Genomic DNA, 62,862 nt, shown 5'->3' with positions numbered 1-62,862 from the left:
GGCATAACTCTTTTGGCAACTCTGGGCTGTAACAAGCCTCCTACGGATAAGCTCAACTTTCTCCGTCGTCTCCCTAACTAACTCCGGACCCAACAAAGGTGCATCGCCCACCTCGGTCCAACAAACTGGAGACCTACACGGTCGGCCATACAAGGCCTCAAACGGTGCCATACCGATGCTAGACTGAAAACTGTTGTTGTAGGCAAACTCCACCAATGGTAAGTGCCTCTCCCACGTCCCACTAAAGTCAAGGACACAACCCCGAAGCATATCCTCAAGGATATGAATAGTACGCTCGGACTGCCCGTTAGTCTGAGGATGATAAGCCGTACTAAAGGTCAACTTAGTACCCAAGGCACTCTGCAAACTCTGCCACAACCTAGCAGTAAATTGAGGATCTCTATCTGAGACGATCGTCACTAGGACCCCGTGCAACCTCACTATGTCCCGAACATACAAGTCGGCAAGATGATCTACCGAATCTCTCACGCGCATGGGAATAAAGTGCGCCGACTTAGTTAACCGGTCTACAACCACCCAAATAGCGTCACTACCCCGCTGAGTCCTCGGAAGACCTACAACGAAGTCCATGGTGACATGCTCCCATTTCCACTCGATAATAGGCAAGGGTTGCAACAAACCCGCTGGCCTCTGATGCTCGGCCTTCACTTGCTGACAAGTAAGGCACTTCGACACGAAAACTGTCACATCCCTCTTCATACCTCGCCACCAAAACTGGCGACCCAAATCATGATATATCTTAGTGCCTCCCGGATGCACCGCAAGGCGTGAATAATGGAACTCTCGGAGTACTTCCTCTCGGCAAGACTCCGGCACAAACAAACGGTCTCGGTATCTCACACTCAGGTCGGGATACACCGTCAAACCTTTCTCAACCTTCCCACTGGAGATCTTCTCTCGAAGAGATTCTATCTCAAGGTCACCTCTCTGTGTCTCTAACACTCGAGTCACAAGTGTAGGCTGCGCAACTACAGAAAACAAGGCCGCAGCCTCAACAGATTCGCCCAGAAGCAAATCAAACTCGCCAAGTGCACCCAACATTTCCCATTCCCGGATGGCTATACAAGCTACATCACTAATGGATTTTCTACTAAAGGCATCGGCCACAACATTTGCCTTCCCCGGGTGATAGTGCAACTCAAAATCGTAGTCCTCAATAAATTCCATCCATCTCCTCTGCCTCAAGTTCAAGTCTTTCTGTGTAAACAGATATTTCAAACTTTTATGATCTGAGAACACCTCGAATCTCTCACCATAAAGGTAGTGCCTCCAGATTTTCAAGGCAAAAATCACTGCGGCTAACTCTAAGTCGTGCGTAGGATAATTCTTCTCGTGTATTTTCAACTGACGTGAGCCATAAGCTACCACTTTCCCCTCTTGCATCAACACACAACCCAAACCCTCTCGTGAGGCATCACAATAAACCGCATAACCCAACCCTCTCTCCGGAATAATCAAAACCAGAGCGGTGGTCAATCTAATCTTCAGCTCTTGGAACGACTTTTCACAAGTCTCACTCCACACAAACTTGACCCCTTTTCGCGTCAATCTAGTCAACGGCGAAGCTAGCCTGGAGAAATCTTTCACAAACCGACGGTAATACCCAGCTAATCCCAGAAAACTGCGGATCTCAAACACACTCTTAGGCTGTGCCCAATCTTGCACTGCCTCTACCTTGGACGCATCAACAGACACCCCTTCTCCGGATACTACATAGCCTAAGAACTTGACCTCTTCAAGCCAGAACTCACATTTCCCAAATTTGGCGTACAGCCTATGGGCTCTAAGTAACTCAAGCACCACTCTCAAGTGTGCCTTGTGCTCCTCCTCAGAAGGCGAATAGATAAGAATGTCATCCACGAAAACGACCACAAATCGATCTAAGAATTCTCGGAAGATCCGGTTCATCAAGTCCATAAAGACTGCCGGTGCGTTGGTAAGCCCAAATGGCATTACCAGAAACTCATAATGGCATACCGTGTACGGAATGCCGTCTTTGGAATATCCTCCTCCCTGACCTTCAACTGATAGTAACCCGATCTCAAATCTATCTTAGAGAAACAATGGGAACCCTTCAACTGGTCAAACAAATCATTTATACGGGGTATAGGGTACTTATTCTTAACCGTAGCCTGATTCAACTTTCGGTAGTCGATACACAATCTCAAGACACCATCTTTCTTCTTAGCAAAGAGGGCCGGTGCTCCCCACGGTGAAACACTAGGGCAAACAAAACCTTTATCTAGTAACTCCTGGAGCTGAATCTTCAACTCACTCAACTCGGCTGGGGCAAAACGATAAGGTGCCATAGAAATCGGCGCCGTGCCGGGCACTAGATCAATAGAGAACTCTATCTCTCGGTGAGGTGGCAAATTAACAAGGTCCTCGGGAAAAACATCCGAGTACTCACAAACCACCCTCGGTAACACAGTCTGGGTCTCATCACACTCACCACTCATGAAGCTAGCAAGTAGACCATTAAGCTCACTCCGCCCTCGCGAATCATACCCCGGTGGCAAAACACTACCAACCCGGTCTCCCAAGAAATAGAACCACTCCCCGCTCAAGGTACATAACGTGACCCTCTGGCGGTAGCAATCGATAACTGCCCGGTATGACGATAGCCAGTCCATACCCAAAATAAGATCAAAACCCTTCATGGGCATAACTACAAAAGGAAACGCAAGTCTATAGTCGGCGACCTCTATATCGCAACCTCTACAACCCTGTTTCAAGATCAGTTCACCCCCAAGAGGTGACACTACACATATAGGAGATGCTAACTGTGCTAACTCCAACTCCAAAACAGATGCAAATGCAGCAGATATAAAAGAATGAGATGCACCCGTATCAATCAACACATTAGTAACCGAGTTGCAAAATAGAAAGGTACCTCTCACTACTGATGGAGCCGGTACTAGATCCTGCGCGGTAACAGCATACACGCGCCCCGTAGGCCCCTGATCTACTTGCTCACCCCTCGGAGCATACGACTGCTGCACTGACTGGGACGACGAAGCTCCCGGATTGGCCCTCGAGGCCTGCACAAATTGAGCTGGCTGAAATCCCCGTGTCTGTCTAGAACCAGACGCTCCTGAAGTGGCACTCAACTGTGGGCAAAACCTCTTCAGGTGCCCAGGCTGCCCACACTGATAGCAAGATAAGGGCTGCCCCCTCCCCAAACTCTGACTCTGGGGTCTAGCTGAAGAAGAAGCAGCTCTCTGACCTCCGCCCTTCTGCGGGCAAACCAAAGACTTGTGACCCAGCTGGCCACAGGTGAAACAAGTCAAACCTCCCTGATTACCTCTCCCCGAGCCTGCACTCGGCACCGGAAAGGTCGATCTAGCAACTCCACCCTGAGACTGCTGAGGGTTATAACCCCTCTGTCTCCTGCCATCACCCTGACCCTCTTGGCCCCTCTTGGAGCCTCTATGTTTCTCCTCGTCCTCCTCCTGCATCATAAGCTCCATATGAGCTGCAGCATCTACTAAATGTCTATACTCTCGGATATAAGACCCACCAACCCTCAACTTGAGGCCCCGCCTCAACTTCTGCTCAAACTCATAGCAACGGCGTTCTTCGGACGCCACCAACTCAAGTGCAAACCTGGACGAACTAGTAAAAGTGGCCTCAAACTCTGCCACAGACATATCCTGCTGATTAAGCCGGCTAAACTGATCCCTCAGTTTCTCCCTAGTCACTGCAGATAAGAACCTCTCCTGGAAAGCATTCACAAACGGCTCCCATGTACCACCAACGCGAGCCTTCTCGTACTTCCACCATTGACCCGCATCTCCCTTCAGCTGGAAAGATGCCAAGGTCACTTTCAGTGCCCCGTCCTCGATGCCAAGCATCTCGAACGTCTTACTCATTTGCTCCAACCACTCGTCAGCCTTCAGTGGCTCCTTTGGATCCCCAACAAACTCATCTGGGTTAGACCGGAAGAACTCCCTCTTCAAGAAAGAAGGCCCGGCCTCAGCTGCCTGATTCCCAGCTCTGAGAATACCCAAAGCTCCTGCTATCTCTCGTGCCAAGGCACTCATAGCCTGCTAACCTGCTGGCTCGGCCACATTGGCCTGGTCAACTCCCTCCTGCACTGCCAGAATATCATCCGGTAAAGGTACTTCCTGCCTCGTAGGCCTACCACGCCTAGCACCTCTTCCTCGTCCTGACATCCTAATAAAGGTAATACAGAACGTTAGCACATTCACAAATGTGCCAAAACTAAACACTCACGTCCTAATGCATGGACAACTGTAATTCACTCCACGTAAGCACATAAACACATAAGCACTTACGAATTTCATTTCCGGATAATGATAGTCCCGAGGCGTTACTAGAGTTCCGGTTAGAAACGACATTGATCAAGTGCCTTTCCAGCAAGACTCCCAGAAACCCAAGGATCCAATCAACATCCTAGAAACTACATTCCATACCTATATAGTCACATAAGCATGTTATCAATTAAACACATAGCATATGACACTACATCTAAGTCTCTATCAAGCGAGACAAATCCACTGTGATACTAATCACTTCCCACGTACCCAAAGTATTCGAACCCGGTACGCTCTGATACCAAGTTGTAACGCCCTCAAAATAATAACATTAAACCCATCAATATAGACATGCATTGATATATAAAAGCTCCACATTCTTCTGTTCATCAGAGTTCCATTACCAAAAAGTATTACATGTTAACGACAAAAGCAAATGCCCTAAAGGCTTACAGCTTTCCAAGTTAACACTTGGTTACAACAAAAGAGTGCTAACTCATTTACACATTAAGCCCTTGGCTTGAATATACATGTAATACATCAAAGAAACTAAACAACAAAAGTCTTCCTGCCTCTAGCCTCCTAAGCTACGTCCTTGGAGGTGGCATGCTACCTGTACCTGAAAATGATATTCCCATATAGGGTGAGCCACAGCCCAGTAGAAATACACTAAACCAAATATGAACAATGACTAAAAGATTAGTAGTTGATAGATGACCAACACTGATACTTTCCCTTATCCCACTTTACGGTTTCATGACATAGAAGTCCATGTTACAATCCATTTTTCCAATTCTTTTCAGTTCTCAATTTATAACCATAGCACAGAACCTGGCCAAACAACTTATATGAGACAGTAACTCATATTAAACTTCTTCCCAATTCATATTAGATAAGCGTACTAGCTATATCAACACATCAACAGATAAGCATACAAGCTATATCATCACTTCCATAGATATGCATAAGAGCACTATCACACTTCCAAAGACAAGCATATGAGCTATGTCAACACATTACTAGATAAGCATATGAGCTCTATCTATGGAGTCCATCCCCTATCTTCTCCCAACAACATCCGGTTTAGAGGTCCATCCCCTATCATCCCCTAAACCGTGGAGTACATCCCCTATCTCCTCCAGCACGACACAATGCATATAAACAATAATTATACACATCATCACACAACACATAAATTTAATGTATTCTTTCAACCGTCATACTCAATGACGCATTCCAATGATTAGTTTAAGTTTGCCTAATCATCATGCATTGTTTACAGCAATTAAGACTATCCTCCACCGATAGCCCAAAGCAGTTATTTCTATACAGAAAATAAATGCAACAATGGATATATAATCAACATTTCAACCAAGTGAATGATAAATAATCCAACTACACCCTTTAATTCCATACATTTCCAAATCAATTTCTCATTTCCTCATAATTAATTATGCGAATTAATTAACCAATGTAATTAGGGCATTTTCCATAATTAACATTACAACCCTTAGGTTCCATTTTCATTAATGTTTTAACATTAATTTCACTTTTCCATGCCAAACATGCATCTAGGTTTTATATAGTTAAAACCCCAACTTGGTAAATTTACACAAAAGCCCCAAACTTTCACAAAATTATCAAACCAACCCTAACATCTCAAATACTAAAATTTAAAGACAAAATCCATAGTGAGGAGTAGGTTATCCCTACCTCAAAAGATGACACCCAACCAAGAAGATGATGGAAACGAAAATGCTCCAAACCATGAACTTTTTGGATCAAAAGATAGCCCTCGACGATCAACAACTTTTTTGTAAAGCCCAAAGGCGAGGGAATCACTCCTACCAGATCAATACCTAGAGAGAAGGTAGAGCTCTAGAGTGAGAAGCTCAACAATGGTGTTTTTTTGAAAAGAAAGAGAGAGAAGAGAAGTGGAAAAGTGATTCAAAAGTGCCCAGCTGCCCTCTGTTATACGACCTTCCCGCTCAAGCGGAAAACACAACGCTCGAGTGTTAAGCACAAAAATCTGGACACGCTCGAGTGCAAGAAGACCCGCTCGAGTGCCAAGACACAGGAATAAAGTACACCCGCTCGAGCGAGAAAACCAGTCCGCTCAAGCGTAGATTCCCCCTTCCCAGAACTTACACCGAAATAGAGCTACCCGCTCGAGCGCCAACAATCCCGCTCGAGCGCCACCAGCTCGAGCGCAAGAAACCCGCTCGAGCGTAGAAAACACATCTGCAAAAGTTTTGCAGGGACACGAAATACTGGGAGTGTGCAATCTCCGCTCGAGCGTCGGAACACCCGCTCGAGCGGTAAACTAGAAACCAAACTCCGCTCGAGCGCGGAATGACCCGCTCGAGCGTAACACCAAAAACCCGGGCAACAAGGATTTAGACCAAGGCTTAACCCACCTGTTCAACACAAGCTCAACACATCCTAAAACTCAAACAAATGGATTTAAAGGATAGCAACGAGATAGATACAACTACCAACTCCACGGAACCGAGTCCGGAATACAACAAAATAGTAAAGGGACAACCGGGATCGCTAAATAAAATAAGTGTGATTTTAAAAATAGTCTTTCTTTTTTCTAACAGAAATGTGACAAATTCATGTTAGTATAATTGTTTGCGTACAAAAGATGAACATATTAATCATTGAAATAGAATCCACAAAGAGCCCACAAATTGAAATGGTCGATTGGAGAGAGTTTGTTTTAGATTTTATACATAACCAGGCTTGGTTTATTTTGATGATTTTTTTATTTTTGTGTGTGTTTTTCAACGTTAAATAATAATTAGTTAAAAAAAACATAAAATGGTTATGGCTGTAAATTTTGTCAATATATTATAAGTTATGCAAGAGCTTAAATAAAAATAGAAACATTAACAAGGGCGGACCTAGGGCTGGGCATAGGTGTCTACAGCCCAACCCAAAAATTAAAAAATTTGTAGAAAATATTTTTCCCAGCCAGGCCTAACCTAGCCCAGCCTTTCAACCTCTCCCAGCCCAGCCCCAAACAAGGGCCAATAGTTTTTAGATAGGTAGCCCAATAGCAGCCTAATACTTAACCAAAAAATAGATAGGCAACCCAATAGGTTTGTATTAGTTTAAAGAACAAATCTTCTAAAACAATCCTCACATCTTCCAATAGATAGGTAGTGGCCCTCTCTCCATCGTCTTCAGCAGCCTGCAGCAGCTTTACTTTTCTAACATTTTTTGTAAGTGTAATTAACCAATTATTTTATTTCGTTGGTTGAGAATGGATTTGATTAACAATGGTTTTTAAATTTTGTCTTTACGCAACAAATATTATAGTGCTTTTACTTTTTTTATGATGCTACCTTGTTCAATGTTCTATATTGCTCTTAGTTTTTATACTTTGAAGGAGTTTTTTTGGACATATATAAAAATAATGAAAGCCTAAATAAAAATTATTGAGATGTCAATTTTCCCATTACAATTGAGCATTATTATCACTTTGACATATTCAACTCTAAAATTGATTTTCAATTGATAGAGTTAGAACGCAGATTTAATGATGGGGTAGTGGAACTTCTTTCTTTTAGCTCAATTTTGGATCCTAGTGGCAATTTTAGATCTTTTAATGCGGATAATATTTTCAATCTTGCCAAAAAAATTTATCCCCAAGATTTCACTTCTCAAGACATCCATACTTTGAGATGTCAATTAATGCATTATAAGCTTGATATTGTTTGTAATCCCGAGTTTCTTAAGATATCTACCCTTGCCGATTTGTGCCGAAAATTATTTGTGGCAAGAAAGTTCGAGCATTACACCATGGTCTACAAATTGATTCGTCTTGTGTCAACCCTTCCTGTTTCTACGGCGACTACGAAAAGAGCATTTTCGGGTATGAAGCATGTTAAAACTAGCATTCACAATTCAATGGGGGATGAGTTTCTTGCCAATTGCTTGTCTCTCTACCTTAAACGAGACCTTACTTTAAAACTTGATCTAGATTTTGTAATCAATGAATTCGAATCTTTAAAGACTCGTCGAGCACAACTTAGTTAGATTGTTTCTAATTAATAAATTTAGATATTGTATAATTCTCTTTTATTAATAAATCTATATTATATTAATAAATTCTCTTTTTTCTAATGTGGTTATACTTAAAATATATTGTATAATTTTACCTTAATATTAGTCCACTCCATTGACGAATCTTGAGTCCGCCCATGAACATTCATATCATCATGTGAGTGCCAGCCAACGAAAAGGCCATGTTGGACCCAATTCATAAAGTTCCAATGTTGAACAATCTTCTATGTACAATAAATAAATTGAAACAAATCAAATAAATAAAAATAAATTACTTACAGAATTTATTTACCGAACCGAATTAATATTTAAAAGATCAAGTCGAGTATGTGACACTCTGTCCTTAAGATAGATTCGCCCGCTACGGTCCTTACGAATAAATGACGTCTATCTCTCAAGATAAAATGATCTTCATAAATTGTAGTAATATTCCAAACAATTTGTACAGTGAACCAAACCTGTATTCTATAATCTCTGAATTTTTCCCTAAAAAATAATATAAAGAATAATGCAACCAAAAAGCAAAATCGGCAAAATGGTGACCAATAGATCTGTCCGAACATGTATGAAATTTGAATATGCGGATACAGTTCAAATTTAAACAGATCTGCAGCAGTTTTGAACCTGTAACTGCTGGGTAGTTTTTGGCAATTTTAAACCTGTCAAAAACCAGTTTAAGTCTGTTGTAGAATTCGGAAGAGGCACAATTTCTAGATAAAAAATTTGAATTCAAATAATTTCTTGCAAGAATTTCAAAAAATTAAAATAAATTTTGTCCAAAAAATTAATGTTAGAACTAACTCAACCCACAACCCACACCTACACCCGACACAGCTCGGCTCAGCTCGACCAGCGGCGGCGGCGGCGTTCGCGTGTGTGGTGGTTTGAGCCAAGGTTTACTTTGTCCATAACTCCTCCCTTCTACAAAATTGGGGTGCCCCTTGGGGCCCAACCCAAGTGTTGCCACCTAGAGCTTATATACAAACACAAGCTCTCTTAAAGTTTCAATGTGAGACAACCCATTTCAAGAAAACCCACATTTTACTTTTTGAATTGTCCATTCCACGAACCCGAAAATGATGTCAAGTTTCCATTCACTTATAAATGGTTTTGACAAACCGTCTTCGCCGTGTGACTTGCCATGTGACGAGGAACACGTCACCTCTTTGGACCCACCTCAAAAGACATGTGGGACCCACTCAATTTTGGGATCCAAGTTGGCCCCAAACAAGCCTATAAAAAGCCAAAATTCCAACAATTCCCCACATGAATAGAATTTGAAGGAGAGAAAATGCAACAACATGATCTAATTATAGAGAGTACATAAATTGTAAATATTCTACAAAAGATAGGTAGCTTTTGGTTTTGAACCTTCCCTTGTGAGACACTATAGGATTTACTAGCTAAAAAGTGAACATGATGTCTTGAACTGTTCAGCCGTTTGTATAAATCAAGACAATGGAACTCACACAGTATATTACCAAACACAGTTTAGTTCTCATTATTGTGTTCATTTTGGCCCTGAACAACCTGGTCTTTCATAAGTGCTCTAGAGAATTATAACCCTTCACAAATCTCATAGAATCAGCCCAGTTTACACTCACATAGGTGAATCTTATAAAGAGTATCCTGCCATACTCCACTAGGTATTCCTAGATATAAGAATCACTAAAAGTATTACTTAACCTAAAACGCTGCAGATATCACTATTTCATCATAGAAATGGGTAGAAGTTTGACTCCCCAGTGATCCTTCTGAGTCATACACAACTCGGTTGTCCCTTTGGACCTAGATCTTGGGATCTCCAGTCAACTAGTCTGGGTTGCTATTGTGGTAACTCTTATTTAATAGGCTTAAGTCCCATTGCCCTCGATGAATTTTCAACTAACTCTCTTGCTAACCTTTTGGTTAGTGGATCTACTATGTTGTCTTTAGACTTCACATATTCAATGGAAATAATTCCATTGGAGAGTAGTTGTCTCACGATGTTATATTGATGACGAATGTGTCGCGACTTACCGTTATGTATATGACTTTGTGCTCTACTTATTATTGATTAACTATCACAATATATGCATTTAGCAGGCACCGGTTTTGGCCACATTGGAATATCTTCAAGGAAGTAGCGAAGTCATTTTGCTTCTTCACCAGCTTTATCTGAAGCTATAAATTCTGATTCTATAGTAGACCTAGCAATGCAAGTCTGTTTAGAAGATTTCCAAGATACAGCTGCCCCAGGAAGAGTAAAGACATACCCACTAGTGGATTTTGAGTCTCTAGTATCCGATATCCAATTTGCATCACAATACCTTTCAAGTATTACTGGTTATCTAGTATAATTTAGCTCAATATTACGAGTAAATCGGAGATATTTTAGAACCCTTATAATTGCTTTCCAGTGTTCTACTCCTGTATTACTCGTATATTTACTTAATTTATTTATTGCATAAGCTATATCCGGGCGAGTGTAGCTCATCAAGTACATTAAGCTTCCAATATTTTGGGCATACTCTAATTGAGAAATACTTTTCTGTACATTCTTAGAAAGAAACAAATTAACATCCACATGTGTTCTAGTAAGATGATCATCATCTTTGCTGAATTTGTCAAGTATTTTCTTAATGTAATGTGATTGTGACAAAGCATAACCTTCTGATGTTTTGGTAATTTTCATACCAAGTATTACATCAGCAATCCACATGTCCTTCATGTCAAAATGTTTATTCAACATGTTCTTGGTAGTTTTAATTATGCCATTATTACTACCTATGATGACCATAGCATCCACATAAAGACATACTATAACATAACTCTCGTTTGTGTTTTTAATATAAACACATTTGTCACATTCATTAATTTTGAATCCATTTGACATCATTGCTTTGTCAAATTTCTCATGCCATTGCTTTGGCGCTTATTTTAAACCGTATAATGATTTAAACAATTTACACACTTTCTTTTCTTTTCCTGGAACAGAAAATCCTTCTGGTTGTTCCATGTAAATTTCTTCATCTAACTCACCATTTAAGAAAGCGGTTTTCACATCCATTTGATGAATTTCTAGATTGTACAAAGATGCAATGACAATTAGCATTCTAATAGATGTTATTCTGGTAACTGGTGAATATGTGTCAAAGTAATCAAGACCTTCTTTTTGTCTATATCCTTTGATCACAAGTCTTGCCTTGTATTTGTCAATTGATCCATCCGCTTTCATTTTTCTTTTGAAAATCCACTTGTATCCAGAGGTTTACAACTTTGTGGCAAATCCACCAATTCCCAAGTGTGATTTTGCAAGATGGATTCAACTTCGCTGTTTACAGCTTCTTTTGATAAAAAAGTCTCAGGACTAGACATAGCTTTTTTAAAAGTTAGAGGCTCATTTTGTAACAAAAATGTTAGAAAATCTGGACCAAAAGATTTTGAGGTTCTAGCACATTTACTACGCCTAGGTTCCTCTTCCTCATTTGATCTATTTCTTGCTCCTGTTCTTGATTTTGTTCTTGATCATGACTAGTAATAGCATCATAAGATCTTTTATTAGTACTAGTCTCTTATCCAGTCTTGTTTGAAAATACATGTTCAAAGAATGATGCATTCCTGGATTCAATAATAGTATTTACATGCATTTCAGTATGTTCTGATTTATGAATAAAAAACCGATATGTACTGCTATTCTTGGCAGAACCAATAAAAATGCAATCAACGGTTTTAGGACCTATTTTAGTCTTTTTAGGACTAGGAATAACCACTTTAGCCAAACACCCCCATACTTTTAAGTATTTGTAGGATGGTATTCTCTCATACCACATTTTATATGGTGTTTGATTCACTTTCTTTCGAGATACTTTATTAAGTATATAATTAGCAGAAAGTATTGCTTTCCCTCACAAGTTCTGAGATTATTCAGAACTTATTAACATGACATTCATCATTTATTTTAAAATCCTATTTTTCCTTTCAGCAGTTCCATTTTGCTGAGGTGAGTAAGGAGTGGTGGTTTGATAAATTATTCCATATTCTTTACAAAATCCACCAAAAGGTGATTCATATTCACCACCTCTATCACTTCTAAGTTTTTTAATTTTCTTATCAAGTTGATTTTTAACTTCATTCTTATATTGAATAAAAGTTTCCAAAACTTCATCATTGGTTTGAATTAAATAAACATAACTATATCTAGTATAGTCATCTATGAAAGTGATAAAATATTTTTTCTCACCTCTATACATCCAATTGTGCCATCTTATGATTGATTGTTTTATTTTATTTTTAAATTTTTGCATAAATGGTTGATGTTGTTGTACATTGTGATCTCGATGATTTTGATGAATAACATATTATATGGAGAAAAAAAATTAGGATTAATTACATCAATACTCTTTCAATTATTAATAAATATTAGTTTACCCTCTTCATCTATAAATTTATATATTTTGACCCTGTTAGTTATGAAATTGTATTATTTTCACCATTTCAAAGTATCTCCAAATGGATGTTTTTGTATATTTTTTAAAATTAAGGTGCTAAAAATCAGGGTATTTGACCTAGTGATTGTGCATGTAACAACACCCTTTGTGGTGTGAGGTGACAAGTTGAACTCCTATGGAGAAAAATTTGATACCTTTTGTAATGGTAGTTTATTTCTCTCTCAAATAATAACTACATATCACATAGTTATTTCCAATTTTAAAATTCAAAACAAAAAAAAAAAAATTATTGCCCAAAACACATTAAATTAAACAATGAAGATCCTTCGCCTTCTTATACACACACTCTAAATAGAGACAGTGGTGCGATGATTAGACAAAGTGATATTATTAATTGAGAAAAAATGAGGAATAAAGAATGTAAGATAGTCAAAAAGTAGAAAATGTTTAATTTCATAAAGATTAATATAGGTATTTTTGAAGAAAAAAATTTATTACTTGCATTACACACTCTGTTAATGAGTTAACGGTTAATTAATGAAAGATGCTATTTTTTATGTAATTGAAAATCTCAAAAATTAAGATGTAATTTTCAAACTTGATAAAAAAAAATTAGGAGTTGGGGTTCCAGGCCCACTGGGGGCGTATTTCGAATTTTTTTTGATAATTTGAACCGTTCATATTGTAAGATTCGTTGAATAGATCATTCATGCAAAAAAATCAAGTAAATTAGGCATTTGTAGCCTCATAATACGAGCACATTTGTTTTTTAAAAAATAAACGATTAACATGATTTTAATAATTTTTTTTAAAATAATTAAGACTTGATCATGTGTTAATAAATAAAAGTGATGTTTATATGTATTATTAAAAATAAAAGTGATGTTTAATAAAAGTGATTTATTAAAAATATAAATTCCTTTTATATTTTTAATAAATCTCAAATGACGTGCAAGTACACTAAGGTAAAACATCACTTTCACTTTTATTTATTTATTATTTTATTTTAATTATAAATCTCATTGACGTGTTTCGTTACATATTTTTATAAAATAAAGAAATTAGTTGTCACTGCTATGTTATTGTATGGTTGAATTTATATATTATTACAGCGATTACGAATGAGCTCAAACCACCGATCAACTAATAGCTTTATTAATGAAAATTATATATATGAAATAATGTGATGTGAGCCAATAAATAAAAATAAAAGTCATAAAAATTCACATTATTTTATATTAAACTTATGTATGAAAATTGCATTCGTACAATTTTGCCCTTTATTAATAAAGTGTGAATTACACTAATAGTCCCTATAGTTTAAAGCTTGTGTCACTTTAATTCTTAACTTTTCAATTGTGACACATTTGACCATGAATTTTGAATCTTGTTCCAAATAAAAATAATTGAAGATATCATTAAATTTCTCAAGGGTAAAATCGTCAATTTGATAAAATATAAACTAATTTGACAAAAATAAATGTCAAAATTTTTTTTTTGAATTTTTAAAAATTATTTCTACCCACTAAAGATAAAATTATGTAAAATTGATAAATCTTTTACACATTTATTTATTTTTTTTACCAAATTAATTTTTATTATGTGTTTGGATGATGATCATGTGAAATTAATTTTTAAAAATTAATCATGTAATTTTTATTAATTTTGATCAATTTTACATAATTTTATCTTTAGTGGATAGAAATAAATTTTAAAAAATTAAAAATATTTTTTTGACATTTATTTTTGTCAAATTAGTTTATATTTTATTAAATTGACAATGTTTCCCTTGAAATTAAACGATGGTATCTTCAATTGTCCTTATTTGGAATAAGATTCAAAATTCATGATCAAATGTGTCACAATTGAAAAGTTAGGGACTAAAGCGACAAGTCCCAAACTATAAGGACTATTAATGTAATTTGCCCATTAATAAACTATCTTATCTCAGCCCATCTTGAAATTCCTCCCGAGCAAGTTGCAACAGGCCACCCCTATTAAATGTGGAGTGGTGTTAGGAAAGGTATATATATATATATATATATAATTTTGATAAAGAGGCAAACTTTATAGATAAAAATCATTTAGTTGGCTACACATGATATAGCATCCCACATTTGTCATTGGTTACAAAATAAGGAGGTTGAGAATATATTACAATGAATTCTTGTTGCGCAAAAACAGTGACTTTAGCTAATTTGTCCACAATAATATATATATATATATATATATTATAGAATAATGTGACATTTTTTAATTAAAAAGAGCATTGATGGACTATATTTTGAAAAATACCACGTAATTATTAAACAAAACTCAAAATATAATGTGACATTATTCACAATTTGTTTTTTTTTTTTAATAACGGGATGTTTGAGCCAACTTACGTGATTCACGAGATCTGTTTTATGAGTAAGACAATGGCCGCACATTGTTAATTAAGTAATTAGGAGATAATAAATGACACATTTACTCTTCATTTATTGAGAGTATAATATAAATAATGTCACATATATTTCAAAAATTATCTAATAATTTTTAAAATACAATTTATCATATCATTTTGATTAAAATAATAATAATATATATAAAAAAAATTGTTAGTATATCATTTTCCTTATATATCATCAAATAAAAGGGTTCAACCTCAACCTAGAGAGAAAGAGAGAGACCATGGATAGCACAGAGAGGAAGATCAATGTTCTAATGCTACCATAGTTGGCTCATGGTCACACATGTCCATTCTTAGAGCTAGCCAAAAAGCTAACACACAGAAACTTCCACATATACTTTTGTTCAATACCCATCATTCTCAATTCTATCATGAAAAAGCTAGATCACAACAACAATTACAACTCTCTCTCAATAAATCTAGTAGAATTTCATCTGCCCTCCTCACCAGACCTCCCTCCTCACTACCACACCCAATGGCGGAGCCAAAAAATTAAATTAGAATAGGCACTTATTAATTACAATATCAAAAAATTTTATAAAAATATTTTACGCAAATTTTTACGATTGATTTTGAGAAATATCAAAAAAATAATGTAATTTATAACTAGTGTATCATGAACAATATAAAAAAATATGGATGTAAGTCTTAAAATAAATTATAGGATAAATTACAAATACACCCTCTAAGATTTGATTAAAATACGAATCGCCCACTGTGATTTTGGAAATTACATTCCACCCCTGAGGTTTCTAATTTCATAACAAATAACTCATTTAATTAATGAATCATCAAGTCAATTAACAATTTTTAATGATATTAGAAATATATTTCAATTAATAATTTAGGTAATTTTATTATTGTATAGAAGATCAATTATGAATTACATTTTTTATAGTTAATTCTATTAAATAAAAAATGCTAACAATGTAGAGACCCTAAATTTTTTAATTACACTTGAAACCCTGAGCCTTAGGTTAATAGCATTTTAACCCTAGTTCCGTAAAAATCTGTGTAAGGGCCCAAGTAAAGAATAATTTCTCCGTGTGTTACCATAATTAAATCATAGAACACCACTTTATGATTGGAACTATCCACTACAAGAATTAACACTTTTGGCAACAAAAAAATTGGTCGCTAAAAGTCAATTTTTGGTTGGCAAAAGTTATCCGCGACCAATTTTTTTGGTCGCTACTTTGGTCACCAATTGAGGGTCGGCAAAAGTTGGATTTCGCGACTAAATTTTTGGTCGCTAAATATTTAATTACCGCGACTAATTTATTTTGTCGCCAAAACACTTTGGTCGCGAAAAGTAATATTTTCCCGACCAAAAAGTTTGGTCGCCAATTATCACATTCAACGACCAAAAAGTTAGGTCACCAATCGTGACATTTCGCGACCAAAAATTTTGGTCGCTAATCGTGACATTCCGCGACGAAAATTTGTTTGGTCGCCAATTGTAACATTTCGCGACCAAAAAATTTGGTCGCCAATTGTAACATTCTGCGACCAATATTTTTTTGGTCGCCTATTGTGACATTTCACGACCAAAAAATTTGGTTGCCAATTGTGACATTTTGCGACCAAAATTTGTTTGGTCGCCAATTATGACATTCTGCGACGAAAATTTGTTTGGTCGCCAATTGTGACATTTCGCGACCAGAAATTATGATCGCCAATTGTGACATTCTGCGACCAAAATATTTTTTGGTCGCCAATTGTGACATTTCGCGACTAATCAATTGGTCGCCAAAACTATAAAAACATAACCAAATTTTGGTCGCCAATATCCAACAAAATAAACCTGTAATTTATAATAATTCATCCAATTTATTCAATATAATCTGTAAAAAGAAGAAATCATTCAAACCAACAAATAAATTGAATCATCAACATTCAACAAAATACATATATCAACCATTTCTGAACCTGTTTAATTAAAATCAGCAACTATTATAAGTTTACATCCACAAATAATTCGAAACTACATATTTCATCTAGCATAAAAATTTAACACATAACAATTACTTGTTATTATGTTTTAAATTTTTATCCATGTACATCAACCCAAAAATATAACTAGTAGTCTACCAAATATTTTCTATACACACCCATCCAAAAATATAACTAGTAGTGTATCCAAAAATATAATTACTAGTCTACCTAATATTTTCCATATACATCTATACAAAAATATATAACCCTTCCAAAAACTCAAAAAGTGCCAATTTGTCCTGTACAATTTAGCTTTGTGCACGAGTTCATCCATCTGTACCAAAGAAAAAGAGAAATAACGTCAGTTAAAATTGGACAAATAATGAAAAATGTCCATGAAAAGCAAAGGTCACATTAGCAAATTAAAATGACTACCATTATCAAATTGTAAATAAAACAATAACATTCTTATGTCTATAGAATAAATTGGATGAGCCACCATTCCAGATCCAATATAATGCCACACAGCAGAAACCAAACACGGCAACTGAAATTGATCCATATTGTCAATAACTCCTATCTTCCTCAATGAACCTTTCATGTGAATTAAATTAAACTCCTATTTTGGCAACCTATATATCTAGATTGATAAATAATGAATGAATGGATGATGAACAGGTTTCATTACATGGCAATATCGGAGCAGATGCAAAGGGAGATGCCAATGCCGGAAGATCGGATAAGGGGTGTGGCACTTGACTACCCAGAGGCTGTTCGATTGATTAACCCAACCAATTCACTCCTCAAAGGGGAGGTAGGTAGTCTACTTGTAAAACAGAACTTTTGACTACCTGGAAAAAAGTTAAGTTTGTGACTATTAGGTAGTTTTATTTCTAATCGTTTTTATTTAGAGATAAGTATTAAAAAAAGCAAATACTAATATATTACTTTATATTTATCATGCATGTATTGATCAGTGATATAAAAAAATTTTTAAAACAAAAAATAATATATAGCAGCTCTCTAATAAATTTGATACATCGATGATTAATAGTTTGTATTTATAGTTGACTGTCACCTATAAATATAAACTATGAATTGGTGTTGATAGTCACCACCATATATAGTTGACTATTAATTTGTATTATTTCCTCTGTAACGATGTCATTTGACATCACCACCTGCAGATCATATTCCATCAAAATAAATACAAACACTAACATTTTCATACAACAGAATGTATGGTGTTCTCAGTACTATATTTTCTTTAATAAGGCCCACAATCCATGATGATGATTTGTGCACTTTTTTTTTTTTATTTTAGTTGTTTATAATGTGTAGCATTTGAAATTTAGAAATTTCACAATATTTAAAAATCAAGAAGTTTCTCAATTTCTATACAGAAAGTGTGCACTTTTGCAGTTTCTTAAACATTGTAATTTTTTTAGTTTCTCAATTTGAGAAATTGTGAAATTCGACATTTTTTCGAACAAAATTTGTGAAAATTTCTAATTTCACAATATAGACCACCAGTTTACTCCAAAAACAAGCATCCAGACTGATCAGGATGACCATCCAGACCAGACAGATGAGGATGATTGACAGATCAGAAAAAAGCAAGACAGATCTGGAGCACACCACCAGAATTGATCTGCTGCAGACCACCACAAGCATCACAGATCTGGAGCACACCACCAGAATTGATCTGGAGCACACCACCACAAGCATCCAGACAGATCTGACGCAGACCACCAGAATTGCTCCAGATCAGTCCACCTTCATAACTGATGCAATACTTCACCATGCAGACCACCAAAGGAAGAGAAAAGAAGGAAAAAAAAAGAAATAGAGAGGAGCTAATTCAGAGCAGTTTTGGACCCCAAACGCCCCGGTTTTGCCTACTTTGTCACACTTTTATGTCCTACATAACTAATAATGCGTCCTATTGACCCGTTGCATGCTTTCACAAGTTTGTTTGATCTAGGCCGAGGTGACCGCTACGATCTCGGGTTGTTTCCAGGCTGTTTCCAACTTTTTGCCCCAACCGGCTCGTTTTTGCCTTCTCTATCACATTTTGGTTTCCATGGAATAGTCAAAAATTCTTGTTTAACTATTCATCCTTAGATCAGTGGAACATTACAATGTTTGAAGTTTCTATACTAGTCAACATAAACTAAATTGTAAATTCCATCTTTTAAATATTGAACTAAAATTAGTTTAAAGACAATCATTTCTCTATGGTATTCTCATCAAACGTTTATTTGCCTTTACTTTGAACATAAATATAATCAAATATGGTTTAACACACTTACCAATTACCACTTACCAATTACCATAAATAAATATCACCCCTTGCACTATTAAAATATCCACAACAGCAAAACAAGACCGAACCAACACAATTCAGCAAGAAACCCCTCTGCTGCAGTCCCCCAAAACAATACAGCAGGAGGCATTTAAAAACTCCCCTGTGAATTGTGGCATTTTTTTTTTTTTTTGATTTTTTGGATAAGCAAATAGAAAGTCTAAATTTTTCTAAATTTTTTCCAAAAAGTGGAACCAAACAGGCTGATTTTGTTTCATAAAAGACCCGCTGACCCCAATTCCACACAGAAAAGACAGAAACAGGAGGTGTCTCTCTCTTATAAAAGGGAACACAATTTGTCATTTGGTCCTTTTGGGTTAGTAGCCCATAAACAGGTATATGTTACCTAAATTTGTGCTTAGCAACATTGGTGGGGTTACAATACACAATTTGTAGTTTGTGACTCAAATAGTTGATTTTGGAACCCTTTGTTTGAAACAACTTGGTTTTTCATTGATTTTGGTTGATTTTGAAGTATTGGAATAATCTCGTGAAATTTGGTTGATTTTGTGAACTCTTAAATTTCGAAAAGTTTGGCGTGAGATAAAATCCTTTGGATAAGTAAAAATTGCGGTCTTCAAAATAAAAAGAAGCATCATAATATATAGGCATATATGGTTATATTGCACGCTTACACTTGGTACTTGCATATTTGATTTCCTAGTATTATTCCTATGCAGCCATCATGGGTCAACGTTTCAAATTACAGGTATGGATGGTAATTTGGTTGTTTGAAGCATTTGGTGCTTCCCTCTTTTGTGAAGGATTTGTCTCGTTATTATTTAGAGTTGAAAAGCTATCCTTTTATTTTATGTATAATTTGAATTTATGGCATGTAATAGTGGTACTATAAAGCTCTTGGACTTGTATATAAGTCTAGCTTTCATATTGGCATGTATGATATGAAATACATGTTTAATTGGAAGGTTTGTTACAATGCATGTCAATAGGCCTTGATGCTAAAACAAAGTAAAGAAGATAATGTGGCATGTTGAGGGATTCATGCATGTTTAAAGACCAAGCTATCACTTGAAAATTGGGACTTTCATATGCCTAAAATGAAAAAAATGTTTTTGACAAACTTGGCAATATTTGTGTTTCAAGAACACACCTTTTGAACCACAAAAATGAAATTTTGCAAAATTCACACCGCATCTGCTGAAAAATTAGTTATATACACTGTTTTGGTCCTTGGACGCTGTTTGGTAGTCCTAAAAATTGTATTTTACCAAACAAATTCATATTTGAGAGGATTCTGTTTCCACACCGTTTTGAGACATTTTCTGTTAATAAGATAAAATCAGACTGTTTAACATACAAGCTATTCAAAAATGCTTTTACCACTGTTTTTAGGTAAAACAAATATGCCCTTCAGAAATATTGAAGTTAGAAATGCCTTAACAACTTTAGTAAGTAACCTGAATAATGGAGAGGTGAATTCAAGTGAAAACTAATGCTTTTGGCTTAAAACCAATAAGGATTTCTTAAACATGTTTTGGGGAGCGAACCCTTGATTATACTAATGAGTTACTTTTATTAACAAAACTTAAGTAACTTAATTCCCTTTACCCAGTTCACCAATGGAGAGGTGAATTCAAGTGAAAACTAATGCTTGTGGCTTAAAACCAATAAGGATTTCTTAAACGTGTTTTGGGGGGTGAACCCTTGATTTAATTAATGCGTTACTTTTATTAACAAAACTTAAGTAACTTAATTCCCTTTACCAAGTTCACCAATTCTCAAAAAATCAGGTGGGTACTAATTTGTACATTTTAACAATTTCGTTCCTATCTTTAGTTGGATGTTGTCAAGATTGCCCCTATTCGTCAAATGATTTTCAACTCTAAAGTTTGACAAATTTTAAGAGTGCCAGACTGGAGCAAAGTTGCAGCACCATAAGAACTTGTCGACTAAAGTTAAGCCTCAACACCACAATATGGTTTTAACTACTTAGCAGAGGTAAATTACGGGTTGTTTAGTAGCAAATTGTTAAAGTCCATACAGCACATTTTTTTCCTATATAAATCATGGCAAGGATTCCAATTTCTTGGATTGGACATTATCATTTTCACAAGTCTACTGACATCATAATAGAATTAAAATATTTGAGAATATTGTGGAGGTATCCATTTCAAGAGGAACAGCAAAACGCACAAGAGAAAATTGAGGATTTCAACAACTGATTTTAGGTACATGGGTAGACGGACTAATAAGCAAGTGGTTTCAGATTTTTCCAGTGCAACCAGCCAAACTGTTTAAGCTTCAAATGCCATACAACAGTTCGACCCATTTATCCAATGGGCTTGCTACCACCTACCCATGAACAGCCTAAGAAAAAAGTCGTTTTCTTTCCTTTTTTCCCCTTTCCTTTTGGGAGGCGGGGGGAGCAATTCGTAACCAATCCAAAAAGAAAGAAAAAGAGGCCATGCCTACCTCCAATTAGTAGACTTGAATCCATTGACGACTGCTTAGGAGGAACTGAGCCTGCTAACCGTTGTTGGGGAAGTTGATTTTCAAAAGAAGTAGGATAATCGACTGGGCCCATTAGAAGTTCATTTCGAGAAGCGCCTGGCCTCTTACTTTGTTTGAAGCTCAAAAGTGACTTGCCATCATATTCAACAACATGGTTCCAGTTATCATATGCTTTCTTCACCAAGGTATCCACATATAACTGCAACAACAAAATTTACAGGTTTCCATAAGCATCACATTCTCTAATTATGAGCTTTATGACAACCTTCCAGGGGTGGTACCAGGAGAAAAGGAAAAAAGAACAACAATTAGTAATAGTAAGCACTCCAATTCTAGTTTGGTTGATTAGTTTGTTTGAAGAAAAGAAACACCCAAAATCACACCTAAACATATATACCTGCCTGTGATTAACATTTCCAATCAAAGATTAGATTTAAGGATAAGTATTTTACTCAGAACTTGATCAAATATACAATCAACATGTTTACCAACCCGTTCCAAAAGTGAACAAACACTGGCAGCGGAAGGGAGGGGTGTAAAGTGTCTACTGAATTCATGGCATTATTATTTGGTTTCAAGGAAGTGTTTTAATAAAACAAGAATTGCATTGCCAAAAAAAATGTCTCATACTAACCTTCTGGCTATCAGACAGGGAATCAGATAACAAATATTGTTCACCAGTTATAAGGCCACTTAGCTCGTAAATACTGTTAAAGACAACACCAACATTTCTTGTATCATCAGCATAATACACATAAAGCTTCCCACTCATGGCACAAGTCTTAGCATGTTCTATGAGAGCATCCCACATCTTATTTGACATACCACTGCTAAGGATCTACAACCAACAGAGGAGTCAGCAGATAATTATAAAGAATGGATACTCTTATTCAACAACCAAGCATGCACTTACAGTCCGTAGTTTTTGAGAGTCTCTGACAACAAGTCGAACAAAGTCTTCAACCGTGAATATTCCTGACTTATTTAGCCTCTTGTGGAATGACCCATCTTTGCCAATCTTCTCCAATCTCCAGACATCATCATTTAAAGCAGGTGGATAGTGCTTCTTGTATACTGTAAATGAAAAGAAGTCAACAACAATATTCCAAAGACAATCCAGAAAAAATAATTTTAAAAAGGAGTTCAAAAATAAACACTAAGCAGCTTACATTCCCCTCTGTGATCTTTAACAGTGAAAGCTTCTGTCTTTGCCTCACCTACACGTATGCCCTCACAAAAGCCTGAGGCGACCTTCAGGCCAAGCCTGAACTTCCTGCTCCTTATCCAACTTGAGTTATCAGTAAATGTAAGCTCTCCCAGGGTTCCCACACCTTCTTTGAGTGTCACTTGCAGATCCCCAGTCAAAAGTGGTCTCTTTCCTTCACGTTCTTTCAAAACATGGCTTTCAAATTCTTCTTCGGTCCAACCCTCATCATCTTCATTGTTGAAATCACCTTCCAGCACAACAACATCAAGTTTTATGGTGGATTCAGGTCCAGAGGTTACAACATGACCTGTATTCACATCAAGTAAAACAATATGGATTGCAGCACCCTGTTCCCCTTCTACTTTTCCTCCAGTGAAAAGGGGAAAAGACAACCTTGACCTGAAGTGCAGCTGCAAGTTTTGTCCATCTGGCCCCTCAATTCTTTTAGGAGAAGCCCTGTAATCTCAAGCGTAAGGATGAAGAAATAAGAAACACAGGCACAAAAATAAAAATAAATAGAGAGTTTACAGTAGTGCAAGGACAAGTGATAATCAATGAAGCAATAAATATGAGATAAACATAACATTGTAAAGAAATAGCCAGTTCAATGTGTTTCTTGCAGTCCACAAGCTGAAAAAATTCAAAACAAAACAGATAAAGGTTTTCACTATCAGCTATAACCCCAGCGGCAACCTACCAATGATTGCACTACAACTAAACAAAGCACCACCACTAAATAAGAAAGGGAATATTAATCTTAGGGGCTATGAAGCACAGACACGGACACCGAGACCGACACGGGATACGACAATTTCCAAAAAATGGGGACGGGGACACGGACACAGACACGGACACGGACACGGCAGGAGACACGGCGAATTTTATATATATATATATATATATATATTTATGTATTATGTAGATTCATATTACATTCATCCTAAATCAAAATTAACTTCCAAAAACATAGTAACATTAATTCAATAAATATAAACACTACATTTAAACAAATTAATAAAGCATCCATTCACAAAAAAGTCATAATAAACGATAACAAGAACTAAGACAAGAAGGGGGGAACATTTAATATCCAACAATATTCTTCACAAAAGCACTAAATAAAAGAGGAAAAAAAAAAAGGAGTAAGCCCCACCGTGTCCCAATATGGACACGCGTGTCCCCACTGTGTCCTCTACAAAAAAATTATTAAATGAAAGGGACACGTGTCCCCTGCATGTTATGAAAATAAATGTGTCAGCTTGTCCATGTCATGTGTTTGTATTTGTGTTACTTAGGAACCAAGTTTTTTAAAGCAATGATATATACGTACATGAAACGAAGAAACTAATTGATATGCATTTTTATTGGTAATTGATTATATAGCGATCCCGGGTTTACCCTTGTTGTACAGTGATCCGGACATGTGTCCGTGGATGTTGGTAGTTGTTTATTATCTTGTTTACATCCCTTCTTACTTTGTATTTGAGTTATAGGATGTGTTGGGCGGGTTGGTTACAGGTTGGTTGAGTTTAGAAACCAAAACTAGTTGCCCAGATTTTTGGCCTGTCCGCTCGAGCGGAGGTGTTGGCGCTCGAGCGGGGGATACATCCATCCAGTATCTTGTTGTGCAGTGTTGTGAGCTCGAGCGTAGGGTTGGGAGCTCGAGCGGAGGTCTGGTTCTGCAAAAGTGCTGGGCGAGTGCATTCTGCGCTCGAGCGGGAGGTTGGCCGCTCGAGCGGAAGTCTGTGAGTGTACGCTCGAGCGGGGTGTTTTACGCTCGAGCGGAGACCTGGGTTAAAGTCCCGAAATTGTGACTTTTCAAATCACTTTTTCACTTTCTCTTCTCTCTCTTACTTTTCCAAAATCACCATTGTTGAGCCTCTCACTCTAGACTCTACCTTCTCTCTAGGTTTTGATCTAGTAGGAGTGATTTACTCACCTTTGGCCTTTACAAAAAAGTTGTTGATCGTCGAGGGCTTCATTTTAATATGAAAATCTCGGGTTTTGGAGCACGTTGGGTTTTGTCGTCTTCTCCTTTGGGACTCCGAATTTGAGGTAGGGATAACCTACTCCTCTCTATGGGTTTTGTCTTTAAATTTTGGTATTTTGAGATGTTGGGCTTGGCTTGGTAAATTTGTGAAAGTTTGGGGCTTTTGTGTAATTTTTTACAAAGGTTGGGGTTTTATTCATAATAAACCTAGATGCATGTTTGGCATAGAAAAATAGAATGATTGTTGAATCATTGATGAAAATGGGACCTAAGGGTTGAAATGGTAATTATGGAAAATGGCCTAATTACATTGTTTAATTAATTGGGATAATTAATTGCTGAGAAATGAAATGTTGATTGAATATCCATTTGTGCATTTATTTTCTGTTTTAGAAATAACTGCTTTGGGCTATCGGTGGAGGATAGTCGAGATTGTTGTAGACAATGCATGATGATTAGGTAAACGGAAACTAATCAATGGAATGTGTCATGGAACTTGACGGTTGATAGAATACATTAATTGTGTGTATTGTGTGATTGTATATAGAACCAATGTGTTTATATACGTTATGTGTAGAGGAGGAGATAGGGGATGTACTCCGCGGTTTAGGAGAAGATAGGGGATGTACCTCTAAACCGGATAGGTATTGGGAGGAGATAGGGGATGAACTCCATAGACAGAGCTCATATGCTTGTCTAGAGAAGTGAAGATAGAGCTCATATGCTTATCTTTGTGAAGTGAAGTGTGGATACAGCTTGTATGCTTATCTGTGGATATTGTTGATATACATATCTGTTGTGAAGTGTGGATACAGCTTGTATGCTTATCTGTGGATATTGATGATATACATATCTGTTGAGAATGTGGATATAGCTTTTATGCTTATCTGAATGTGAGATATAGTTTTTATACATATCTGTGGAAATGATGATAGAGCTAGTATGCTTATCTGTTGTTAAAGGGAAAATGAAAAGTAATTGGGACTTGTAAGTCGTTGACATAAATATGTAATTTATGTGATTGTATCAGTGTTGACCAACTATCAATTGCTAATGTTTTAGTCATTGTCCATGGTTGGTTTAGTGTATTTCTACTGGGCTGTGGCTCACCCTATATGGGAATATCATTTTCAGGTACAGGAAGCATGCCACCTCCAAGGACATAGCTGGGAGGCTAGTGGCGGGCATAGTTTTGTCGTTTTACTTTTGATGTATTACATGTAACTTCAAGCCAAGGGCTTAATGTGTAAGCGAGTTAGTACTCTTTTGTTGAAACCAAGTGTTAACTTGGAAAGCTGTAAGCCCGTAGGGCATTTTGTTATGATGTTAACATGTAATACTTATGTAATGAAACTCAATGAAATAAAGGAATGTGGTTAGTTTATATGTAAATGCATGTCTTATCTGATGGGTTTAATGTTATTATTTTGAGGGCGTTACAACTTGGTATCAGAGCGTACCGGGTTCGAATACTTTGGGTACGTGGGAAGTGATTAGTATCACAATGGGTTTGTCTCGCTTGATAGAGACTTAGATGTAGTATCATATGCTATGTGCTTAAATGCTAACATGCTTATGTGACTATGTGGGTATGGGATTTAATTTCTGGGATGTTGATTGGATCCTTGAGTTTCTGGGAGTCTTGTTGGAAAGGCACTTGATCAATGCTGTTTCTAACCGGAACTCTAGTAACGCCTCGGACTGTCATTATCCGGAAATGAAGTTCGTAAGTGCTTATGTGTTTATGTGCTTATGTGGAGTGAATTACACTTGTCCATGCATTAGGACGTGAGTGTTTAGTTTCGGCACATTTATGAATGTGCTAACGTTCTGTGTTGCCCTTATTAGGATGTCAGGACGAGGAAGAGGTGCTAGGCGTGGTAGACCTGCGAGGCAGGAAGTACCGTTACATGGTGAGATTCCGGCAGTGCAGGAGGGAGTTGGGCAGGCCAATGTGGCCGAGCCAGTGGGTCAGCAGGCTATGGGTGCCTTGGCCAGAGAGATAGCAGGAGCTTTGGGCATTCTTAGAGCTGGGAACCAGGCAGCTGAGGCAGGGCCTTCTTTCTTGAAGAGGGAGTTCTTCCGGTGTAATCCGGACGAGTTTATCGGGGATCCTAAAGAGCCGCTTAAGGCAGATGAATGGCTCGAACAGACAACGAAGACGTTTGAGATGCTTGGCATCGAGGACGGAGCACTGAAAGTGACCTTGGCATCCTTCCAGCTGAAGGGAGATGCGGGTCAATGGTGGAAGTACGAGAAAGCTCGTGTTGGTGGTACTTGGGAGGCGTTTATAAATGCTTTTCAGGAGAGGTTTTTGTCTGCAGTAGCAAGGGAGAAGCTGAGAGATCAGTTTAGCCGGCTTAATCAGCAGGGCTTGTCGGTGGCCGAGTTTGAGGCTACTTTTACCAGTCTGTCTAGGTTTGCACCTGAACTGGTGGCGTCTGAGGAACGCCGTTGCTATGAGTTTGAGCGGAAATTGAGGCGGGGCCTTAAGTTGAGAATTGGTGGGTCTTATATTCGAGAATATAGACACCTAGTGGACGCTGCAGCTCATATGGAGCTTATGATGCAGGAGGAGGATGAGGGTCAGAGAGGCTCCAAGAGGAGCCAGGATAGTCAGAGTGATGGCAGGAGACAGAAGGGTTATAACCCTCAGCAGTCTCAGGGTGCAGTCTCTAGATCGACCTTTCCAGTGCCGAGTGTAGGCTCGGGGAGAGGCAGTCAGGGGGAATTCACTTGTTACAAGTGTGGCCAGCTGGGTCACAAGGTTTCAGTTTGCCCGCAGAAGGGTGGGGGTCAGAAAGCTGCTTCTTCTTCAGCTAGACCGCAGAGTCAGAGTTTGGGCAGGGGGCAGCTCTTGACTTGTTATCAGTGTGGACAATCTGGGCACATGAAGAGGTTTTGCCCACAGTTGAGTGCCACTTCGGGAGCGTCTGGTTCTAGGCAGACGCAGGGTTTTCAGCCAGCTCAGTCTGTGCAGGCCTCGAGGGCCAATCCGGGAGCTTCGTCATCCCAGTCTGTGCAGCAGTCTTTTGCTCCAAGAGGTGAGCAGGTAGACCAGGGGCCTACGGGGCGCGTGTATGCTGTTACCGCGCAGGATTTAGTACCGGCTCCATCAGTAGTGAGAGGTACTTTTCTATTTTGCAACTCAGTTGCTAATGTGTTGATAGACACGGGTGCATCTCATTCTTTTGTATCTGCTGCATTTGCATCTGTTTTGGAATTGGAGTTAGCACAGTTAGCATCTCCTATTTGTGTGGTATCGCCTTTGGGTGGTGAGTTGATTCTGAAACAGGGTGTTAGAGGATGTGATATAGAGGTCGCCGACTATAGGCTTCCTTTTCCGTTTGTTGTCATGCCCATGAAGGGTTTTGATGTTATTTTGGGTATGGACTGGTTATCGTCATACCGGGCTGTTATTGATTGCTACCGCCAGAGGGTTACATTGTGTACCTTGAGCGGGGAGTGGTTCCATTTCTTGGGAGACCGGGTTGGTAGTGTTTTGCCACCGGGGTATGATTCGCGAGGGCGAAGTGAGCTTAGTGGTCTACTTGCCAGTTTTGAGAGTGGTGAGAGTGGTGAGACCCAGGTTGTGTTACCGAGGGTGGTTTGTGAGTATTCGGATGTCTTTCCCGAAGATCTTGTTAGTTTGCCACCTCACCGAGAGATAGAGTTCTCTATTGATTTAGTGCCGGGTACGGCGCCGATTTCTATGGCACCTTACCGTTTTGCTCCAGCAGAGTTGGTTGAATTGAAAGTTCAGCTCCAGGAATTGCTAGTTAAGGGCTTTGTTCGCCCTAGTGTTTCACCGTGGGGAGCACTGGCACTCTTTGTTAAAAAGAAAGATGGTGCCTTGAGATTGTGTATAGACTACCGGAAGCTGAATCGGGCTACGGTTAAGAATAAGTACCCTATGCCCCGTATAGATGATTTGTTTGACCAATTGAAGGGTTCCCGTTGTTTCTCTAAGATAGACTTGAGATCGGGTTACCATCAGTTGAGGGTCAGGGATGAGGATATTCCGAAAACGGCATTCCGTACGCGGTATGGCCATTATGAGTTTCTGGTGATGCCATTTGGGCTTACCAATGCACCGGCAGTCTTTATGGACTTGATGAACCGGATTTTCCGGGAGTTCTTAGACCGATTTGTGGTTGTTTTCGTGGATGATATCCTTATCTATTCGTCTTCTGAGGAGGAGCACGAGGCACACTTGAGAGTGGTGCTTGAGTTACTTAGAGCCCATAGGCTGTATGCCAAGTTTGGGAAATGTGAGTTCTGGCTGGGGGAAGTCAAATTCTTAGGCCACGTGGTATCCGGAAAAGGGGTGTCTGTTGATACATCCAAGGTTGAGGCAGTGCAAGATTGGGCACAGCCTAAGAGTGTGTTTGAGATCCGCAGTTTTCTGGGATTAGCTGGGTATTACCGTCGGTTTGTGAAAGATTTCTCCAGGTTAGCGTCACCGTTGACTAGACTGACTCGGAAGGGAGTCAAGTTTGTGTGGAGTGAGACTTGTGAAAAGTCGTTCCAAGAGTTGAAAGTTAGATTGACCACCGCTCCGGTGTTGATTATTCCGGAGAGAGGGTTGGGTTATGTAGTTTATTGTGATGCTTCACGAGAGGGTTTGGGTTGTGTGTTGATGCAAGAGGGGAAAGTGGTAGCTTATGGCTCACGCCAGTTGAAAATACACGAGAAGAATTACCCCACACACGACCTAGAGTTAGCAGCTGTGATCTTTGCCTTGAAAATCTGGAGGCACTACCTTTATGGTGAGAGGTTCGAGGTATTCTCGGATCACAAGAGTTTGAAGTATCTGTTTACACAGAGAGACTTGAATTTGAGGCAGAGGAGATGGATGGAGTTCATCGAGGATTATGATTTTGAGTTACATTATCATCCGGGAAAGGCCAATGTTGTGGCCGATGCCCTTAGTAGGAAGACCATTAGTGATGTTGCTAGTATAGCCATCCGGGAATGGGTGATGTTGGGAGCACTTGGCGAGTTTGATTTGCTACTGGGCGAATCTGTTGAGGCTGCGGCCTTGTTTTCTGTTGTTGCGCAGCCTACACTTGTGACTAGAGTGTTAGAGGCACAGAGAGGTGACCTTGAGGTAGAATCCCTCCGAGAGAAGATCTCCAGTGGGAAAGTTGAGAAGGGTTTGACGGTGTATCCCGACCTGAGTGTGAGATACCGAGACCGTTTGTTTGTACCGGAGTCTTGCCGAGAGGAAGTACTCCGAGAGTTTCACCATTCGCGCCTTGCGGTGCATCCGGGAGGTACTAAGATGTATCAGGATTTGGGTCGCCAGTTTTGGTGGCGGGGTATGAAAAGAGATGTGGCTGTTTTCGTATCGAAGTGCCTTACTTGCCAGCAAGTGAAGGCCGAGCATCAGAGGCCAGCGGGTTTGTTGCAACCCTTGCCTATTGCCGAGTGGAAGTGGGAGCATGTCACTATGGACTTCGTTGTAGGTCTTCCGAGGACTCAGCGGGGTAGTGATGCTATTTGGGTGGTTGTAGACCGATTGACTAAGTCGGCGCACTTTATTCCTATGCGCGTGAGAGATTCGGTAGATCATCTTGCCGATTTGTATATTCGGGATGTAGTGAGATTGCACGGGGTCCCAGTGACGATCGTCTCAGATAGAGATCCTCGTTTTACTGCTAGGTTGTGGCAAAGTTTGCAGAGTGCCTTGGGCACTAAGTTGACCTTTAGTACGGCTTATCATCCTCAGACTGACGGGCAGTCCGAGCGTACTATTCAGATCCTCGAGGATATGCTTCGGGGTTGTGTCCTGGATTTCAGTGGGACGTGGGAGAGGCACTTGCCATTGGTAGAGTTTGCCTACAACAACAGTTTTCAGTCTAGCATCGGTATGGCACCGTTTGAGGCCTTGTATGGCCGACCGTGTAGATCTCCAGTTTGTTGGGCCGAGGTGGGTGATGCACCTTTGTTGGGTCCGGAGTTGGTTAGGGAGACGACGGAGAAAGTTGAGATTATCCGTAGGAGGCTTGTTACAGCCCAGAGTCGACAAAAGAGTTATGCCGACCGTAGGAGGAGGCCTTTGGCGTTTGAGGTAGGTGATCATGTCTTTCTGAAAATATCACCTAGGCGAGGCCTGATGAGGTTTGGGAAGAGTGGGAAGTTATCCCCTCGGTTTATTGGTCCTTTTGAGATCCTTGAGAGGATTGGTGAGGTTGCTTATCGATTAGCCTTACCACCGCAGTTGTCCGGAGTGCATGACGTGTTTCATGTGAGTATGCTTCGGAAGTATGAGCCAGATCCATCACATGTGCTGGATTGGAGCGATTTAGAGGTAGATGAGGATGCCTCGTATGAGGAGAGACCGGTTCGGGTCTTGGATAGGCGGGATCAGGTCCTGCGTGGCAAGACCATTCCTTTGGTGAAAGTCTTGTGGAAACATCACGGAGTGGAGGAAGCCACTTGGGAACGTGAGTTGGAAGTCCGTGAGAAATATCCGGACTTGTTTGTTGATGTGTGATCTTGTATTTAAATTTTACATTATGTTGAACTTAAGAGCTTTTATATATGTCTTAAGTTGTAAAACATTGAGAATGTTTTGATTATTGGAAGCGTGTTTTGGAACTTGCCTCATATGGAAGTTGAAAGTGACATTGTATATGTTGAATATATATTGTTGGAATTGGAAAGATAATGCATAATGTTGATGCATGTCGGGAGTACATATGTTGTTTACATACTGTGATATGTCTCTTGTTAAAGGGATGGAATAACCGGTAATGGGTCGAATTGTTGAATGTTCAAGTGTAACATTGTTTAAAATGAAAGAACACCTGTTTTTTGTAAACTTGTGCTTAATTTCGGGGACGAAATTCTTTAAGGGGGGGAGGTTATAGCGATCCCGGGTTTACCCTTGTTGTACAGTGATCCGGACATGTGTCCGTGGATGTTGGTAGTTGTTTATTATCTTGTTTACATCCCTTCTTACTTTGTATTTGAGTTATAGGATGTGTTGGGCGGGTTGGTTACAGGTTGGTTGAGTTTAGAAACCAAAACTAGTTGCCCAGATTTTTGGCCTGTCCGCTCGAGCGGAGGTGTTGGCGCTCGAGCGGGGGATACATCCATCCAGTATCTTGTTGTGCAGTGTTGTGAGCTCGAGCGTAGGTTTGGGAGCTCGAGCGGAGGTCTGGTTCTGCAAAAGTGCTGGGCGAGTGCATTCTGCGCTCGAGCGGGAGGTTGGCCGCTCGAGCGGAAGTCTGTGAGTGTACGCTCGAGCGGGGTGTTTTACGCTCGAGCGGAGACCTGGGTTAAAGTCCCGAAATTGTGACTTTTCAAATCACTTTTTCACTTTTTCTTCTCTCTCTTACTTTTCCAAAATCACCATTGTTGAGCCTCTCACTCTAGACTCTACCTTCTCTCTAGGTTTTGATCTAGTAGGAGTGATTTACTCACCTTTGGCCTTTACAAAAAAGTTGTTGATCGTCGAGGGCTTCATTTTAATCTGAAAATCTCGGGTTTTGGAGCACGTTGGGTTTTGTCGTCTTCTCCTTTGGGACTCCGAATTTGAGGTAGGGATAACCTACTCCTCTCTATGGGTTTTGTCTTTAAATTTTGGTATTTTGAGATGTTGGGCTTGGCTTGGTAAATTTGTGAAAGTTTGGGGCTTTTGTGTAATTTTTTACAAAGGTTGGGGTTTTATTCATAATAAACCTAGATGCATGTTTGGCATAGAAAAATAGAATGATTGTTGAATCATTGATGAAAATGGGACCTAAGGGTTGAAATGGTAATTATGGAAAATGGCCTAATTACATTGTTTAATTAATTGGGATAATTAATTGCTGAGAAATGAAATGTTGATTGAATATCCATTTGTGCATTTATTTTCTGTTTTAGAAATAACTGCTTTGGGCTATCGGTGGAGGATAGTCGAGATTGTTGTAGACAATGCATGATGATTAGGTAAACGGAAACTAATCAATGGAATGTGTCATGGAACTTGACGGTTGATAGAATACATTAATTGTGTGTATTGTGTGATTGTATATAGAACCAATGTGTTTATATACGTTATGTGTAGAGGAGGAGATAGGGGATGTACTCCGCGGTTTAGGGGAAGATAGGGGATGTACCTCTAAACCGGATAGGTATTGGGAGGAGATAGGGGATGAACTCCGTAGACAGAGCTCATATGCTTGTCTAGAGAAGTGAAGATAGAGCTCATATGCTTATCTTTGTGAAGTGAAGTGTGGATACAGCTTGTATGCTTATCTGTGGATATTGTTGATATACATATCTGTTGTGAAGTGTGGATACAGCTTGTATGCTTATCTGTGGATATTGATGATATACATATCTGTTGAGAATGTGGATATAGCTTTTATGCTTATCTGAATATGAGATATAGTTTTTATACATATCTGTGGAAATGATGATAGAGCTAGTATGCTTATCTGTTGTTAAAGGGAAAATGAAAAGTAATTGGGACTTGTAAGTCGTTGACATAAATATGTAATTTATGTGATTGTATCAGTGTTGACCAACTATCAATTGCTAATGTTTTAGTCATTGTCCATGGTTGGTTTAGTGTATTTCTACTGGGCTGTGGCTCACCCTATATGGGAATATCATTTTCAGGTACAGGAAGCATGCCACCTCCAAGGACATAGCTGGGAGGCTAGTGGCGGGCATAGTTTTGTCGTTTTACTTTTGATGTATTACATGTAACTTCAAGCCAAGGGCTTAATGTGTAAGCGAGTTAGTACTCTTTTGTTGAAACCAAGTGTTAACTTGGAAAGCTGTAAGCCCGTAGGGCATTTTGTTATGATGTTAACATGTAATACTTATGTAATGAAACTCAATGAAATAAAGGAATGTGGTTAGTTTATATGTAAATGCATGTCTTATCTGATGGGTTTAATGTTATTATTTTGAGGGCGTTACAGATTAGTTTAGAAACTTCAAAAAAGGAAGAAAATATTCCTTAACAAGTTCTTACTATTTCACTTGCACCACCCTCCTCCTCCCACTGTCACTACCTCTACCACCATTCTAAGGAGAATGACCACTAGCATTGTTTAAGAAAGTTGAGGAGTCATCCATGTTATGTAACGTGGGTGCATGAACTATTGCTTGCAACCCACGGGAAGTGAATTTGCGCGTTTCGCAATCTCACAAACAAGTCGAACCAATGCTCAAAAGTTTTCTAAGCAAACTAAAGATGGAATGCAGCACGAAGACCCCATACTTTTTGGGTCATTCAGTTCAATTAATATGAATCATGTATAAGTCAGCATTTGTAGTGATTTCTATTTTGGTGTTACTTTACTAATTCTATGTAATAAAAGATCATTGAAGGTTTCGTTTAGTTCAAATAATGTAACAAGAATAAATGCATGAACTCTAAGGTTATAAACTTACCTCAGAGATGGAAGCTATGTTAAGGGATACAAGTGATGTACAGGTATCAGGAAAATGGCTGAGCCAATGCCCACTCAAATCATCCACTTCACACTCTTGTAAATCCAGCTCTCTTAGATTCCTGTGAAAGCGCACAGTGGGTCAAATTTGCAAAGTGGAGACACTATAATGACAGGGTTTCAATAATTAAATTAACATGTTTTCTAATAAAAGTAATTAACCAAACAAGTTCTGAAGAAAAATGTAACATTTTTTTAATAGTATTAAGGTGTCGTTTGGTAACACTCACGTTTTCAGTTTTCTGTTTATATTTACAAAAATTTTAAAAACTCAAATAAAAACTTGTTTGGTAAAATTTTTGATTTATAAATTAGTGGTCTCAGTTTATAAATTTGGCCAAAAAATGAAAACACAAAAAATGTGTTTCCGTTTTGAGTTTTTTTTTTTTTTTACCGCCCAACACCAACTACCACCCGCCACCATTTTCCACCACCGTCTTCAGCCGCCACCACCCACCCCCCACCACCACCTGCCACCACCACTCACCACCCACCTGCCACCACCACCAGCCACTAGCCACCACCCACCTGCCACCCACTCACCGCCACCACCCATCCCTCGCTACCACCACCACCACTACCAGCAGCCACCTGCCATCCATCCGCCACCACCAACCACCCGTCACTACCATCCACCGCCCGCCACTACCACCCGCCACCTACTTGCAATCACCACTCACCACCCACCCGCCACCCACCCGCCACCACCACCCACCACCCAACACCACCACCACCACAATCACCCGCCACCCACCTGCCACCACCACCCACCACCACCACCACCACCCACTCGCTACCACCTACCACCCGCCACCGTCGCCCACCCACCCACCACCACCACCACCCGCTACCTACCCACCACCACCCGCCATCCGCCACCCACCTACCACCACCACCACCACCCACTCGCTACCACCCGCCACCGTCACTCATCCACCCACCCACCTTCACCATCCACCACCCACTCGCCACTATCCACCACCACCTACCATCCGCCACTCACCTGCCACCACCACCAGCCACCACCTGCCACCACCACCAGCCACCACCTGCTACTATCACCCACCCACCCACCCACCTACCTACCACCACCCGCCATCCACCACCCACCTGCCACCACCACTCACTCGCTACCACCCACCACCCGCCACCATCACCCACCCACCCACCACCACCAGCTACCTACCACCCACCATCACCGCTTTCCACCACCGTCTTCTGCCGCCACTTGCTACTACTTGCTATTTCTCACTCTTTTTTATATTTTTAAATTTTTTAAAACATTTTGTCAATTACCAAATGCATTTTTAGTTTATGTTTTTCTAAAAATAAACAAAAAATAAACAAAAACATGTTTATAAAATTTTTGTAAATATAAACTGAAAACGTAAACGTTACCAAACACACCCCAAAACTTAGCAATTATTGTTGTGACTGCTAAGGAAAAACACTAGACAATCCTTGTCAAGAATAACTTTTTCAGATAGCAGCAATTAAAGGAAAGGAAGTCATTTATTCTCCACTTGTTTGATATTTTCAATTAACCATTTTTCACAAAGACACAGTTTACACCCCACCTCACAATACAATATCCCAACATAGGATAGAACATAAAAGAGTTTCAGTTCTGCCCAAGGACCACAACTGAAACACCAAAAACTCAATTCAAAAGAATCTTTTAAGTAACAACTAAATAATTACCATAAAATAAATAAATAAAAAGAAACAAGATCCATTCATTTTACTATAACAATGCAGAACACTAATATTACACACCCAAACTCAAAATCTGAAACAACCCTAATTTGCAATAGCCCATAAAAAAATCAAAAGGGGAACACCCTTCAGACGGCAGATATTGACCAAAAATTTAAAACCTTGGTGAAGAAACAATAGCATTCATCTTTTCAGAACATAAAATAAGAGCAAAAAGAACAAACGAAAGCAAGAAACAATACCCAAATAAAAAATTAGCTGAATTCAAACTATCTGAACAAAGAAATCATACAAAAATACATAGAAATGACAAAGGACTCAACCTGAAAAACAAACAATACTTGGAAAACAGAACCTACGCCCAAAATCTAAGAATGACCCGCTTTGGTTGCTGAGAAAACGTGTGTAATCAAAGAAACAGAGTTTGAATCTTAAATCTTTGGTCTAAGAGAATCTATTTTCTCTTCAATTTCAAAATTTATCAGCAATGAAGGATATAGGAAGTTATGAAATATACATAAAGAAAGAGAAATACAAAATAAATAAATAAAAAGAAATCCAGACAATTCAGCGCAGTGGTAGGGAACGAAGATTCAACCAGACACTAAAGATTCAAACTTTATTTTCTCAGTTTTCCTCAGTTCACTGAAAAGCTTAAAAAGCAACAAAAAATACATTATCAGATTTAAAATCTAAACTCTCTGCTTCTGTTTTCCTAAATTTTCTTAGCAACCAAACAAACATATGCCAAAATACACATAAACAAAGCTCACTTGCACTTAGCAGCAATGGCGGCCAATCCAAATAATGGAAATCAAAGAGAAAACGTGAGACACAGAGATATAAACAGAGATTTCCTATTATAAGTTGAAAAAAATATCTAGATGAATCAGAAATGGAGAAGACGAAATAGAAATGGCGAAGATGGACGGAGGCGTAGACGGTGGAGAGGTGACGACGGCGGACGGCAAGGTCGATGGTAAGGTGAGGTGATTGGCGCAACTGAGCTTTGATCGAATTCGACTGAGGTGTGCGAAAGAGGCACGTATTTCTGATTTAGACGTGTTTGAATTAGTAAATTATCCCCTACCAACCTGTTGGTCAGCTAATGGCTGTGTGCGAAATTAGATACCAAAACGACGTCGTTTTGGAATAAGCGACCAAACTACATTAGTCGCTAAAAGATCATATAGCTCCAGCCCAGATTTTATTCTGCCGCCCAGATTTTTGGCGACAAAAATGTAATTTGGTCGCAAAAAATTACTTATTTGCAACCAAAAAAATTTGGTCGGTAATATTACAAATTTTCAGCTACGAAATTTTAATCTGGTCGGCAAATGTAATTTTTTTGCAACAAAAATTTTTTTGGTTGGCAAAAGTGGTCGCAAAATGTGTAAATTCTTGTAGTGATCCTAAAACTTGGTTTTATTTATTTACCTCATAATTTCTAAATTAATTCACACATTTTATTCTTATTTCTAATTTTTTTTATTATTGTTCTTTCATTAATTATTTATTTGAATGGAATACTATTGTGTACTTGAATATATACATAGTTTATATATATATATATATAATATTGGTGGATGAGTGGGTTGATAACAACAAAGAAGTAAATAAAATAAATAAATAAATAAATATCTAGATATTTAGTCCCTTAGCCATTAAGCTACCTATATTATATAAATTGAGAGTTGGTCCAAATCCACACCCACGTTTTTCATCAGCTCAAGGAGAGGCTGAGAGAGGGAGAGTTTGCTCAAGGGAAGTCAAAGGGAGTAGAGACGTGAGAAGAAGGAAAAAAAAAAAAAAAAAAAGGACTTCTTGAAGGTAAAAATACACCTCTCCCTTGTCTTCTCAAATTTTTTTTTTTACCCATCTCATCCTATTGTCTAGATGCTCCCTTGGGTTATGTATTAATGGTAAATTGAGTTTTTGGTGTGTATGCATGTGTGGGTGTGAATTGGTGACATTGTCTTACAATTTTATTCAAAATATGCACTGCTGCAATTTCTAATATTTAAAAGAAATATCAAACCTGTTTATTTCTCAAATCTGAATTTATTGTAAGATAATTGGTGTGTTTAGAGCTTGTGACAATTTTATTAGCCCCTAATTGTGTGTTTTTAGGGCTTGGATAATTTGTTGAAAAATCTGGTCCTCAATCTCTGAAAAACAGTCCACTTTTAGTAATTTTATAAAATTCTAGAAAAATCATCTCGTGTTGGTTCTTTTGTCAAAATTTAGAAATCTAAGTCCTCTTTCCAATAGATTTTATTTGAGTGAAAACCATCGGGTAGATTGAGAGAAACGCTAGTTTTCCCAATGGGTGACAAATCTGGACAGGTTTTTGAATATAGCTTGTGGATGAATTTCTGGAGGTGCTATGCACATTCTGTGAATTGGAATTGAAACTAGACAGGTTAATTATTATTTCTGTGCAATTTCAGCCCCTAATTTGACCTAGAAGTATTTTTACCAAAGCGTTCTTGTTAGCCCTACAGGACCGACCGGTGCTGGAAATTGTGTTCTACTATGTGATTTGTCTCTAAGTGTTTCAGGCCTTTTTAATGTTATTTTCTTGCTTAACTATACTTATGTACTTATGTATGATGATCATGGACTATATTTCCTCTAGTATGTTTTTCCCATACTCGTTTAATTGACCAAATTACCGAATGTGACTAACTCACCTAGCAAAAGATCTAATAAACGGGAAATGATAAGGGGTTGGCAATGGGTGACGTTTATCTTAGTGTTTTAGAACAATTTTATACATATGCATGACATGAATTATGATGGGGTTAATACCAAATGAGTTAAGTCTTGCGTAAGCAGTTTAAGCGAGCCCTTTGGTATGGTATGTGCAAGGTGTAAACGAGCCCTTTGGTATGGTATGTGCAGGGTGTAAGCGAGCCCGAGGCACGATTTGGGTGTAAGCGAGCCCACTTGTAGGCCGTCCCTTTTGAGGTCCATCAATGCCACTGACAGGTAAATAATCGGAAGGTGGGCATAGGTGGTAAGGTCTGCAAAGCAGCAAAAGGGGGAGTTCTGAATAGTCTGGTGTTCAATCCTTGTGGTTGGGTAGAATGATCTCTTTGGGGGGGGTCCTAAATGCCTAGTCTAACTACTGATTTATAAAACCTTAATGTAAGTATGTTATGTTACTTGATTTGTTTTGTGTATGATTGATTGATAGAAGATATGGGGGTGTGTGTGTTTTTACTGGGCATTCCAAGCTCATGGCATGTCATGCCAGGTGAAGAAGCAGCTTACAACGGGGAAGGTTATCCTGAAAACAATCAAGATGAAGTTTTAGAGCTGTGGTTCACTTGAAAATTTAGACTAGTAGTTTGTTTTTGTGTTCTCTCTTCTTTTACCTTTTGGTTTGACAATATTTGTAAACCTCTAGTGGAACTCAAATCAGTTATCCATGTTATAACTCTGCTTGTATGTGTATATTAACGTATTGTGGTTATCTATTTTGTTTGAGTTGTACTTTATATATTTCTCTTGCGGTCTCAAATTTTGGGGCATGACAAACAAAGAGGTATTTGTAATTTTCCAAATAACAGGGACAATTTATATTTTAAGCAAATCTCATAGGGTGTATTTGTAATTTATCCTAAATTATATAATGATAAATTATTTTTTCGTACAAAATTTGATTAAAAATTCAATATAATGATAATACCACGTCATCATTAGTATGTGATACCACCAAATAATAGTAAATAAACACATAGAGAGTAAACCTCAATGTCAAATGTAACTAACAATCCAATAAATTTCATATTCTTATAGTGAGATTACTTATACTTGTATGTTAATAATAATGACATCACCGTTGCATTCAAAAAAATTTATAAAGTTTTCATAGATATTATGATTTATAGTAGTCTTTTTATTTTCAATCAAAACAACCATTATTGTTCTCATAATTTTTAAAATGTCATTGATAATTCACTCTAATAATATTTTTATAATTTTTTTATTTAAAATATTTTCTTTATATTTGTAAAAAAAAAAAAAAAAAAAGCCTAAAATCCAGGGGGGGCACGTGACCCCCCTGGTCCCCAAGTACCTCCGCCCCTGACCACACCACCAATGGCCTCCCAACCCACCTCATGACAACCTTAAAAACCACCTTCGACATGTCCATTCCGATCTTCTCCGATATCCTCAAAACCCTGAATTTAGACCTAGTAATCTACCACCACAACCAGCCTTGGGCTGCAACGATTGCTTCTTCGCATAACATCCCAGCCGTTCAATTCTTGATATTTGGAGTAGTGTCTTCTTCTTTCACCCTTCACATGTTCAAGACCCCGGGAAAGGCTTTCCCGGCCAAAGAAATCTTTTTTCGGGGTTTCAAGACTCTGATGAGCCGCGACATGGTCTAGTCGTCAGTTGAAGAAGTGAGAAAATACAAGTATAGATACTTGGAGGCCATGAAGTAGTCTTGTAAGATTGTTTTGATAAAGTGTTTTAGAGATCTAGAGGGAAAGTATATCGATTACTTATCAGTTTTAGCTGAGAAAAAGATTGTCCTTGTGGGTTCACTTGTTGAAAACACCATCAACAACGATGAGCATTTGAAGATCATTGATTGGCTTGACAAGAAAGATGTGTCCTCAACTGTGTTTGTTTCTTTTGGGAGTGAGTGTTTTTTATCCAAGGATGAGATTGAAGAGTTGGCTCATGGGTTAGAGTTTAGTGAGGTTAATTTCATATGGGTTGTTAGGTTTCCTTTGGGAGAGAAAATTAGGGTTTTAGAAACATTACCTGAGAGGTTTCTTGTGAGGGTTGGAGAGAGGGGATTGATTGTTGAGGGTTAGACCCCACAGGCTAAAATTTCAAGACATGGTGGATTTGTGAGTCACTGTGGGTGGAGTTCTTTGGTGGAAAGTATGAATTTTGGTGTTCCAATTATAACCATGCCAATGCAACTTGATTAGCCATTGAATGTTAGGTTGGTAAAGGAGGTTGGTGTTGGTTTAGAGGTCATGAGAGATGAGAATGAGTGGTTTAATGGAAAAGAAATAGCACAAGTTATTAGGAAAGTTATAGTGGAGGAAAATGGGAAGGGTATAAGGAATATGGCAAAGGGATTTACTGAGAAGATAAGAAGGAAAGGGGATGAAGAGATAGATGGGGCAGTTGAAGAGTTGGTTAAATTTTGAAGAGAGAGAAATGTATTAGAAAAATGAATGTGGGGATTTCATTATTTTGTATTGTTTGGATGGTTTGAAATTGGAAGAGACCTTTAATTTGGACTTATTTCCTTGTTTTTCCCATTAAATTGCAGTCTAAAGAATCCTTTGGTTATTGTGGAACCAATATTATTTCTCATTGAAGCAATTATTAGGTACAAACTGTATGATATATACATGTTGAGCTAAGCATGTAACTAATTCACAACATCTTCCTAACCAATTCCTAACTAACTACACAATGCTCTTAATGTAACAGCTGGAGAAGTTATAGTTGAAGCTGTGGCAGTTACAGAGTGAGAAGCCACAGCTGAAGTTGTGGCTGCTGAGTCTAAGATATCCTTATCACCCTTCTGCAAGCTGATGGGAAAGGGATAGACCAGAAGCTTGGCTTGAAGGTAATTAAATCGAGAATATAAGGAACATAGCATAGCAGTATCTGTTTACAAGCAACTTTTTCTCGAATAAAATGACAGTCCACTTCAATATGTCTGGAACGGGTGTGAAACACAACATTGGATGCTAAGGCAATAGCAGAAAGGTTATCACACCAAAGAATAGGGGACATGGAGGAAGGAAGTTGAAGCTCGCGAAGTAACATTTGCAACCAAGTGAGCTCAGCAGTAGTGTGTACTAAAGATCGGTATTCAGTTTCCATAGAGGATCGAGACACAGTTGGTTGCTTATTAGTAGACCAAGAGATAAGATTCAAACCAAGATACACACAATAGCCGGAAGTGTTGCGACGATCATGAACACCACCAGCTCAATTAGAGTCAGAGAAGGCTTGTAATTTGAAGGAACTAGCACTACAAGAAATTGCATTTTTCGCAACGCAACAAAATATGTTGCTAAAAGGGAAAATTCGTTGGCAAAGAGTTTTGCCGACACACAAAGCTACGTTGGCAACCCGTAGGCAAAAGTGAGTTGGCAAAAGTTTTTGCCGACGAAATGATCATTGCGTTGGTAAAAGTAATACCTTTAGCGACGAACATAGTCGTCGCTAAAAGCCTCCATCCATCGTCGGCAATTTACCTTGCGTTGGTAAAAGTCATTCAAATATGATAATTGTGTGACACTTTTCGCGACACAAATTTGCATGGGCAAAAAATATACTTTTAGCAACAACATATGCGTCGGCAAAAGTAAACTTTTGGCGACACATTTAAGTCGGTAAATGTTGCCATTTGCCGACGATTTGTTTGTCGCTAAAGCTTTACTTTTGGCAACGACAAATTGACATTGGCAAAAAATACACTTCTACCAACACAATATGAATGGGGAAAAGTAACTTTTAGCGACACATTTACGTCGGTAAATGTTGCCATTTGCCAACGATTTGATTGTCGATAAAGCTTTATTTTTGGCAACGACAAATTGACATTGGCAAAAAATACACTTTTAGCAACACAATATGAGTGGACAAAAATAAACTTTTAGCTACACATTTACCGACAAGTTATTTGTCGAGAAAACTTTACTTTTTAACGACGACAAATTTGCAGCGGCAAAAATAATTGAAACTCATTTATAATTTTTTAAAAGATTTACAGTTTTACAAGAGGCATCCCTCAGGTGCCACTATAACAAACTAATAACAGTGATATGAAATCACACAAAATACCCATCCATACCCTTCCATCCAAAACACTAGCAGTTGCCCGAACTTACACCTAATGACAACCCCCATTAATGAAAACCTAATCTATTACAGATTGGACAAAAAATTCTGCACCCTTCCAAACATCAACAACACCAGCAAACATCCAACAACAACACCGCAGCACCTCATCGTAACAATCACCATCACAGCAGCATCACCACAGCATCTCAACAACAGCAGCAACATCGCAGCAGCACCAGAAGAATAGCAGATTAGTATAGCAGATCAGCAAACTGATTCAACACAGATCATCACCAGTTTAGAAAACCATTTCAACTCAGCAACCCAAACAAAATCATATAACCAAATCAGAATTGACGCAGCAGTTTACCTCATTTACCAGAACAGTCAGAAAACAAATCAAACAAAACCAGTAACAAAACTATACAAAATGCTCAGAAATCAGTTTACCATGTTTGTCATCCATCAATTGTTCAAACAGCCCTCAAAACTATACAATTCTTAGTAACTTTTAAGCCATCAGGTTAACAGAAGTTAAGTAAAAATTCAAACTAATTCACTGGCTGTCATGTTTACACTAGGAGAGTGAGTCATATAAAAACACTCAATTCAAGTACACCACAATGTTTACCAAGCTAACCTTATACCAATGCACTGGAAACAGTAAAAGTAACTAAGCATTGAGATTGTCCATACACCACAATGTTCACTAATGGCTCTCTTCACTGCTTTAGAATGTGACTGGTGCACTGAAATATGAAACAAAGTCGAATCATTTCACTCAAAACCATTAGTGGCAAATTTATTACACTCAAATCATTAAATTAGTCATGAGAAAGTCAACAAAATGCTTCTATAATGAAGGTACCAGTAAACAAGATCAGAAACATTGACCTCCTTCCCCCACCATCTGCTAGTGGAGAAAGAAAAGAAAAATATATATATATCCATCCTACAATAAAATACCCGAGTAATGCACAATTAAAATCTTGAGATTGTTAACAACTCTCTCCTTGTATTCCTTGCCGCTTATTCTAGCTTCTGTAGGAAGCAGGTCTAGCTTCAATGGAGTCTGCAATCAATCGGAAGATGGTCACACGAGGGTGAGGAAGATAAGAGGAAATTTATGCACCCAACAGACTGATCTATAAAACCAAATAGACAACAAACCAGCTAGCAAGTTTGATGGCATTAGTATTACAATAAATGCTAATAAATGCATTCAGGTCATAATATATGCTTAGTATCTCACACATAGAACAATACGGTACGTGCATTATGTTGCAATATGTGATTTGTTATGTCCACGTTCTCATGAGATTTGGTTGTTTCTCTAGGCTTCAGTCTTGAATAAATTCTACACTAGCAAGGGATAGAATGTAGTACTTCTCAGTAGCAAGCTCCGCTCTATCACCAGCAGCCAGAAGAATCGGTGTTGAGTGGGTCTGGAAACCAGTAATGGTCTTGGGTCGACCTGCCTGGCCAACAACATCAACAGCTTGGCCTACCCGCACAGGTACTGACAGAGGTTTCAAGTTCTCATCTACTGTCAGTAGCATTCTTGGCTGTAGTATTGAAGGAAATATATAACATAATCAACCATTAGTAGTAGTGTGTTAACAGCCCAATGATTAAAAGCAATAGAGAGTGAGATAGAAGTAGACAAACTGTTATAAACTGAGACCAAACCTGCATTGCCAAAACGAGGAAGTAAAGAACATAATGATATTTCCCCAATATGATCGCTTTCATATCAAGACATGCATGCAGTAAGGTTACTATTCCAGCCAGTGCCATTCTGGAAGAAAAAGATGAAATACATACAGAAAGTGAGCCGACAGAAAAGCCAGAGGTATGACTTAAAAATACTTCTCCTCACAGATACTAAAATTTATTTATTCATTTAATTGCAGAAAAGAAGGCTAGATCATAATCTAAAAACTTCATATTTGTAACCCTGTCTCCCAATATGCTTTATCCCACAAATTATTTATTTATTTATTTATTATTTTTTTATAAATAAAAATGTTTTACTCCACATGACAGCCTTTTAACAGCTTTGGAAAAAATAGCCACATTACAGATTACAACAGTAAACAAACTTTGCAAACAATACAGATCATATATTCTTTTAGCTCTACTGAATGATTTACCCTGTCGAAGAAGTGAATGCATGAAGCATTTGACACCATTCTTAACCCAACAGAGCTGTAAGCTGAACTTATTTGGATCATCTGATTTAATCCTCTTCCAACACTCGGCTGTATCTAAGACCAAAACTTCTCTTATACAAAAGATGCTCATAGGATGACGAATTTTTTGTTTGTTTCTAGTGTGTTTGGAAATTCCATATGAATGCTATTGATTCATTTCTAGAATTCCATCACATAAATAATGTGGAATAATTCTTCTTTCAAAAATAAATCTCTTAAATGGGAAACAAACCATTGTTCCCCTATATACGGGATATTAACTAAAAGCGGAATGAACCACTTGAAATGGTAGGTTTAAACTACATGGACTAGCTTAGGTGCCATCAAAATTCTAACAAAAAACCTTTAGATTCAACAGAAACATCCCAATTAACGGGTCAGTCCTGATGTGAAAACTACCACTTTGGAAGAAGTCTCCCATTGTTGAAACTTGCTCATCTCCCGCTGGATATGTATGTATGTGAATCAGTTCTAACCCACACCCTAAAATTGAAAAGTTAATATGGGGGAGAAGAAACACTTACGGGGATAGCAAAAAGCGCTCAGAATGATATGGAGCAAGAGTCAACAAGCCTTTTCCCAAATGTACAAGACCCTGGGCAATTCGTACCTGCACAAGTGGCCAACACAAATCATTAAAACAGAACCCCTTAAAAAAATAAAAAATAAAAATAAAAATAAAAGAAAGAAAGAAAATCTGAGATGCACTGTGGAACAAATTCCAAGAGAAACTTACACAAAAAAGGAGGCTAGCTTCTTTGTAGTAGTAACTCGAAAGATTGCGAAGCATGCCAGCTATTCTAGCGTTGTTGGTTCCAGCACCAATCAACCCTAAGGAGATGACGCCAGCCTGTAGAATCCAGATAAATATGTCAAGATTTAGGCTGTAACTAACAAGGAATCGATAATACTAACTATAGTCCTAATATATTATATGAAAGAGAGAATACCATTGCTACTTCTGTATCTGTATCGTGACTAAGTCTGTTTAATGTATCCATAACATTGACCTGGTGAGAACATCCAATTCATAAATTAGCTCAACTGCAATTCAAACACCAGTTCCAAGGTTGCTCAGCTTGGAAAATATCACAGGATAATTTACCTTAGGGTTTGATATACAAAGAAGACCAAGAGCCAAAGGAACAGCCCTTCGGATATTCTGCTCTCCATACTGTAATAGATGCTCTAATGAGCGAATAGCCATTTCAAGTCCCAATTCTTCAGCCATTGCTACCATAACAATTCCAAGTATAGCTGGTCCCTGATGGGTTTCTCCCTTCTCAAGATGTTGGGCACATTGACCAAGAAGGTGTTGGACCTATGTGAAAATAAACAGTAGAGTGAGTTATTTCATCTACATAACAGTCGACTCCAATTTAAATTAAAGGGGTTGGAGTAAACACCTTGAGCACATTCCCAGTTCCAGCATAAGCACAGGAAAGTAGGGTCATGTCATAATATTTCCTAATTTTCTCATTAAATGTCTTAGAAACCTCTGCTGTTGCCTCCACACTTTACTGTCAAACGACACAATGGGATTCCAAAGAAAAAAAACACAACAAAAACGAATGATGTAAATAAGAATCAAGTCCAGAGTCTACAAGGTGTTATCAACAATAAATAAATAATAATTTTCAGATGCACCACCAAAATTTTTTTTTTTTAAATTATCACAATTTGAAAAAGAATAATCTGTGATAAAATAGAAAAAAAAAAATTAAAAAACGCCCCACAGCTTGCATTTTTTAGTTACCTGCTTCCCAAGGTATAGAAGGCCAAGGCCAAGAGGCAAAAGTCGAGTGAGGGGCTCCCCCAATTCTGATTCACTTCGGTCCATTAATGCAAATATAATTGCCTGACCAACCTCTTCATTACAGGAACCAACATATACCAAGGCCAATGAAATAGCAGTGAACGCAATCACATCAAGAGGCACTTTGTTATCTCCAAGGATAGGAGTCAATTTACTACGGATCTGACAAATGATTTAGATTAGTCCGCTGCAATGAGAAATAAACATATCAAACAAAGAAAGTAGAGGAACAAGTCAAATGATGTTTTTGCATTCCACAGATACAAGATAATTAACTATGGAACTGAGAAAAATTATAAATTAATCAACATCAACTTTAATTAAACATGTTGTACAAAGAGAAGGGAAGGTATCTTCCAGTACTCATCAAATTTTATCTCTCCCTCTCTATTTGTGTGAATTCTGTAACTTCTGTGATGAAATTAACAATCTATGGTAGAATAGACAGAATGATTCCACTGATGTGCCTCTTGAATCAGACATAGTATTGTTTCCATGGCCTACCAAGAAACCACCAGTTAAAAATGCAAGGAACCTCACCTGCTCATTTTGGGCACCAGCATAAGCATGGCCCAGACCCATTATTGCACCGATTCTGACAGAAGAATCCTCTGTATCTATATAATCAGCAAGAAGTGCCAATGCCTGAAAAAAAAAATTTAGGATTTCCAAATACATAACAGTCACAGACTTGTGTACAGAAAAATGCCAAAGTATAACTCACACGATCACAGTCATTCTTGATACCGCAGTTCACAATACCAACTCCCAACAATGCACCGGCTATGACATGGTTGTCATTACTGTGGAAATACTAGTCAAGTTGGGCAAGTCCAGAATCAACATCCCAAAGCAGAATCATACCCTATAAGGAAAAATGGTGATAATCCAGCAATAAAGAAACTTGGACCAGCAAATAGACTGAAAGGGGAGGGGAACATACCAGACTTGCTGCAGCACTGGCTTTTCCGTGTTCTTTATTCTCAACCTTTACAATTTCCTTCTTTGGCAAAAAGCCAAAATGAAATTTGTACATCTAGCGTAGTTTATATGCATCGTTAAAATAAAACTTACTCTCCAAACAATTATAAAAGGAGAGACAACCTAAACATTTTCTTCACTTGAATCCTTCAAAACAGCTATTAAAAGAAGCCTTTTAGTTTTGTTGTTTGTTGTTGCAGTAACACTAGAGGGTAAGGTTTAATAAACTTTATATCAGCAGGACTGCTCCATTTTACACTAGAGGGTAAGAGTCTCTCTCTCATTTTACTTGTTTCTTCCAACCAGGACTGCTCCATATCAGTAGGATGCAGTGGTGGTGGGTCTATAGGCCACAATCTGTGGGTTGGTGCTGACCCATATTCTTCATCCTACCCAATGGTGACCAAATACCAACCAGTGGCCCGATTTAAGAATTCTCTTAATTAGAGGTATAGATTACAAGGATGAGTGCACTGTGGCATTAGTTTGCTCGTGGAAGATAAGGAGTTCCATTATGCATAAAGACTACTATATTATTCTAATTTGTTAACCACAAGTCTAACAGATATCTTAATACAGTTTTCAACGTTCATATAATATTCAAATTCATTATAGGCTACGAACATATAATACAAATGACAAAATATAGCATGCATACATAGTCTAGTCTAAAAATAAGAATATACTAGTTGTTACCTTCCCTTCAAGATGCAAGCCTGACAGGTGCAACTTCACCCACATTCAGCAACCCATTCTCTTCCAGCAAGTATTGCACTCATATCATCTGCAGTTCAAAAATTCATCCCCAACTCCAAAACCTGCATTTAAAGATTTGTAATGAATCAGACAGATCCTTCAAGGTTGTCACTCCCGAAGTATTTATATCTGTCAATTTATTACTCCTAGATTCTAGTATCCGAGTGGCCTAAGAGAAAACGATGTAAGATTAACAAAATTAACTAACAAGTTTAACATATGAAAGAGACAACAACTTTCAGTTCATACGTCATATTTACTAGCAACAAATGAAGAGACATGTTCCTCCATGCATCCCCATTGTTGCTGTTGTTGAGAAACTGACCCCAAGATGGTCTTGTGCAGCCTTTTAAGGTCTGATCAAGCTGTGAACCAAAATTCAGAAGCAGCCCTTGGTTTTCTGCTTCTAATTTATTTTTCTGATCTGTATAACTTTTAATTTTAGTGAGTGCCTGAAAGCAATGCAGCTAAAGCACAAGAAAGAAGCACATTAACGCATGTAAGGACATACAAGTTCGAAAAATTTGTGCTTAGTAGTTATGCTAGAAATTGAACTATGTAATTTGATTAGAACATCCTAGGATAGGGTGTTTGTTCATCGATGTCATGACCTTGTGATCTCCAAAGCAACAAAACAATGTTACAGTATTCTAGTGTCACTTAAAGCTATTTCTTGTTAACCATGGAACCTTACTACTCAATTGTTTACTCCTAGCCAAGGGCTTTTCAGCCCAATGGTATTTACCCCAGCACTCTTATTTTAGTTTGGATGTTCAAACCTCGCCTTTTTAGCTCCTATCTATTCTACCCAGGACCACCACCACTTAGCGACTGGCTCTTTCCCAATACCATTAAGAGTAAGCTTTGGTAAAGAAAACCAGGTCCACTATTTGTTGCCTGCAAAGAAAATTTACAAGGTAAGAAAACTTCATCATCAGTCTGTTAGAAAATACTGTCAATTGCAGTTGTAGGTAGTTGTACTTGTTTGCATAGAAAGCTTTGGTAAAGAGGAGTCATTAAAATCCAACATTCAAATCAGAAATTAAAAGAAAAAAAACCTGGATAAAGGATGATTACATCTGAATCAGTGATCAGTCATGCAGTGTGTCAACTAGAAACTACAGGTTTAGTGGAAAACAATTTACCTCATACATAATGTCACTAGCCGCAGCTTCAGAATGCAAAGGCGATGGAAGTGAGTAGACTATCGCCTTCAAGATGGTTTTTTCCCTTTCCTTGTTTGTCTCCATTAGTGCCCTGTCTAACAATGCTTTTGCCTCTGGATTAAGCTCGGTAATGAACTTCAATGGTGATGGCCATATGAGAGGATCTGGAGCTGACGGGTTCAATAATGCTGCACATGCTGCATGCTTGTGCCTCAAAGCAACCATGTAAGGTATCCTCCTGCCAAGATATCAGCTGGTAACAATCGTTTCATTCACAAAACATTCGAAGCTAATGTCTCCACTCATTTAAAATACAAATAGAGCAAACTTCCCACAATATTGGAAGTATTAAAAACAGAAAAATAGCAAAAAAAAATTTCAAGTGCAACTATGTCAAAAGTTCAGTGGAACTCCAGTGGTGATTGCCAAAAGGAAAATGTCAAAATGTCATTTTTTTAGCAATGTTGTTCCAATGGTGCAAATGCCATTTTGGCACATCTAGATCATTGCTTAATTCTGTCCAATGGATGTCACACATCCAGACCATTGGATCAAAACCCTCTCTTGGGTAAGTTGAGTTGGCACAAATGATGCACAAGATTTGGCAATATAAGTTTTTAACAGACCTTTTGGCAGGCCACTAGAGAGGATTTCTTAGGTGCAGCCACCATATAATTTGGCAATAGCAACCATTATACAAGCCCACTGAAGTTGCTCCTTCTTAGGTGTCAACCATATCTTTTGTTAAACCATACTTGTCAAAGCCTCAATCCAAATTCTTTAATGCCATCATGTCATCGTCAACAATCTCAATAGGAACCAATTACTCTCGATTTTCGTTATGATTGAGCATGAAGGCTAATATTGTTTAACCACACTAGAAATACGTAGATTGTGGCACATTCAACTCCATAGAAAGGGAATAACAATGGGGTTCAGACACTGCTATAACATTAATTCCATATTGAGTACTCAAAACTAATTTCAGCATCAAAGACCTTGAAATCACCTACTTCGTATGTCAGTGGATCTGGTCTGCATCAATTATCATATAGTTCTTTCTAAAGTCAGGAAAGAAAGAAAAACTAAAAAAATTAAAAACTAAAAAAATTAAAAATTAAAAATAAAAAGTTTACCCAGATGAATCTCTATGAAGTCTATCAGCCCCCCAAGCAAGTAATTCCCGAACACAATCCAATGAACCCCCACGAACTGCAAAATGAAGTGATATAATCCCAGGGAAACTGCAAACAGGACTCTTATAAATATTAATGACAAATTAAGAGTGCTATGACATTACACTAGAAAACCTTCAATAAGAGAGTTTTACCCATATCCTCTAGAAGATGCACAAACAAGAGCCCCACTGTCTAACAACATATGAACGCACCCCGGCCATCGTTGTCGGGCTGCCAAGTGCAATTGGGTTGCTCCATTTTTATCTCTTATATTCACAAACCTTGCAAATTCCCTGCCATCAACTCCAAATCAAACCAAACAAAACAACCACGGCTTTAGCAACTTCATGGATATTCTCTACACACAAGCATATATGAGTGTGTGTGTGCAGAGAGAGAGAGAGAGGGTCACCAGGAATGTGCAACAGAGGTGGAAAGGGTAGCAGAAAGAATAGCTTGTAGGCAATCTAGATGGCCATAGAAAGCAGCATAATGCAAACAGGTTTTTCCATGGAGTGAATCAAACATCAAAATCTAATGACATTTCATACACAACCAATGATCAATTTATCTTCTACAATTCAACCAATGATAGTATTTTGTTTGCATAAAAAACAAGTATTGCAAGTGGGGGCGACATAGGCTAGCGGTAAACCAGGCCCCTACCGCACAACCACCGCATACTGCCAGCCATATATGTCTAAGGGCGGGCCCAAATTGCTAATGGTAGGGACAGAGAATAAGCACAGAATCAAAAAGTGAACAAAGACACCTCTCTACCTCTAATCTAATCTAATCTTACAGTGAGGAAAATGACAGTAACTACCAAAAATAATTGTCGAGACAATAAAAGAGATGTGTGCGGTGTGGAGGGCTCACTCCAATTGATTATATCTTCCTGTTATTTTGTGATGGTAATGAAACGGGATGATTCAAGATGCTTCACAGGGCTCACACTCTATTGTCAGCAATTGCACCCATGATTGCAAAAATTTCACAATGTGAATTGTAAGGAGTAATCATGACAACCAAAATAAATATTAAAAAATTAGAAGCACATCTGGTTATTTATAGTCACATAACAATAATCAAATTATTTATTTAAACATTGCCACAAAATCTTTTTTTGTATGAAATGGGGCTATAACTTAATTCTCATTATCTCAAAGAAGTTCGAGGCAAATGAACCCAAAAAAAAAAAAAAAAAACTCATTTTGATATGAATGATCATCAGAGAAGTGATGAACCAAAATAGAGCCAGCATATTCAAATAGTTATCTTGCCCAACCAAATTGCCCATTTACAAGTTTATTTACTTTCATTACAAATCTTTGAGGGGCCAAGATGTGTGAGAACATGTCTGTTATCAAATAGAATTGCAATCCACGAAAAATAATTTTAGTTTAGGTAATGGTCATAGAGCAACTGCAAAATATGCAATGGCCTTAAATAGGTCTAAATTCCATGAATTTGGCTGGGAAATTCATGACACGTCTTCATGAATAATTTGTAAGATTTTAATTTATCATAATCAAATCTTTCAAAGTCTATTACAAACAATAATTTACCATTTGTATTGCTAATCAGTGCTTGTTCATTGTTCAATAATTGCATCTACTAGCTTTTCAATTTCATTAATAAGTGCTTGTTCATTCAAGCACTTAGTGCCAAACAATCAGGTTAACAAAGTGATTTTATTTATTTATTTATTTTTTTTTTTTTGTAGGATACATCTCAGTTTTTTACCTTTAGCATCTTCTTTGCCTTCTCAATTTCAAGATGAAATGGATGGCTTGTAACAAAACCCCCTTCCATATTTCTTCTTTTGGGATGGTGACTTTCAACTTCACCATCAATATGTTAATCGGTTATGACTGAATATTTGTTCTAGCAATAATCTCTTGTCTCTTCACTTTATTTATTTGTTTTTAATTTGCCTATAATTTTCTGTTAACACCAACCAGCTTTTTGACTTCGAATGAATAGATATAAATAAAATATATTATTCTATATTAAATATTTGTATATAAATTCTATTGGTACATTATAGTATTACCTTACCTGATTTTCTCTCAGTGATGTCAATTTCCAACTAGCCAAACAAACAGGCTTTGTCAAACGGGCCTGGTGATTCTTCATGTTTATGGTCCTACGATGTACAGTCTGATATAACATCATCTTTGAGGAGAACAAGTATATTCCTACAGGCTAAAGCATATTACTCACTAAAAATAGATCTAAAAGACATGAAAGGCAATTGTAAAGAAAGGAAATGACAGAGACAAACACTAAAAAGCCTTTTGCAGAGACAAACATGATATATATCAACTCAGAGAATAACAATTCCTGCTGGTCCTATTGTGAAAGTTTTGCACCATCGTTATCTTTACCAAAACACAAATGACAAAAATGCCTAATATATGGTTGGTCTAAATGAGAAATTTCAACAAATTACGAAAAAAATTTCTTAGAGGAAGTGGAAGGCCCCATGATCACATTGAAAGTCTATGATCCGTTTATATCTAAAATACACTTGACTACTACTGCAACCCGCATTACAACACGGTAATGACTGTTAATGAAAAGGTCTATTGTCGTGTTCACATTTTAATTTTTTTGAATTCATTGATCACAGCCCTATCACAGGTTCACCATGAATTTCCATAAAAGCAACATTTCATTTTATCAAAGTGAACAATTTTAGGGAGGTGGTTGGAGGTTTGGCAGTGACGGCTACAGGGCTAAAGTTATCCAGATTTAACGAAAAGATAAAATAGCAGGGAAATTGCATAACATGCCACAAAAAAATAGTAACTTTTTCTTATAATGTGTGCACTTTGTAAATCAATTAAGAACATTGAGACATCATTTAAGTGGCTAGTATAAAACATTTGTTTTATATTGACATAATGTTATAAAAAAGTACAACCTTTTTTTAAAAGCACATTAGACCTTTATACAGTAACAGAAAAATGTTATACAGCTCAACCACCCTTTTTCTACTCATTTTCTACCTACAAACCAATACAGACTAAAAATGCATCGATAGGTAATATTAACTCAAACTGTCTGATCTAATGCATGTATTATTCTTTTGGTTTATTCTGCAGAATTTTACAATACCTCTACAATTTTAATTTTTTTCTTGGGGGCAATGTTTTTTTTTGGGCTTGCCATGCCATTTATCACTTCCTTTACAATGTAACAAGCAACCTGAAAAAAACCACCAAAAAAAAAAAGAAGAAAAAGATGCACACAAAAGAACATGCTCTTTAATCTTTATGATGACTACAATTTAACATGTCACATTTTATAATTTTTCAACTTCTCTTCACAAATTGCCCCTGCAAAAAAAGTGAAGAAATGATATTGAAAAGAAAAACACTATCAAAATCATTTGCAATAGCTAAAACATTTAAACATGATAGATTAATTACATATATATATATAATGTTTATTTACCTTCATACGAGGACGCTTCTCTGCGTTGATCTTTCGAACTTCATAACGGATACCTTTGAAGAAAAGCCAGTTCTGCCTCTTCTCCTTGTACCTCAACACACTAGCTTCTCTTTTCCCTAACTTCCACTCCTCTCCTCCTCCACCTTGAAATATTACTTCCTCTTTTACCTTGATATTATTGCCACCATCACCACAGCCATTGCTAATGCTATATTCTGGAACTGTCCACAACCCTCCATTACTTCCCCAACCATCCTTCAACCCCTATAATTCTTTTAATTTTCCTCCAAAGATCAAAATGGTGGTACATATAATAGCTTTACACATTCACCAAAACATGAACATTATTAGACAAGTTTAATACAAATTTTAATGAAACAATTAAAGCTGTAATAGATGGGTTAGTAAATCATCTAAAGCCGCTACATGTATATATACATATATATTTTAGGGGGAAACTGAAATATTTCATGATTTTCAAAAATCATGGATTTTCAAAATAAGGGGTACTAAATAATATATTTATAAATGCTTTAAAAATTATCACAAAGCAAGGGACAGACATTTCAGGAAATGTTCTCTTACAGAGTACAACAAATCAAAATACAAAATAAGGGCATTGATATACAGATTTTATTCTAAACCTAATTCAATCAAATACCTATAAAAGTTACTTTGATTTCATATCAGTAGGTTAATCACTACATATAGCTTACCGACAGTGGCATTTCGAACAGCAAAATCACATGGACATCAAAGACAGATCAAAGAAAACCAGATTAACAATAAAAAACATAGATCCACAACATACGAGAGAATCGATTTGAGCAAGAGACAAATAGAGAACTATAAGTTTTTTTTAGTCGAATCTTCACCTGGTCTCGCACATCAGCAGCAAACGGCGGAAACCTGATAATCAACAAACGTCTATGAGGATGTGCGATTGTAAGGGTAGGGACCTACGGATTATGAGAGAAGGCTGTGCAAGATGGAAAATCGGGTAGAGTGATGAGGGGGTTTGTTACCTATCCTGGGGGAAAAAAGAGGGAATTTTGAGAGGGAACATTCACACCGCCTGAATAAGCAGATCACCAAAAAAAAATGAGGACAATAAAAACAATTTTTAGATTTTTTTTTGGAAAAACTTAAAATTAATTTGAGAACAATAAAAATCAAAAATATATTTTTAAAATTTTAAAAATTATTTATGACCTCCCAAAACATAAAATTATACAAAAATAATAAGTATATTTTATTTTTTCACCAAATGTTTTTTAATTTTTTAGAAAAAAATTTTTGAAATAAGTTTCTAAAAATACAACCAAATATATTGAAATTGATGATCTAACCACTTTGGAAAAGTTTAGATTATCTTAAATTAGCCATCTCAACTTAAAAACATGTTTGAGTTTGACGGGTTTATTTTGTGATATAATTCGATGATCACTTTAATTTTACAATTCAATAATTAGAATATTTAAAAATTTTTGAAAAATTATAATAAAAATACAAATAACTAGATCACCTCATTTCACTACCAAAACTTTTACCGACGAATAGTATTATCATCGCTAAATGTTTAACTCTTTGCCCATGCCAACTTGTCGTCGCCAAAAGTAAGCACATTAATAGCGACGCTTATTGTGTTGCTAAAAATTAAGCCTCGTAGCTAAAATTTATGAAATTTTGGCGCCAACCAATATTTTTGGCGCCTAGTCAGTGTTATGCTTTTTTAGCGACGATAGTAAATTGCGTTGGTAAAGGTCTACTTTTCCCAACGAAATTGATTGCTGTGTCGCCAAAAATATACTTTTAGCTACGAAAAATTGACGTTGTAGCCAAAAGTAGCCGCCAAAAGTGCAATTTCTTGTAGTGTAGGACTGAAAGTAAGACCATGAGATAAAGTCCCTTTAACAAACCGGAGTAATCTCTTGACTAAAGCAAAATGCCCAATAATGGGAGCATGCATATGTTGACAAGCTTGGTTAACTGAAAGAGACAAGTCAGGCCTAGTGATAGTGAGGTATTGGAGTGCCCCAACGATACAGCGATGAAGTTCAAGTTGACACTACAAGAAATTGCACTTTTAGCAACTAAATTTTTAGTCACCAAAAGTCACATTTTTAGTCGCCAAATGGTTTTCCCGACTAAATAGTTTGGTCGCCAACTTGGTCGCGGAAAAATGGTCGGCGAAGGTATTGGTGACTAAAAAAATTTTAGTCGCCGAAAGTCCTAAATTGGCGACTAAACAAGTAGTTGCCAAAAGTAAAGGTATTGGCGACAAAAAAAATTTAGTCATTGATAGGCTAAATTTGAAACCAATCTTTTAGTCGCCAAAAGCTTTCAAAAGAAATTTATATCGCATTTTCAACGACTAAAACATTTAGTCGCCAAAACTAAATTTATTTTCCACGACTAATTTATTTAGTATCCAAAAAGATTTTTTTGTTCATCTTATTTTTTTTAGCTATTAAATGTTTTAGTAGCCTAAAGTGTAATTTTTTTTAGCTACTAAAAATTTAGTCACCTAAAGTCTATTTTTTTATTTGGCTACTAAAATTTTAGTAGCCAAAAGTTTTTTTATTCATTTTATTTTATTTTTAGCTACTAACTATTTAGTCACTAAAAATATTTACTGCCTTTTTGGCTACCACTTATTTAGTGGCCAAAAACATGATATATATATATATATATATATATTTTTTTTTTATTTGTCCTTAACCTGTATGTATTCCGTGCAACCTATACCATGTATATAAACAAAACAATACATATATTATCAATCATTTCGCAATTTGCATCCATTTCACTTCCAACCATCCAAAAAGAAATAACTTAATGTCAAATTCCATACAAACTAAGTATATTCCAATCTAAAATAATAATTCCATACAATCATATGAAAACCATTATATTCATATAGACTCTAGGGATGATAGTGAACTTTTGAAAAGTCTGTCCAATATTAAACCTCATTTTCTAGAGCTTCAACAATATCCTTATCTTGAATGTCACTATGAAAAGCATGCTTCCCGCTGTTGTTACCATTTGTCATATGTGATTTCTCTTGCCCCTCTTTGTATAAACTTTGCAAAAACAAGTTTTTCTTGTGAGGTTCAGATACTTGAGTGGAGAGATCAACAGTCCTGCATGTTGGCAAAGTGAATGTTAGGTCCTAGTTAATAAAACTCAACTCTTACTGATCCAATCTTTACATTCAAATGGACAAAGAGAGACACCTACTATATGCATAATAGATCAACACTACATAAAAACTCACATTATCCCAAAACAACACAAAACCCCACACAATTTTCCATCACCACCATTCCAAAATGAGCAAATTTCACAAAACCAGTGTCAAATAAATTGTTGCATACTAATACACCCTCAGATAGACAAAATGACAAAACAAATGCAAAAATTATAATATCCAGCAACAAGCATTCAAACCAAAAGTAAGAGAAGAAAACAGTTTAAATTCCCTAGCACTCTAATTACTTGAATGAGTATAAACGAACATAAGTTTTCATGGAAGTCAGGTAGTATCCCAATTTTATACCATATCAATTTTTACATCATCTAAAAATTTTAATACAAAGCTTAAAATTCTAAAATTGTATGAGTCGAAATGTTTTGGGTTTTGCATGGCTTGAGTGATAGAATGAAACAATTACATGCTGGTAGCCTTATATTGGTCCAGCTCAACTTAGGTAGTTGGGTCAACTAAACTTAGGCAGTTGGGTCAACTACAGGGACATGTGGCAATCTGCACATGGACAATTACAACATCCAATAACTGATTGTAATTTGTAACCTACATATAGGGAGTGCCAAAGAATTCTACATTATCAAGTGTTGTAATAGATTGCCTTGGATTGCTTGTAACTACTTGGTGTGTAATATATAAAGTCGGGATTCATCAGTAAATTGTTGTGTTATTTGCCTTACTTTGAAATTTTACTGTGAGTAAGTGCGCGTACAAAATTGGCTGAAACTACGTATCAAACATAGTGCTATCAAAGACAGAAAAATCAGTTCAAAAATTAACCCTGTGATAGTTGGCATTAGAGTTAGGTTGTGCTCTGCAATGGTTGGTGGTAGTATTGCGCTAGAAGCCGTTCAGGAATGAGTAACTTGAGTGAAAAAATTGAGAGGGATGCCCCCAGATAAGTCACTCTTTGATAGATCAGTTGGATGATGTGGCTAATGGGTTTTTGCCCGTATAGACTTAGACAACAAACTGATTCACAGAAGTGATGGGAGATATGATTGCCATGTCGGATGCCTTAAATTGCATAATTCAGACAAATTGTCTCTTGTAAAGAAAGTCGTTGGTGGGAATTTCAATGGTGGTGATGTCTTTCATAAAGTGAAAGTCCTGAAACCTAAGGCCTTCAGTGGAACTTGAAGTGCCAAAGAGTTGGAAAACTTCCTATAGGATGTTGAGTAGCATTTTAAGGTTGTGTTTGTAGGATTTGGTTGAATTGCAAAAGCAATTGACAGAGTTGCTGGATGATGGAGGGATGATCCATCGATCTAGCCCATTCATTGCTTAGAAAAGGGATACTAAATTGGCTTCCCTAGTACCATGGACCATTCCAAGTAATACAGAAAATAGGGCAAGCTGCCTATAAACTTGATTTACCTAGCCACTCCGCTCCCGTATCGATCTAGTGTTCCATGTATCATTGCTGAAGAAAAAGGTTGGACAACAAATTCAGATTCAGAGTTGTTTACACCAACCCCAACAGGACTAGCAGATCAATGACAAGTTCAACCACTAGCTATCAGCTCAATTTAGTTGAAGTGGAGTTGGCTCATCTAATAGAAGAGCAGCAAAAATAGCTTTGATGAGGTGGCAGCACATGAGTGGTTGGTTGACAAGCAGTAAGTAGCTAGGTAGTATCCGTAGTGATGTAATTTAGTGCAGTTTGTAATAATAGATAAGGGTTACAATTCAATTAGGCAGAGATTATTCACATCATGATTTTAGAATTTCAGCTCAAACTTGTTCTAATTATAACCAACCAGGAATGAATGATTTCGTAGCAAGTAAACCGAAATCCAAATGAATGAGCTATAAACCTCATTGAATTAATCAAACTGTCTCTGTCTTCGATTCACAAAATTAAAAAAAATAAAATAATAATAATAGGCACAGTAGGGATAGATGAAGAATGGAAAAATACCTGACGAAGTGTTTGGAAATGAGAGGCTGAGCACCGTACTGCAAGGTAAGCAATGAGGAGTAGAACCAAACTCTGGAGTTGAACCTAAGTTGAGTTAGACCAATATAAGGCTACCAGCATGAATAATTTAAGGAAAGTAAAGATAAATAGATGGGTTTTGCATGGCTTGAGTGATAGAATGAAAGAGCCAACCAAAGCTGATCATAGATTGCTACAGTTGCAAGAAAGCCAGATAAAGTAGAAGAATGTTGGAAGATAAGGAATATAAAAATCACAAGCTCTTCACTCCATGCAATAAAAATCACACCCTTGGTTTCTTCTGCTTATTGGATTTCCCTTTATGCTTCTCTCTCTTTCTCTCTCTCTCTCTCTCTCTCTCTCTCTCTAGAGTGTGCCGACCATTCAAAGCTTCCACTTAGAACCCCAATAGCTTACTCCATCTATGGCCTTGTTTTGTCCCCTTCTATACTATACCCCGCAGCTGATAGTTCTATTACCAATAAACCTTTTCTATATTTTCTTTTAGGTAATTGTTGGGTGATAAAACAGTCCAAACAATTCCAAAATCACTCATTTCAGTTTCATAAAAACCACTGGCTCTACAATTTCACATTCAACAAATTAGGCTTGTGGCTTAGAATTTTGAGAAGCCTAAGAGACATTTTATCAAACAGTTTGAAGGCAAGAAAAAAATAATGATTCTGACCAACTTTGTTGAGCTATTTAGCTAGCAATTGAAGAGGAAAATTTTGAACTTTTGATATTTTTTAACAGTCTATCACAAAACAGACATATATATATATATATATAGGCAAATTGGTATCATGATGAAGTTCAAAAATACAAGTATGAAAGTGGGTAATTAATGAATTTACCAGATTGGACTTGGATAGAAGAATATGAAGTCGAAGCAGAAGAACCCGGAATTGGGCCTTTGATAGCGAAGTACCTGTTCTTCTCCGCATCAAAATAGAACCCTGGAAGATCTACACCCACATACATACATACATATATATATGGAATTAATTTTTGAAAAAATCACATATGCACAAAGGTGGACGGTGGGTTTTGTCGTCGCTGGTGGGGAGGTGGGTTGTACTGTCGCCGGTGAGGAGGTGGGCGCTCGTGTGCGACAGTGGTGGACGGTGGCCGGTAGGAGGGTCGCCTGCGATGGACTGAGAGAAAGAGAGAGAGAAGAGGGATTATGAGAGAGTGAAATGGGAGAGGACTGAAGTTAATAACAATTGGCGACTAAAATTTAGTCGCTAATTATTTTTTTAATCCCTCTAAAATTTGAAATTCCCTCTAAATATTTTAGTGTTTTGGCGACTAAAATAATCTTTTGTCGCTGAAAATAAATTTTTGGCAACCAAATTTTTTGTCGCCAAAAATAAAAAATATATTTTTTCTTTTCATTTGGCTACTAAACAATTTTAGTAGCTAAAACTAATTATACGGCTACTAAATTATTCTTTTGTCGCTGAAAATATACTTTTGGTGACCAAATTTTTGGTTGCCAAAATATAATTTTTTTTTTTTTTTTTTCATTCAGCTACTAAACAATTTTAGTAGCCAAAACTAGCTATACGGCTACTAAAATTTTTTTTAGTCGCCAATTGTGATATTTTTAGCGACTAAATTTTTTTTTAGTCGCCAATAATCAATATTCCCCGACAAAAAAAAATTGGTAACTAAATATTTGACTTTTGCCGACTAATATGATTTTTGGTCGCCAATTTCACAACTTTTGGCGACTAAAATTTTTTTAGTCGCCGAAAGTGTATTTTGTTGTTGTGTGAGCAAAGGGAAGAGTTGAATTTGGAAGTAGGGAAGACTTAAAAAATAGGGGAATTAGAAGGCTTGCAAGTAGTTATCCCAGCCCGAATAAGAATATCATACGCATATTTGTGTTGAGACAAAAAATAGGAATCACCATAGGCTTGAATGGAGACAACCAAAAAATAGGAAATGTTCCCTAATTTCTTCATGGTAAAGGCAGTATGCATGTGAGCAATAAGAGATGCAATATGAGAAAAACTATTACCTGTTACGAAGATATCATCAACATAGATAAGGAGAATAGTGATTGTTGAAGAAATCCGTTGAATGAATAGGGAATTATCACATTGACTGTTAAGAAAGCCTTGAGATAAAAGAAAGCTGGAGAATGTAGAGTACTAGGCTCTAGGGGCTTGCTTTAAACCATAGAGAGCCTTTTTCAAGAGACAAACATGGTGTGGGTAAGAGGCATTAAACTTGGAGGCTAAGTCATTTAAACTTGCTCATCTAAGGTATCATGGAAGCATTACTAATATCCAGTTATTTGAGAGGCCAATTGTAACGCAAGGTAACACACAATAAAATACGAATGTTGGGCTGTTTAGCTACAGGGCTAAAAGTTTCAATATAGTCAATGCCCTCTTGTTGAAGAAACCCCTTGGCGACCAAACGAGCCTTATAACGACCAATAGAGCCATCAGAATTGCGTTTAATGCGAAAAACCCATTTGCAACCTATGACAGATTTAGAAAATAGCAGTGGAACCAAAGACCAGGTGCCTTGGGCTATAAGAGCATTATATTCATCCAACATGGCACTATGCCAAACAGGGACTGAAGAGCTTGCTTGTCAGTCAATGGCTCAGTGTCAAAACATAAAGAAGAAAAAGTAGAAGAGGAGGCCAGTAAGGCTTGAGAATGAGCTTTGGATCGAGTAATCATAGAGTGAGTGTTAGTGTTAGGAGGAGAAAGAGAAAGAGCAATATCAATGAAAGTAATAGGAATAGAGGGATTAGGTTGGACAACAGTAGAAAGAGACTAATCAGTAGGTGCATTAGGCTGAGTAAGGTGATTAGAAGGTGTATTAGG

At 37.5% G+C, this 62,862-nt stretch overlaps 3 protein-coding genes, 2 long non-coding RNA genes and 2 pseudogenes across 10 annotated transcripts; 2 read left to right on the top strand and 5 right to left on the bottom strand.

The window, feature by feature from the left end:
- Nucleotides 1–17,391: 17,391 nt before the first annotated feature.
- On the bottom strand, nucleotides 17,392–23,657 carry LOC114294205 (calmodulin-binding protein 60 B-like; annotated as a pseudogene). The gene is made up of 5 exons (XR_014331220.1): nucleotides 23,193–23,657; nucleotides 22,937–23,097; nucleotides 22,658–22,861; nucleotides 21,985–22,222; nucleotides 17,392–17,520 (listed from the first exon to the last, which is right to left on the bottom strand). The product of XR_014331220.1 is annotated as a calmodulin-binding protein 60 B-like (transcript).
- A 14,446-nt stretch (nucleotides 23,658–38,103) lies between these two features.
- Nucleotides 38,104–39,895, top strand: LOC114294207 (uncharacterized). The gene is made up of 2 exons (XR_014327641.1): nucleotides 38,104–38,224; nucleotides 39,299–39,895. It is a non-coding gene; the product is annotated as an uncharacterized LOC114294207 (long non-coding RNA).
- A 653-nt stretch (nucleotides 39,896–40,548) lies between these two features.
- LOC114294198 (UDP-glucosyltransferase 29-like) lies at nucleotides 40,549–43,478 on the top strand. The gene is made up of 5 exons (XM_082918241.1): nucleotides 40,549–40,712; nucleotides 40,887–41,186; nucleotides 41,367–41,561; nucleotides 41,703–41,762; nucleotides 43,322–43,478. The coding sequence occupies exons 1-5, from the start codon at nucleotides 40,549–40,551 to the stop codon at nucleotides 43,476–43,478; spliced, it is 876 nt and encodes a 291-aa protein (XP_082774367.1).
- LOC145789286 (26S proteasome non-ATPase regulatory subunit 2 homolog A-like) lies at nucleotides 43,048–49,342 on the bottom strand (annotated as a pseudogene). The gene is made up of 13 exons (XR_014331219.1): nucleotides 48,938–49,342; nucleotides 48,204–48,296; nucleotides 47,985–48,125; nucleotides 47,801–47,905; nucleotides 47,201–47,422; nucleotides 46,851–46,964; nucleotides 46,550–46,765; nucleotides 46,395–46,454; nucleotides 46,181–46,294; nucleotides 45,969–46,054; nucleotides 44,921–45,029; nucleotides 44,618–44,796; nucleotides 43,048–44,303 (listed from the first exon to the last, which is right to left on the bottom strand). The product of XR_014331219.1 is annotated as a 26S proteasome non-ATPase regulatory subunit 2 homolog A-like (transcript).
- A 389-nt stretch (nucleotides 49,343–49,731) lies between these two features.
- Nucleotides 49,732–55,301, bottom strand: LOC114284671 (putative E3 ubiquitin-protein ligase XBAT31). 4 transcript variants are annotated; one of them, XM_082872427.1, is made up of 6 exons: nucleotides 54,804–55,301; nucleotides 53,398–53,490; nucleotides 51,494–51,634; nucleotides 51,300–51,407; nucleotides 50,143–50,401; nucleotides 49,732–49,894 (listed from the first exon to the last, which is right to left on the bottom strand). In XM_082872427.1, the coding sequence occupies exons 2-6, from the start codon at nucleotides 53,478–53,480 to the stop codon at nucleotides 49,802–49,804; spliced, it is 684 nt and encodes a 227-aa protein (XP_082728553.1). In that variant the 5' UTR covers nucleotides 53,481–53,490; nucleotides 54,804–55,301; the 3' UTR covers nucleotides 49,732–49,801. The 4 variants fall into 4 exon arrangements, with proteins under 4 accessions (XP_082728553.1, XP_082728556.1, XP_082728559.1 ...); XM_082872430.1 differs by having other exon boundaries at nucleotides 53,403–53,490; XM_082872433.1 differs by lacking the exon at nucleotides 53,398–53,490.
- Nucleotides 54,662–56,772, bottom strand: LOC145821626 (zinc finger protein CONSTANS-LIKE 5-like). Its single transcript, XM_082918179.1, has 4 exons — nucleotides 56,624–56,772; nucleotides 55,679–55,712; nucleotides 54,804–55,067; nucleotides 54,662–54,685 (listed from the first exon to the last, which is right to left on the bottom strand). Exons 1-4 carry the CDS (start codon nucleotides 56,770–56,772, stop codon nucleotides 54,662–54,664), a joined length of 471 nt encoding a protein of 156 aa, XP_082774305.1.
- An 805-nt stretch (nucleotides 56,773–57,577) lies between these two features.
- LOC114294208 (uncharacterized) lies at nucleotides 57,578–61,290 on the bottom strand. The gene is made up of 3 exons (XR_014331216.1): nucleotides 60,871–61,290; nucleotides 59,996–60,079; nucleotides 57,578–57,949 (listed from the first exon to the last, which is right to left on the bottom strand). It is a non-coding gene; the product is annotated as an uncharacterized LOC114294208 (long non-coding RNA).
- Nucleotides 61,291–62,862: the final 1,572 nt, after the last annotated feature.

This window comes from Camellia sinensis, chromosome 1 (assembly GCF_055761805.1).
Source record: "Camellia sinensis isolate YWXY chromosome 1, ASM5576180v1, whole genome shotgun sequence".
Lineage (NCBI taxonomy): Eukaryota > Viridiplantae > Streptophyta > Magnoliopsida > Ericales > Theaceae > Camellia > Camellia sinensis.
Note: the sequence above shows the minus strand (reverse complement) of the source record. Positions and strands in the feature narration are given on the sequence as shown.

Coding starts and splice junctions, on each gene's coding strand:
- LOC114294198 (XM_082918241.1), top strand. CDS start 40,549: ATGTCCATTCCGATCTTCTCCGATATCCTCAAAACCCTGAATTTAGAC. Junction 41,187..41,366: donor TTAGAAACATTACCTGAGAG/GTTTCTTGTGAG, acceptor ATTGAATGTTAG/GTTGGTAAAGGAGGTTGGTG. Junction 41,763..43,321: donor CTCATTGAAGCAATTATTAG/GTACAAACTGTA, acceptor AATCTATTACAG/ATTGGACAAAAAATTCTGCA.
- LOC145821626 (XM_082918179.1), bottom strand. CDS start 56,772: ATGCATGCTCCCATTATTGGGCATTTTGCTTTAGTCAAGAGATTACTC. Junction 55,713..56,623: donor GGCTACAACGTCAATTTTTC/GTAGCTAAAAGT, acceptor GTTGATTATCAG/GTTTCCGCCGTTTGCTGCTG. Junction 54,686..54,803: donor AGAAGCGTCCTCGTATGAAG/GTAAATAAACAT, acceptor CTTTTTTTGCAG/GGGCAATTTGTGAAGAGAAG.
- LOC114284671 (XM_082872422.1), bottom strand. CDS start 53,519: ATGATGTTATATCAGACTGTACATCGTAGGACCATAAACATGAAGAAT. Junction 50,402..51,299: donor CTTCATAGAGATTCATCTGG/GTAAACTTTTTA, acceptor ATATCTTGGCAG/GAGGATACCTTACATGGTTG. Junction 49,895..50,142: donor CTAGTGACATTATGTATGAG/GTAAATTGTTTT, acceptor TTTTCTTTGCAG/GCAACAAATAGTGGACCTGG.